The following is a 68,183-nucleotide window of genomic DNA, read 5'->3' on the forward strand; positions in this document are numbered from 1 at the left end:
CAAGCCCCAGGCCCGTGGCAGGCACAGCCATCACGAGTGGGTGAAGGAGCCCGTGGATGCAGGCCTGCCCTCCCGAGCTTGGAGGGTGCGTTGGTCTCCGGGGAGAGGGGTGTAACCCAATGTCACCCAGTGTTGTACTTCCTTTTTTTAATTCACTCACTAAACAGTTACTGAGCACCTGCTCTGTGCTGGACTCTGGGCCAGGTGCAGAGGAACAGGGTCAATAATGTGAAGCCGACACAGGCTTTGAGGTCACTCAGAACCCGGTCCTGCCTCTCCCAGCCAGCTTCCAAAGCGCTGCCTCCTGTCCGGGCCTTGCTTCTGCCACCCATGAAATGGGGCCAGTTACCTCCCGGGCTGTGCAGCTTGGCCTGGTGACTGGGACGTGTTAGGTGCCCCCTGCATGGCCGCTGTCACCGTCACCGCTGCTGCCATCTCTTCCCCTTCGTGAAATTACTGCTGAATTAAAGTGGTTCCGCACAGTTTTCCGTTCTGCTGGCCTCTGGGGGTGAAGACTGGTTTCTGGAGCCACCGGGGCCCTTTGTGAAACCTCTTCTAGAGCCGAGTCCCGGTCCTAGTGGCCCCGACTTCAGTGTCTTTATGCTCTATCCGTACGTGGCCGTGGATTCTGTGCTTCTAGATGGAAGGACCGTTCTTCCCACTTTGTTTTCTTGGTCGGCGGCGTCCTAACACGGTGAAGTTTAATTGAACGGTGAAGTTTAATTGAACGTCGGCCCAGATGTGGGCCCAGCGAGAGCCCCTCCCTGAACGCGCGGGAAGCTGGGCCAGTGTGTTTTTTCCTCTTTGTCCAAAGGTCAGAGCCCCAGTGATAATAATAGCAGTGGTTGCCATTTAGTAAACTCTGGGTGAAGTGCTTAATTCTCAGAGCAGTTTTCTGCTGTTCTCATTTGTTTCATTTGAGGGAAGGTTAGGTGACTTTCCCAGGGTCACCAACCGTCAGTGCTGGAGCTGGGATTCCGTCGGTCTGCGTTCTTTATAGCCAGGCTCTGCTTCCTTTGAGGTAAATAATCTTCAGCAAAACACATCCCATCATAAATGGAGCCTTTGGCATCTTTCCCAATCCACAGAACAGGGCTCGGTATCCCCCGGTGTCAGGATTCCCAAAATATCTCCCAAACTTGGTGTCCCCTGCGCTCTCTGGGCTCACCTGGTGCCTTGCAAGGCTCCGCAGACCCCAAGAGCTGCCTCCCCGAACATCCAGGGGGACCCTGCGCACCTGCAGCATTTTGAGGGTGCACGCCTTCACAGGCCAGCCTTGGGTGGAGCAGGTCTTGGGGACAACAGCCGACTCATACGAGACCAGTGCAGATGGCTTTTTTGGGGTGAGGAAACCCGAGGCCAGGGCCTGTGACGTGATTGGGGACATGCATGCGGGGAGAAGGGCCGTTGATAAACTGGGAAATCTGACAAGTCTCCAGCTAGTTAGTCGGAATCACCTGTCTTCCAGGCTGGGCTGGAGTCTGCCTGCCGGTGTGGGTGCTGTCTCCAGACGGTGTCTGCTTCTGTTTCTGGCTGGGAGGTTAGGTAGCTTAAGGATTGAATGCGTCAGTATATGTAAAGCATTTAAAACCATGCTTTATTATATTGTAACGAGCACTCAGTAAATGTTAGTTATAATCATTGTAATTGTCCTTATTTGTTCTAATTATCACTAGGCTTGGAAGAGGCTCTCCCCCAGAGACAGGGAACCTCCCGCAGGCCTAGGCAGAGCTGGCTGTAGGACTGTGGACGTTCGGCCTCCCCGACATCCTGCACCAGCCAGCTCACTCTCCTTTCTGGGCCTCAGTTTCCACGTCTGTGAAGGCAGATGAGCTTCATGACCCTTGTGGTCACTGGGTGAGGGAGGGTGGCTAAGAGGCGGATCCTGTGGCCAGGCTGCCGATAACCTGAGCCCAGCTCTGACCCTCCGTGCTCTCTGATCTGGCATGTTCCTCGCTGCCCTGTGCCTCTGCTCCGCTTGCAGCAGGAGGGGCCAGCGGCAGCTCGTGGAGTCAGGTGAAGGTGGGGTGCTGCACACGGGGTGCCTGCAGACCTCAGGCCTGCTAGAGGGCGGCTTTCACTTGGTGCTCGAGCTGAGAGCCGCCCTCCGGGAGGTGTGTGCCAGCAGGGGGGGGGGGGGGGCTCTCCCAGGCTGTGGGCGCTGGGGGCAGCCGCTGCACGCGGGCTGCTCGTGGGGTGAGGCAGGTCGCAGACTTGATGAGAAGGGACCAGCGCCCCCAGGCTGTGTGCTGATAGCCCACTGTCCCCCGACTTCCCCACATTCCCAGCCCATGAACCGTGGACAGTTATGAGCGTTCAAATACTTACTTCATTTCAACCTCCCAAGAGTCCTGTGGAGTAGCTGGTACCATTCCCACTTCACAGCCAAGGAAACTGAGACAAGAAAAAAGGAAGTAACATATTCGAACTTTGCAAAACAGATTTTAAAAAATTTAGTACCTTCATTTATTTCTCGTTTATTTATTCACACCTGCTATATGCCAAGCCCTGCACCGAAGTGTTAGATCATTAGTACGTAATGGGGAACGAAACAGACGGGATACCCCTCACGAGCACATGGTGGAGACAGACATCAGTGAAATAAAGCAAATACACATGTAATTACAAAATGGAATATGCTATGAAGGGAGAAATAGTGTGCTGTTAGAAAAATAGTAGGTTCCACGGTTTAGATCGCAGAGTGAGGAGCTTCCCCGAGGAAACCTTCCGACGGAGACCTGCAGCGCAGGGTGTGTCCAGCAGTCAGACACGGGCAGGCAGGTGCAGGGCACTTTGGGAGAAGGGGAGGCGGGCACAGAGGTCCTGAGGTGGAAGGAAGTCTGCAGCGCGAGGAGGCCAGGTTGGAAGCAGCGTCGGGGTGGGCAGAGGCCCTGTTGTGACAATCCTGCAGCCACGCTGAGACCTCAGGCTTCTTACTCATTACGAAGCCCCCGTGTGAAGGACAGTTGAGGTGACAGTGGATTGAAGGGTGCGCGTGTGGATGAGGGCGAGCAGGAGAGACGCCCTGCGATCCCGGTGGGGGGTGGGGGCTGGCCTCGGGTGCTAGCAGTGTAGACAGTAGAAGGATCCAGCCAGTATTTTGGAGGTAAAAGCACAAAACTTGGTGATGGACTGGGGTGGGGCGAGAATGGTGTGGTCTGTGAACGTGTTGAAATGCCTGCTACGTTTGGGGTTAGAGCAGTGGCCAGCACAGGACATGTGAGCTGGGCCTTGAGGGCTGAGCGGGATTTTAGCGGATGGAGGAGGAGAGGAGAATGCAGAGGCATGAAGGCCTGTGGCTGCTCGGACTCCCACAGGCAGTGCCCAGGTGCGCCTTGTGCAGGCGTGTGGTGAGCACAGGGAGAAGGACGGGCAGGTCGCCGGGGAACGTCTGACAGTGTGTCTTCAGTTTCATCAGAGCAGCGTCACCTAGAAACTGCTTCTCCGTGTGCTCATAGTATTGCAGGTGCCTCCCTGCCCTGCTTGCTCCCTCCTCCCAGCTCCTGTCCCCCGTTCAGGCCTTCACCACACTGCTGTCTGTGTCCCTGGGCTATGCATATACGTATATAAGTTCTTTGGTTTATCACTTTCCGTCACCCTCCCCAACCCCCACTCCCTCTGAGATATGTCAGTCTGTTCCATGCCTCTGGATTTATTTTGTTCATTAGATTCCACAAATAAGTGAGATCATGTGATATTTGTCTTTCTCTGACTGGCTTGTTTCGCTTAGTATAATACTCTCCAGGTCCATCCGTGCTGTGGCAAAGGTAAGAGATCCTGCCCTTTTTTTTTATATACAGCTGCGTAGTACTCCATTGGGTACATGTACCACAGCTTTTTTATCCACTCATCTCCCGATGGGCACTTGGGCCATTTCCAGATCTTAGCTATTGTAAATAGTGATGCTATGAACACAGGGGTACATGTATTCTTTCTGATGGTGTTTCAGGCTTCTTAGGGTATATTCCTGGAAGTGGGATCACTGGGTCAAATGGCAGTTCAATTTTTAATTTTTGGGGGTAACACCTGTTTTCCATAGTGGCTGCACCAGTCTGCATTCCCACCAGCAGTGCACTAGAGTCCCCTTTTCTCCACACCCTCGCCAACACTTGTTGTTTGATGATTTGTTGATGGAGCCATTCTGACAGGAGTGAGGTGATACCTCATTGTTGTTTTAATTTGCATCTCTCTGATGCTTGGTGACATTGAGCATTTTTTTATATATCTGTTGGTCATCTGTATGTCCTCTCTGAAGAAGTGTCTATTCAACTCCTTTGCCCATTTTTTAACTGGATTGTCTTTTGTTGAGTTGTATGAGTTCTTTATATAGTTATCTCATGTATCATTGGCAATGATGTTCTCCCATATAGTGAGTTCCTTTTCCATTTGATGCTTGTTTCTTTTGCTGTGCAAAAGCTTTTTAGTTTGATGTAGTCCCATGTGTTCGTTTTTTCCTTTGTTTCTCTTGCCTTAGGTGTTGTATCAGTGAAAATTCTGCTGCATGTGATGTCTGAGATTTTGTTGCCTACATTTTCTTCTAGGATTTTTATGGATTCACGAGTCACATTTAAGTCTTTTATCCATCTGGAGTGTGTGGTATAAGTTGGTGGTCTAGTTTCATTTTTTCGCATGTAGCTGTCCAATTTTCCCAACACCATTTAGTGAAGAGGCTCTTTTTACCCCATTGTGTGTTCTTGCCACCTTTGTCGAATATTAATTGACCGTAATGTGTGGGTCGATTTCTGGGCTCTCTGTTCTGTTCCATTGATCTGTCTGCCTGTTCTCGTGCCAGTACAGGCTATTTTGATGACAGTGGCCTTGTAGCATAGTGTGATCCCCGTATTGTGTTTCCTCCGTACAGAACGTAGATTTGGTCTTCTGGTTGATGTAAGCTTTTCCCTTCCTGACATTGTTGTGGGCTTGGGCTTTCCCGAATGGAGGACGTGGCGCGGGCAGGAAGGGGTGGGGGATGGGGAGGCAGGACCCCCATGGGCCCGGTGCTTGTGGATGGGCCCAGAGATGCATCTCACTTTGAGGGAGGTGGGCCCTTGGAAGCCTTGAATCTCAGAAGCATGTTTCCAGCCCTAGGAGGTCCTCTGGGTGTGAGAACTGTCCGCAGGTTCCCTGTTGACGCAGGCGACAGGATGAGCCCTGGAGGCTGGTCCACAGTCGGTGCTCCGTGGGGGGGGCGCTGCGCATTATCTCCCTGTGCTGGCCCTGAGGGGCCCCGGCGTCAGGCAGTCCTGGTGTGAGTTGGAGAGGAAGTGTTTGGGGAAATAGCTCTTCCCTCTGCTCTTGCGGGGTGGAGGGGGTGCAGGCGCCCAAACGTGAATTCTCTGTTCCCTCTGGGGTCCCTGACCTCTCTCAGAATCACAGTGTAAATGATGTCCAGGGCGTTTCTGTCCTGTTCTCTCACCGGGTGGAGATGGCTCGGGAAGGTGGAGCTCCACGTGGAGAGCAAATCCTCAGCGATTCTGAACGTTTCCTACGAAAACGTAAACGTGCGCAGAGGTGGAGAGGACGGCAGATGACCCCCGCGGGCAGTTCTGTTTCATCGCCCCCGATTATTCTGAGGCAAACAGCAGGCCCAGCCAGTGCGGCTGTCCCGGGGCTGAGCCGAGCCTCCCCCAGCCCAGAAGACCGAGGGTGCCTGCCCACTGGGGAAGTCTGTGTGGGAGGCCCTGTGTGCAGAAGTGAATGGGGGAAGCCAGCCTGTGCGCCCCCATCAGACAGGGCTTTCCTGGGGAAGGGGTGTCCAAGGCACCGGCTCCCTGGGCAACACTGGGGCTCTCTGCTGAGTGTCCCAGGTTCCTGCCTGCCGCCCTGGGCTGCCCCTCAGCAGTGGTAGAGTCGGGAAGTGGCAGCTGCCTCCCCGACGCCCACAGACCTGCTGGCCCCTCACCTTGCTTGGCCTCTGGGCAGCCTGATGGGCAGCCTCAACCCTTCTCTGTGGCTTAAGAGGTCAGCCCCCTGGTCCCCCACTGTGCTGCAGCCCCCCCTCCCTCTGGGCCAGCTCCTCCCCTCCCTGTGCTGGTGTCAGCACGGGGGTCCCCAGGCCCCTGCCAGGCCCTCCTTTCGCCACACAGTCTCTTCATCCTGTGGCTTCTGGCCTGGCTCCGTAGCACCTCTTGCTCCCCGACCTGCTTCCCTCCACGTCCTCGTCCGCCTCCTCAGGCTCTGCCCAGAAAGCTGGCGTCACCCCGACCCTTTTGACCTTCACCAGTGCACCCGTCGTCCCTTCGTGCTCGGCCCTCCCCGGGGCTGCGTTGGGAGCTCGCAGCAGGTGCTCGAGAGGTTCTAGATGCTCAAGAGGTTCTAGATGCCGTCATTCTTGCGAGTCCATCCCTGTGAGCACCCCGTGCCCAACACAGAGCTTCTCACGTAGTGGCCACCGCCAAGTGTGGGTACAGGCAGAGGTGGGCCCGCGTCCTGCTCCGGTCAGGCGGCCCCGCCCCCGGGGCAGTGCTGGTGCACAGACGGCGTGTGTCCGAGCTCAGGCTGCTCCGAAGCCCCCACTGTGCCTGCTCACTGCCGAGCCCTGCTGGCCCTCCTGGGGCCGAGGGAAGTGCCGCAGCCCGTGTGCAGCGCTGACGGCACTGACCCAGTGTCCCTGGGCGGCAGCCCCGGGCTGAGGATGTGTGCATGCCTGTGTGTTGTTTGGGAGGTAGACGGTACCCCATTTTCAGGCTGAGAAACTGAGTCACAGAGACGCCAGGTCACACAGCTCCTCCCTGCCAGGTGCCAGACGGTGGCCCGGGAAGGGCTCTGTCCTCGCTGCGGTTGCAGGGGCGGGGGGCAGGGGGCGGGGGTCGGGGGGGCGGGCGCAGCGTTCCCTACGCAGACCTTCCTTCTGCCCCAGACGCGGTCTGCACACCTCTCCGCGCCGTGTGCAGGTGGGCAGTCAGCGCAGCCTGCGGCTACAGCAGGTCCTGGCAGGGCGGGGTGTGGGCCACAGGGCAGGCGGGCTTCCCCCCAGAGGGAGGCAGCTCGCTCCATCTGCAGGCAGACCAGTGCCTCGGTCCGCCTCCGCCCCTGGCCCCTGCGTGCCTCTCTGAGCCTCAGTTCCTCCATCTACAAAATGGGAAGATGACAGCACTTCCTCAGGAGGCTGATTTCTACGACGCCAGGAATGAGCCCGTGTGAGCTGTGGACTCAGTGGTCCTGACACGGATGCGGGTGACGGGGGGCTGTGCACCTGGGGGCGGGGCTCTGTGGGAACTCCACGTTCTGTTCATGTCTGCAGGGAACCTAAAATGACTTTAAAAATTAAAAATCTATTTTAAGAAGTTGTCACAGGGTGGCATGAGCTAGCCCCAGATGGCGTGCTCAGAGCGGTGCCCGGTGCAGGAGCTCTGACCTGTCGTGTTCTCGCATCATCGCTCACGCGCTCACCCGCCCGCGGCCTCCCTGACCACTGCGCTGGCCCTGAGCACAGACCAGCAGAGCCCTCCTGGGCCAGCGCACCGTCTGCAGGACCGGTGGGCGCTCCTGGCCTTGCTCCCTCTGCTGTGGGGACAGGAGCCCAGGGAGGGGAGCAGCGTCAGAACGGGCCGTCTGCGGACCGCACCCCACGGACGGGCTTCTGAGTGAGAAGGGGTCACAGGACAGGCACAGACTGGGAGGTGGGCAGGGCGGAGTGTCGCGCCACACCGGGTCTGGACCGTGGCAGAGACCCTGAGCCAGCAAGGACTTGGGGGCTTGTATCAGAGGAGGTGTCTCCTGGCAGCGGGGGTGGGCAGGTGCAGGGCCCGAGGGCCGCGTGGTGGTGCAGTGTTGGGCTGGGACTGAAGAGCTGGGGTCAGGGTGTCCTGGGCTCTGTGAGGGCCACATGCGGGCTCTGACCCCCAGGGTGGGCAGAGGCAGAGGCCTGTGAAGCAGCCTTTCTCTCCCTCTGCCCCCCCGCGCCCTGGAGCCAGCCTCCCTCCCAGCACCCGGGTGTCCCTGGGGCCCGGCCCAGCCCTGTCTGCTGGAGCCTTCCACAGAGAGTTGCTTTATTTAAGCCCATTCTATGCATATGGAAATAACTAGAGGCCTCTGTATTTAATTTGGCTCAGTTGAGAAGATTTTTGGCTCGGCGCACACACGTTGAAAATCTTTCCAAGTGAGCCCAGGGGCTGGAAGCTCTGGTGTGTTTATGCGGTCACAACCAGCGAGCACTGCCCTGGCGCAGCTGGGGGTGGGTCTGGCGGAGGGCCCGCTGTGGAAATGGCTGGTGGACACGCAGAAAGGGCAGAGGTGGTGCCCACTGCAGAGCAGACCTCGGCGAGGGAGCAGCTTTGTGAACTTGGCTGCACAGACCAGGGGAGCTGTGGCTGCGTGAGGGAAAGGGGCTTTGGACGTGTGGGGCCTGCGTGGACAGACCAGACATGTCTCTGGTCTCCTGAGCGGGGTGCTGGTCCGTGTGGTGTTGGGCTGGAGGACACTGCTCCTGATGTCCCTCTTTCTGCCGGAAGTCCCGGCAAAGCCTCAGTTGAGCCCTTTTCAGATCAGCAGTGCAGAGCAGTAGCCACGTGTCTGCACGGGATCTGCAGTCGACACGCGTGCCCTTGCTTGGTCCCCATGCTCCTGCTGGGAAAGTGGGGTAGGAATGATACCCCATTGCAAGGTAAAGACCCAGAGAGGTGAGGTGACCTGCCCCAGCTCACTCAGCCCAGAAGTAGGGAGACTGGACGCCACCTGGTCTGATCACGCGGCGCTGCCCCACGCTGTGGGTGCCTGGAGCCAGAGGGCATCGTCCGAACACAGCTGGACAAGGCCTGCTGCAGGCGGGCACAGCTGGTGTTCAAGCCCCAGGGCACCCCCTGAGAGTCTAGTTCTGGAATAAACACCGGGCACCGATGCCGTCTAAGTGATACCTGGACCCTATGAAACAGGCAGGACGACACCTGCTGCGCGATCTTGGTGGCTCGCTGACCGTCTGACTGCGGGTCATCATGGTGGCGTTGCTTTGCCGTCTTGTGAGAATCAGACACAGAGGACGCGGCGGGCAGAAGGGCTGGCACCCCCAGCAGCTGTGCAGCTCTGGGAACTGCGGGGCCCTGTCCCTGGCCTGGCTGTCCTCAGGCAGGACCCGGGAATGACTGACCACAGAGCTGTGGGTCTGACTTCTGCTCTTTGTGTCGGGTCTTGAAGCTTGGTTTTTTGTTTTGTTTTTGGCAAGTATTGTAAACAAATGCAGATGCCCTCCGTAGGCATGAGGACGGGCGAGGCCGAGGAGCAGGCAGTGGCCAGGGCTTGGTGGTGGCTGCAGGGCATCTGCTGGACGTGGCTGCCACGCCCGCTGACCCTCTGACCGGTGTGGCCAGACCCCGACTGCCCCTCCCCTCCGACGTCTGAAGCCTGGAGTTTCTTATAAAATCTCTACATGGTGAAATACTGGTGATTCATTTTTGGTTTCTGTGTGTTGTTTTCTTTTCTGAGTGCTGTCTGGGCCGGGCAGCCAGTGGGGCTCTGTGTGGGCTGCTGAGCTCCTTGCACAGGGGCCCTGTCTGGCACAGTGTCCATGGCGGGGTGGCGGGGTGGGCCTTGGGCCTGACTCTCCCATGGCTCCAGGCCTTCCAGCCAGCTGTCCTGGGGGTGAGGCCCAGGGTCCTGGAGGGACGGCCTGACTGGCTCGGTCCTGGCTCACATGTCCAGGGAGCAAAGGGCGTGTTCGCAGCCTCTCTGGAAGGGCTGCAGGACTTGCATTGGAGGCCGGACTCTCCTCTTGGGTTAGGCCTGTCCCCTGCTTGGTGCGTCTGTCCCCAGGGTGTGGGGTAGGGCCTCTGGCAGGTCGGGGCCTTCAGGAGTTAGGGCACTATGAGCAGCTCCTCCAGCAGAGGCCCTGGTTGGCATAGCGCCCTCCCCCGCCCCTCACCGCAGCTTTGCGCCCAAGTGACAGTGCCAGCCTGTGGGTGAGTCTCTGTCCCTGCTTCCTGTCTGAGGCTTCGCCAGTGCCGGCCCAGCCAGCCAGCTTCCCAGTGTTTTGGGAGGTGGGCATGGAGCAGGGTGGGCCCAGGGAAGCTGAGCCAGGGCGTCCCTGAAGGGTGGGACCCCTGCTCCTTTGTGAGGGGAGGACTGGGCAGCAGTGTTCTGGGTGCAGAACGTCTGTCTGTACCTTGGAGCAACTTGCCAGTTTCTGCACCTGTTTTGAATTTCGAAGGCTCAGCTGCAGGGCAGAGGAGTGAGTGAGGACAGTCCCATTGCAGCTCTGCTCCGAGCGTCACTTTGTGACCTGACTCCAGGCCTCGGCTCCCTCTTGTGGGTGGGAGAGGGGTGAGCCCTGCCATCGGCGGGCGTGAATGAGGTGGCCGGTGAAATGCCGGGGGGCTGAGGTGAGGGCACCACCCAGAGGTCTTAGGAAGAAGAGAGGGTGGTGATCCTCAGGCTCCTGGCCAGGGAGAAGTGGGGGTCCGCAGCCCCTGGGCGGGTGTGCTCGGTGCACAGCTCACTGAGCTTTGCGGTCCTGTCCCTGTGTTTGTTGAATGAATGAATGAACAGATGAGTGATGCTACGTCCTAGGTTTGTGCTGGTTCCTTAGTTACTGGTAGCATCACTCATTCATTGTTTACGCAGCAAGTGCTCACTGAGCACCGGCGGTGCCCGAGTGAGGGACAGGCGGCGCCTCTCTGCCCTTCCAGAGTCGACTCTCCAGCGGCGAGAGACAGACTCACATCGGAAGGAAAGGGCAGCAGTCAGATGATGGGCCGAGCTGTGAGGAAACAAGAGATCTTGGTGATGGAGACAGCGAAGGGGCAGGGAGATGGGCCCTGCGGGCCCAGAACATCCCTCTGCCTTCTTCCCGCCTGTGACCCCTTTCTCAGCCTGTCCCACGCTCGGAGTGCCCTGGAACAGCACCCCCTGCCCCGAGGGGCCGCCCCTAGCCTGGCACCGGGTGCTGTGTGGACACAGCCAAGAGCCTCGGCCCTCTGATGAGAACCCCCAAAGCTGTGAATGGACAGGGGAGATCTGATTGCGGTTCTTGGGGCTGGCTTTTGGCCCCTCCTTATCCCTAGGACCCTGAATTCTAATCTCCAAAGCCCACTCTGGTCCTCCAGCCTATTTTAATGAAGACCCAGTGGTGGGAAGGTCTAGCCCAGCCCCCAGGCAGACACATGTGCTTTATGTTTGAGAGTGAGCCTGGGCCGAGGAGGTTGGGGTCGCCACCGCACCGAGCCTGAAAGCTGACCTTGGCATCGTTGGTGACAGGTGGGCAAGGCCGGACGTGTGCTGGGTGCCCAGGACACAGGCTGGCTGCTGGTGAGAGCACGCCCATCCGAGGAAGGGCTCCCTCAGCCCCCAGGGTCATTCCCGTCTAAGCAGGCTCAGCACTGGCTGTCCGCGGGGTCAGCGAGGCCCGGTTCCCTGATTCTACCGAGATGCCACCAAGTGGCAGCCTGGCCCCGTCTTGCGGGTGGTAGAGGAGGCTCAGAGAAGTTGGGATAGAACCCAGGTGTCAGAGTCCAGCCCTGACTCTGCTGCAGCTCACGTGACGTCAGGGTGGTGAGTGCCTCTCGCAGCGCCAGGTGCCTGGGTGCCGGGGAAGCTGCGCCTGCGCCTTCACCTTCGCCACCCTGTGTGGTCTGAGGACCCCCTGGGCTCCGAGCTGCTCTGCCCTCCCTCCTGTGGCTGCTCATGGCCATCAGCTGCTGACCTGAGGAAGTACTGAATGCCGGTCACTAAGCAAACTAAAAATAGCCTCGCGCCTTGAGAATTTCTTTGTTTGAAGGCCTGTGTGATTAGAGGTGATGCTGCAGCCTGCGCCCGACTTGGCTGGTCAGGAAGTCAGGGAGGCCCTCTCCCCGGGCCGGGGGTGTGGGGGGGGGTCAGCCCTCCAGGAGGTCCGAGGGTCATGGGGCCAGGAGGCGGGTGGAGACGTGGTCAGGGCCTGTGGGCCCTCGCTCTGCAGCTGGACACCGTTCAAATGGACCTGCTTTCTCTGATTTGCCCAATGCAACCTCGGGCTCCTGAAATTGTTCCTGCCTGAACCCCAGCTTGTTTGGGGGAAGGTGTCAGCCCACTGACCCCCCTCCCTGCCCCTCAGAGAAAATGGAGGCTCCCCAGAGGGAAGAGCTCCCACTTGGCCGTATTCCCAGCTTATCCCCCGCCCATGACCAGGGCCCTTCCCTTCTGGTGCCCTCCTGGGGCCTTCTCTTCCCCTGGGGGCGGCACAGCTCCACCTTCTCAGCCCCAGACCTCTCGGGTCACCTGGGCTCCCTCTCACCCCAGCCCAGCTCCTAGCCAGCAGCTCGTGTCCTTAGCTTCTTCAGGTTCCTGGTGACATCTGGCCTCACCAGCCTGGCTTTCGGGACCTTCAGGATTCCTGTCCCCCTCCTGCTCCTCCCAGAGCCGTCTTGCTGTCCAGGCCCGTCACTGTCCTTCAGATGGGTCCCCTTCTCCCTCCCACGGACACCTCCAAGCACAGGTCCTGTCCCTGCCGTGTCCCTGCTACGTCTTCCCCTCCTTCCCCTGCTGACACCTGCGCTCTGCAGTCAGAGCTGCCTCTAGAGTTCCTGGCCCGCCCCAGTGAAACCCTGGACCTTCCTCAACCGCGCCCTGATCCTGGGGTCCAGTGCAGACTCCTCAACAAGCCTCACAAGGCCCTGAAAATTCTGACCCCCCCATGCGTGTTCCACCACACTGCACCTTCCTACCCTGCACACACCCCGGATTCGAACCTCTGCCTGCTCAGCCTTCACAGGGGGGCGTCCCCTGCTGGGAGCACCTGGCTGCTCCTCCCTGCGTCCTGGCTGGTGGTGAGCGCCTCCTGGCAGGCCTCCTGCCTCTGGCCCTGGGCTCTGCTTGCCCTCTTACAGGGCCTGACTCATCCCCAGTCACTGCCCTGACGCAGCCCGTCACCGTCATCGGATTGTCCCCCTGCGGCGGGGTCATGTCTGTGTGTTCGTGGCCATGTCTCCAGTGCCTGTCACACAGTCTGTGTCAGTAAATGTTTACGGAATGAAGTCACCGCTGAGAAGCGAGGGTTGAAGGGAGGGTTCTGGGAGAGGACGGGCCTTCCAGTGGGCGACTTGTTCCGTGTCCACGTTTGGTCCCTGTGCACCTGGCTCGGGGTTAGATGGCGGAGACTTGTCAGGTCCAGAGAAATCTCAAGACATTGAGACCAGTTGGGTTTCTAAATCACCTTCCTTTAAAAACAAAACAAACAAAAAACTCTGTAGCAAGTGTTCGTTTTGTTTTTAGATTTGTTTTCCATTATTTGTGCATTCATTGGTCGATTCCTCCATGTGCCCTGACTGGGAATCGACCCCACAGCCTTATCTTATCGGGACAACGCTCCAACCAACTGAGCTACCCGGTCCGGGAGCAAGTTTTCTTGATGGGCATGTTTTAAACCAGAGGGAGGAAGCTGGTCCGTTGACACCCCTGAGGCTTCGACAGGGACCCGTGTCCTGGGGGGCCCAGAGGAGCCTGCGCTCGGCGTGGAGTCTGAGCACAGGGTCCTGAGTGCTCCGCACGACAGCCTTGGGTGAGGCAGGTGGACCGAGGCCCGTCTGCCTGGGACCTGAGGTCCCGCCGGGCGGTCACGGGCACACGCAGTGCAGGCCGCGGGGGTGGAGAAGCCGGGTCAGCCTGGCAGCTGGCGGCGCTGGGCAGGCGGGCAGCCAGCGGGGCCCAGGGAACCAGCCGCAGCCGCCTGCCTGTCAGCTCAGCACCGGTGCCCCTGGAAATGCCTTCTCCTGTGGTTCCGGTTTTCTAAGAAAAGCCAGAAACCTGGGTTTTGAGTGGACACTGCTGGTCCCTAGTTCTAACTTAAGAAGAGAGGAGAGAACGAAGGTGACCGCTGCCCTGCGCGAAGCCAACAGCCTGCCTGGGCCCGGCCTCGCCCCGGGTGTGGAGCAGAGGGGGCGGGGCTGGGCTGTGCGGGGCCTCCTTTTCCTCGTGTGTGAGGAGGAGCTTGGCATTCGGATCCCAGCCAGACCCATGTCACACCCTTCAGGGCTTTCTCAAGGTGCCGTTTCTGGGGCCCGCTGCTGACTGGCCCTTTGAATCCGTGGGACTTCTGGGTTTGAGCAGGAGCAGGCTGTGGAGCCCCATGTAAGTCTGGGGTCCGCTGCGCGGGCCACAGCCCCAGGCCTCTGAGGCCTTCTGGCCTGGGGGTTCTCGGGTCTGGTCACCCCTGTCCTAAGGGAGGGATGTCAGTGCCTGTTAGGCCCCACAGTTGGGGGTAAGGGTAGAAAAACGTCTTGCACGCCTTTTAAAAACCTGTTTCTAGACAATTTCGAGTCATGCGCATATGGATTTTTTACACGGAAATGTTAGCTTTGGGTGTGCTGGGTGTCTGTGGTTTCCTGTCCTGCTGTCCCCAACCAGGATCTGAAACACCACTTGAGGGTCTGCTGTGGCCGGTGTCAGTCGGTCCCCACCTGGCCCAGGAGCCCTGCTCCCACAGACCTTCCGTCCACACGGCAGACAGTGCTGTCAACCAGCCCGAAGTCACTGCCTCAGACTCCGGCCCTTAATCTTTCCGTGTCTGCAGGGCGGCTCCGCCTGCCCCCGCGGCCCAGGTCTCGGCGGTGCCTGGAGGCTTGGAGTGCCGGGCTCCCCCGTGTGCCCGTGGGCTCGCCCAGGCCTCTGTCCACCTGCCCTGGCCTTGCTCTGGGCTGCAGGCTGCCTGCGTGTCCTCCTCCTCCTCCCTTTCCTGCGGGCCTTCCTTCTGGTCCCATTGATCCCAACCCTGCACACCAGGGAGACGGCCAGGATCACCTGACCTGGGTCTAGGAGGGTCCTGTTCCCCCTCCCTAAGAGGGACTGAGCCTCGGGCGTTCCTGGGGGTCCATAAGTCCCTTCAGTTGCCACATGGGCATGAGTCCTCTCCGAGAACCACTTACCAGCCGTGTGCCACACTGTAAGGCTCAAGGCATCCTTAGGGGGCCGGGGGAGGGAGGTTCCCGACCTCGCTGGGACCCCTGCAGCAGCAGCCCCTTCTCCAGCAGCTGAACAGCCAGAACCCTCGGGAGCCCCAGGCTGCCGTCGCCTTGCTCAGCCCAAGGCCCTGCGTGGTCCTGAGGCTGCCCTTTTGCACGTGGCCACCCCTGCTGTGGCCTGACCAGAGCCCAGCTCCTCCCCACCTCACCTCTCCCCAGACCGGGCCCTGGTCTGTCTGAGCCCCTCCCGGGACCTGGCACAGCAGGACCGTGCCCTCCCCGTCCTGGTGGCCGACCTGCAGTGTAGCCAGGGCGGGGAGAGCGCGGAAAGCGCCGTGAGGGCTGGAACGGGTAGGTCCTGCCAAGGGACACTCTCGGGTCATTGGCCTGCACAGGTGGAAGGCTCCAGTTGCTAGACACCTTCCTGGAAGTAAGAGGCCTGAGAGCAGAGCCTGGGGGGGCCACCCACAGGCCCGGGGGCAGGAGAGGCCTGTGCATGTCGGGAGGCTGCTTTGCTCTGGCCCATGAGGACGGCCAGGAACCCGAATGAGGCTCCTGGTGGGGACATCTGACCAGACAAGTGTTCAGATGGCCGCTTCCTCCAGCGTGGGGCTGCCCACCGAAGGCGGTGTCCCTGCAGCTGACCACAGCCCAGGCTCTGCTCTCCGACTGCGACGGACCCCAGGACCAGGCTCTCGGCCCCGCCCCCGCCCCCGCCTGTGGGCTGCATGCCCCTCCTCGGGCAGCCAGGTCCCAGCCCCCCTTCCCGGCGGCTCCGGCTCAGCGTCACCAGGCGGCTCCTCTGCAGGAGGGCCGGCGGCCTGGCTGCCTCCTTGCTCCCAGGGAGGCTGTTTGGGTTACTGGCCATGTAATTTCTTTCTTTTTTGGTCAGTCCTCACCTGAGGATAGTTTTCCATTGGTTTTTTACAACAGAAGGAGAGAAACATCGATGTGAGAGAGACATCGATTGGCTGCCTCCCGCAGGGTCCCAGTGGGCTGAGGGTTGAACCTGCAGTCCAGGTGTGCGCCCTTGACCGGAAATCGAACTCGCGACTCTGGTCCGCGGGCCGATGCTCTCACTGCCGAGCCGCCCTGGCCAGGGAACTGGAGCCGCCCTGGCCAGGCCAGGCTCGCGGGAGGAGCCGCTACCGCACAGCCGCTGTGGGGCCGAGTCCTGGGCGCACGGCGGGGCCGCGGCGGATGGCCTGCCCGGCCAGGTCCCTTCTGATGGGGTAGTTGGAGGTCGGTTTTGATTTGGGGTCATGGAAGGACTACCGCGTTGCACAGCTCAAGGGGACACCCCCCTTTAGATGCCACAGGACTTGGTGACAGACTGAAGGGGTGGGGGGCTGGCTGTGAGGCGGACTGTACCCTGGCTCAGCCCCTGCGTGCTGGGGTTCACGGGGACTTCTCCACACGGTGGGGTCACGGGGACTTAGCCGCACGTGGGGCCGGGGAGGAAAGTCCCGCTTCGGAACCTGCGCCCAGCAGGCTGGGGAGTGTCTCCCGCGTCCCGCAGGTGCTCGCTGAGCGGGGCAGGTGTGGGCACCTGGGGAACATCCTGAGCAAGCAGACAGGTGACTTGCTCTCTCAGAGCTCGTGCTGATGAGACAGACAGCAAACCAAACATACAGACAGTGCGGCTACAGTCGTGCGGAGCGGGGAGCAGAGGAAGGGGCAGGAGTGCTGGGGGAGCCTTGTGGGTGGAGGAGGGAGGGCGTGGGTGGAGGAGGGAGGGCGGGGCTGTGCAGGGGAAGAGGCTGCGGGGCCGAGGCAGGAAGGGGCCTCACTCTTGTGAGGAGAGGAAGCCAGTGAGGCCGGAACAGACGAGCAGGAGAGGAGCCGAGGTGAGGTCAGCTGAGGACAGGTCTCAAGGACACGTCAAGGACAGTGTCTTCGAAACGCGACGGGGATCGGAGGAGGCATTGGACCGCGTCCACGTGCAGTCAGGGTTGCTCCCACTCCCTGGGAGAAGGGGCCGGGGCGCCGTGCGGAGTCTGTTGTGATGGTCCCAGGGCCCTGCTGGCGGCGCTGAGAGGGGCAGAGCCGGGGCATCTGGAGGTCGGCTGGCAGGAGAGCAGGCCGGGCTGCTCCGCGGACGGAGAGGCTGGGGGACTGTCAGGCCTGCCCTGGCTCCGAGCCGGCCCAGCCCTCTCCCAGCTCGGAACCAGCTGACCCGAGGCGGTGCCGGGCCGTGTGCGGAGCAGGGAAGCTGGGCTGGCCCAGCTGCAGGAAGCTCTGGACGCCCCCCTCCCTTCCTGTCGATCTGAAGAGCAGCCTCCTGCTGGCCCAGCGCTCCCGCCAGGTGGTGCACCTGGGACGTCCTGCCTGTGAGCCCACCGGCCAGGCAGCCAGGCCCGCCCGCTCCAAGGCAGGTGCAGCCCTCTGTTCAGTGACCCTCGCCTGCTTCTCTGCTGACCCCTCTGCCCCAAACCACACATGCCCAGGCCCAGGCCGCCCTCCTGGGTGGGGGTGGGGGGCCGTTTCTCCTGCTCACCTTGGTTTCGAGGCCAGACCAGCAAGGGCTAGGGAGAGAGGGTCGAAGCCCTCAGCTGTGTGACAGGTGGGCACCTCGCCCTTCCCCCGAGCACCGGGCAGGGCAGCAGAGGTGCAGGCCGGCCGCTCCCTGGCAGGGCCACCGGCCGCCCAGCAGCACCCAGGGTGGCATGTGGGGCGTCTGTCTCCAGGGACCTCCGTGTTTCCGCAGACTCGAGGCGGCCAGAGCAGAGCCCTGCCCAAGCGTTCCCAGCCGGGATGTGGGGGCTCCTGGTGGGTGCATACAGACTGCTCCCAGAGAGGGGAGGGGGAAGGGCGAGGGGGGGTGCGGGGCTTCCGGCCAACAGCGGGTGGGCTTTCCCCATGGAGACTGCCCCTCTGTAGGTTGGCATCAACCGCCTGTGGTTCGGGGTGGGGACTCCTTCACGCCCACAGTTTGAAGCTGTATCAGAACTGTCAGCATAAGAAATACCCAGACCTGTGGAGAGTTTTTACAAGAGTCTGTTTCGGGGACGGGGCACAGGGCAGGGGAGACGCCCTGCTCTCTGGAGGGGGCTTTGGCTCTTCCAAAGCGTGTTAACCTAGACGCACAGAAACAATGGACAGGGCTTGCTTAAGGCAAAAATAAACTTGTTACTGAAAACAGCACAGGCCTCACCGCACAGCCCACCATAACCTGCCCCGCTGGGAATTTATGGTCAGATCAGCCTGTTAGGGTACTTTCCACAGAACCCCTTTTTCTGTTCACAGTTCCCCCTTTTGGTCATAAATCAACCCAAAGGTTACACTGACGACCAACCTTTTGGTCAGATAGTGTGGTCTTAGGAAGTCCTGTTGAAACAGTGGACCCCTAGGGATGAGGCAGCCCCGTGCCGGTGGGGTGTGGGCGGCGCCGTGACCGTGGGAAAGGCCAGTAAGTGGAAGGCAGTTCGGCCTCGGGGGCCTTCACTGTGAAACACGCTCTGGGTCATTTCTGTGCTGTGAGCTGCACGGTCCGAGTTTTGCCTTCTGTCTCACTTTTCTGTACTTTGCATCTAATGTGACATCCATGTAAACCACGAAAAGAGTATTGAAGTTATTTTATCCACGTTCAGTAATCATAAAGAGTTGGACTATAGAGAAAAAAATCTAAAAAACAAGTATGACTATTATTATGACAAATAATATTAACAGACAGGCAAAAAACAATCAGAATGGATTCTGAGTTCAACATAAATTTGTTGATATGCAGACCTTGTCAGTGCCCTTGGGTAGCTGTCTACCGCTGATGTCAGGGGCTTCTCATCCCTGAGGAGTCTTTGGAGTCACTTGTAGTTGGAGGCAAGTGTCAGAGATGGGTCGATGTCCATTCACAGTTGGGTGCCTTATAAGGTCCCTTCCAGTGAGATTGGAGAGTGTTTTTGTTTTGCTTTGTTTTGTTTTAATCATCCTCACCCGAGGACATTTTTTCCATATTTTGTTCAGAGAGAGAAACATTGATGTGAAAGGGACACATCGAGTGGCTGCCACCCACATGACCCACCCAGGGCCGGGGACGAATTGCAACCGAGGTACGTGCCCTTAGCGGGAACCGAACCCGGGTCTCTCTGGACCGCAGGCCGACGCTCTAACTGCTGAGCCAAACCGGCCAGGACTGGAGAGGGTCTTTTATTTGATGTTCTTTCCAATTAACAAAATCTCCAGGCGGCAGTCAATGATCTTTAAGATCTTTAAGTCTGTGTCTCCTGAGAGCTCGTTGTGAAAGGAAGTGGTCACACCCACTTGGCATTTTCTTGAAGTGATTTTATCAAATCTTGGCAATAGTGTAAGATGTCTCCTTTGAATAATGTCAGCTCATAAATTCCTTCAGCTCATTTAAGTCCAGCTTAAATGTACGGTGATGCATGAAGGAATGCAAACTGGGGTTCTCCAGCCAACGGGGAAGAACCGCGCAGCCACACTGGGTCCCTGTGACCCAGACCGCTCACTGCCTGTCGCCTGTTTCAGTGTCTCCGTGCAGTTTGACATTTAAAAAAGAACAAGTCTTTGGAGGTGTTGCAGGGCCCTTCTGGAGCACCACAAACTTATTCCTACACTTAAGAGATTTCTAACCTTTATAACTTCAATTTCTAATGAAAATTAGGTAGTCAAATTTATGGAGACAGTTTATAACCTCTAAAAACATATTTTATAGATGTCAAAGTCAATTATTGAATTATTTTTGTAAAATGGGGTAAGTATAAATATTCTATGTAATATCAAGAGCCTGAAAGACATTTCTGTTCTACTTAAACCAACAAAATTTAACTTTATTTACTAAAGTGTAATTTTAGGTCACATGAACTTGAAAAGCTTTTGGGTTGTTTCTGTATTTCTGAGAATTTTAGACTACCCAATCATTACAAGCACTTGCCTTCACAATCAGTTAATTTTAATGTGTTAAATTAATTGTAACACTGTCATCCAAAGGTAGAGATTTTCTCAGACTTACAATGTAGATACATAGAAACACAAAGAGACTTTTCAGCCAAGAAAAACTAGCCAGTTTTAAAAGAGCAGTTGGATCCACGTTCTGTTTTGGCAGTTTGTATAAGAAGACACTTAAAAGGTGTATCTGTCCTTGATAAGTGCAGTTCCAAATAACCTCCCCCCTTTTAAAATAAGGACATGCACCCAAGTGAAACAAGCCAAACAGAGAAAGACAAGTATCATATGATCTCACTTATTTGTGGAGTATAATGAACATAACAGTCTGAGGAATGGGGTAGTCCCAGAGATGTGGAAGTGGGGTACAGACTGACAGTCCCCAGAAGAGGGGGTGGGGGGGAGGGATAAACCACAGAACTTATATGCGTGTGTGCATGAACAGTGGACACGGACAACAAACTGGGGACAGGGCAGGGAGGGAGGGGGAGGGGGAAAAGGAGAAACATCTGTAACAAAAAGTAATTAATAAAAATAAATAAAAAAATAAAATTAGGACATGCATTTTAAAGAATTGTGTCAGCACCTAAACTATGTCAAAGGTCGATTTGTTTACAAATCTTCTTTTTGAAGCTTTGAGAGACCAGTGAAATGTTCTCACTTCTTTCTGCCAAGTCTCACCGCACCTCTTCTGCTTGTGCGTGGACGTGACTGGAAGGACGGGTCCTGCAGGAGCACCCGTGGGAGCTGCCGGTCTTGGAGGCACAATCTCCCGTGTTAATTTTAGTTTCCCTTTGAGGTCTGTCTGAACAAACTCCTGGGGGAACCAGGCTTTGTGGGCGCCCGTCTCTGGAGGAGCGGATGTGGGGCTACAGGACTGCGTCAGGCCCCAGAGGCAGTGTGTCCCCAGGGATTCTGTCACCTGAGATTCCTTGGACTCAGGTGGGGAAGCACATGTCCTTTGTCTTTGGAGCTAACGGGAGTCCAGTCTCTCATTTAACCAACAAAAATTTTGTTCAGATTCTCAGCAATCCAATTTTTTTTAAAAAAATTAACACACTGAGTGAGGCCTCAGTAAGTAGTCGATTTTGCAGGAAAAAAATTAAAAGCAGCAGTACATTTCCCCTCCTTTGCCACCTCAGGAATTTTCTAAGAACAGCTCGAGGTGAGGACCTGGTCCCTGAAGCAGGGAGGTTGGGGTTTCAAGAGAAAGCTCATCAAGTCCACCCAGTGTGAAGTGGGGAGCCAGGGGGGACACAGGCCCCTGTGGGTGCTTAGTACCAGGTGTGGGTCTGCAGGGTGGTCCTGGGGGGGGCTTCAGAATCCTGCCGACGATACCAGTAAATGCTGATGTGAGAAACGTCTAAACCTGTAGAGAATTTTTCTAAGTGTTTATTTGAGCCAAACTATTGACATGCTGAGAAGTAAGACCTCATATGCTCCCGAGAATAACGGTTTTGCAGCTTTCATGCATTTGGAATTAAGGAGGGAACAGGAGGAAGACTGCATGGATTTGGGAGGAAACAAGATACAGGACAGGTAACAAGCTTATGTGCTTCTGAGGATGGTCACCTCTCGGGCTCTGGAAAAGACCTTTCGGACAGGGCTCGCTTACGGCAAAACAACTCTCTGAAAGGCCAGCATGTCTGCCCACCATGAGCTGCCTCGCTGGGAATTTATGATCAGATCACCCTGTGAGGTTACTTTTTTTTTTTTAAGATAGAGTAGGAGGGAGGGAGGGAGAGAGAAAAACATCAGTGTGAGAGAGACCCATCAACTGGTTGCCTCCCAGACCACCCCGACTGGGGCCGGGGATCGAACCGCAACTCTCTGGTCTGCGGTCAGGTGTCTCAGGGAGGGCGATGCTCTAACTGCTGAGCCAAACTGCCCAGGGCCCGTGAGGGTACTTTCAGCTACACGTACTGCAGAATCCCTAGCCCCTTCTGTGGCTCTAACCCTACCTCCCTGCTCCAGGGCCCCTTCCCTTCCCTAACCCTCCTTCGAGTCTCACCCAGGAGTCCGTGAACAGTCTCACATTCTGCACTTGGCAGTGTGGCCCTGTTCGTCCCTGTGACAAGTAGGGGCAGTGGAAGGGGGTAAACCTGTTGGCCCTGAGGCTGCTAAATGCAAGGGGTTCCCATTGGTCTGCAAACGGAACCTTGAGGAAGGACCACTGCCTGGGTGGGGCCTGGGTGCCGCCTCTGCCAGTACTGGGCCCAGGGGTTTGAAAGGCTGAGGGATGCTGTGCAGACGGCAGTGGTGAGGCACAGCCAGAGGGGCCCCCGGAGCTGTGTGAGGGGCGTCTTGTGTGTGCTGAGCGCAGTCTGCGTGGGAGCTGGTGTCAGCTGAGGTCACGAGTTCGGGGTGAGTAGGTCAGCCCCCCAGTCCTCCGACGTGGGGCCTGGGACTCAAGAATGTGCACGCGTCCTGGGGTGCAGGGTAGTGAGCTGGGGGGGAGCACCTGGCTCAGGAGCCCCCGACATGGGCGCTCGTCCTGATGCACCTACTCGGGGCCTGTGCCGCAGGCGGGTGGGTGGCCTTCACAGCCGCCCGAGGCCCAAGCCCGCAGTCAGGTTCTCGGTGGGTGACGGGCCTCCTCCCTGTGTCCCTGTGCGTCTGACCTCTCCTCCTACGGGTTCCCGTCACACTGGCTGCAGCGGCCTCATCTTCACTCAGTTGTCTCCTGCAGACCCACCTTCAAGTGAAGAGTGTTCTGGAGGACTGCGGTCAGGGCTCCACGCGCGCACCTGGGGGCACAGCTCAGCCTGCAGCAAACACCGGCGCAGGGTGTGGCTCCTGAGCGTGTGCAGTGAAGAGTCGCTTTTATTCATCGTGTTTTAGAAAGTGCGGGAGTCCGTGGTTGAGTTGATGCAGAGGGAGGACCCGTCCAGTCAGTAGGGGGTGCTCCCGAGCACCAGCCTGTGCAGGTCCTGCCTGGGCGTGGGCGCCATCCGTGGACCGAGGGCTGGCCCTCTGTCCGCACCAGCTGACGGGTCTGCACAGAAGATGGACAGTGAGCGGCACAGTCTGCAAAGTGTCGGATGTCAGGGGGCGTTTGCGGGAGAAGGAGCCTGAGAGGGGCCTCGGGAAGGTGCAGAGTCTTCACAGCCTCGGCCCATGTAGGGGTGTAGAGCCCACTAGTGTGGTGGGCTGCCTCTTGGCCGTCACCCCTCCTACCTCCTGGAGCCCCGAAATGCCCTGGGTTCTGGTTTTCTCCTCACGGTTACCGGAAAGGGGACCTGGCCCTTGGTGGGTCTGCCTAGGGCCCGCCAGTAGTGTGTGGGTCCTTGATTTAGTGAAGGAAAGATTTCAGTAAACGAGTCCAGATAACCTTCAGAGGACGTCATCAAAGCCGGGGACAGTGGGACAGGAAAGGCTGGGCAGTGAGCCCGGGCTGGGCTGCTCCGGTCACTGAGGGGTCAGAGAGAAGGGGCCTTGGGGCAGGCTCGGGGGATCTGTCTGGGATGAGCTGCTGCCCCGGGTACAGGGTTTGTGGGCAAAGCGGGGCTGCCCCCAGAGGGAGGGCACACGCTGGGCCCTCTGTCTGTCTCAGACGGGAGTCTCGGGAGGGTTTCGGCAGAATTCTGTCGTCAGTCTCCAGTGCCCCTTCAGGGTTGCGGTCCTCGCGGGTCGGGCAGCGCCGGGCAGGGCAGTGCAGCTGGCCCTGCGTCACCTCCTGGTTCTGCTGCTTTTCTGGGCCTGGAGCTGAAACACAGCTGAGGCCCCTGTCTCCAGGGAGGGGCCTGCATCCGCTGTGACTGCTCTGCCGCCGTCCCCTGTCCCGTGCCCCCTGCCCCCTGCCCTGCCCACCCGGCCCGTCTCACAGGAGGCCCCTCTCCTCTCTCCTGCAGTGTGGAGGGCGAGGCCCCGGCCAGCGAGACCTGCACGTCGCTGGACCGCCCCTCGGCCTATCGCCAGGACCCCTCAGCACCCGGCTCCGGCCTGAGCCCGGACCACTACGAGCACACGCCTGGGGGCCCCTATGGGCTGTACGCCGGGCCGCTGGGGCAGCAGCAACGCGCGCGGAGGCCCAAGCTGCAGCACTCGGCCTCCATCCTGCGCAAGCAGGCCGAGGAGGAGGCCATCAAGCGGTCACGCTCCCTCTCCGAGAGCTATGAGCTCTCCTCCGACCTGCAGGACAAGCAGGTAGGCGGCGGCCTCTTTGCCAGGGGGCGGGCGGGCGGCTCAGGTGCTCCCTGAGCGAGGGCATCGCTGGGCTGTGGAGGGAGCAGCTTGCTTCATGCCGGTGCTCTGCCCTCTGACCCCTGACCCCTGAGCGTGGGCAGCCTACGGGGAGCAGCTCTTCCTCTGAAAATAACTGAGACCCACCCAGCCAGCGGGGACCCCAGTTCCGACCCAGCCAGCGGGGACCCCAGTTCCGACCCAGCATTCCTGTGGGAAATGCCCTCCTCGGGCCTCACACCTGCGTGCAGAGCTAGCTGGCACCCCGCCTGGGGGCTCCGGGAGGGACTGCAGCACCCCCTGGGGGGCAGGGGGCACTGCGGGGCAGAGGGCTCTCACCGGCAGCCCTCGGGGTCTGGACACACAGCACCTGAAGGAGGGTTCGAGTGTGAACCTCCCAGGCGGCCCGGAAGCAGCCGTGCACGCCGCTGGGGCGCTGACGCTCCCTCGCTCCCGGGCAGCACCCGGCACCGGCCTGGCACCAGGACGCTGGTTCCCCAGACACCAGGCTGCAGGCCCCCACCTGCCCCTCACCTGCCTGCCCTCTGTCGGCTCCCGTCTCTCTGTCTGTCTCCTTTGGAGCAGGCCTGGGCCTGGTGTGGCTCTGACTTCTCCGGGGAGAGAGCGGTGTGGGCACTGCCCACGGTGGGTCTCTCCCCACCAGCACCTCCTCTCCACTCTCAGTGTTGCCCTCTGACCTTGGACAGCCCTGCGACCTCAGCCCTGACCTTGCTCACCCTACTTCCTGTGATGATCCTGAGAGGCCAGGTGGCCAGTGACCAGCCCACAGCACAGGGCCCCTCTAGATCCGAAGTGGATCAGAAACAGTTTGTAGTAAAGGGCCAGGCAGCAGCAGAACTGGGCGATTGGGGGGCACCTGCAGGGTGTGGCGTGAGCAGCCCACCCCGGCTGACTGGGCCTGGCTAGGCCTTGAAAAGTGGGTTTGCGGCACCCGTTCCCCCCTGAGACAGCTGCTCCGCCCAGCTTGCTGCCCCCTCTCCGTGGACCCCAGAGCTGGCATCCCTGAGAGGGGCGGCTCATGGAGCTGGGCACACTCTTGCTTTCCAGAGAGGTGACCAGGCCACCAGCTGGCCAGCGAGGGACCAGCACCCGTTCTGGGGTGTGAGGCCGTGAGCCTTTCCCAGCCCACAGGGGCTCTGAGCAGCCCTCCCCTGACTCCAGCATCCGCTTGGCCTCACCTCGGTGACATCTGTGCCCGTCTGTCTGTGGTGCATGCTCAGTGCTGCGGCTTTTATCTTATGTGTTTTTATTGATGTTTAGAGAAGAAGGGAGAGAGAGAGGAAGGGAAACATTGACAGGAGAGCAGAACCTCACTCAGCTGCCTCCTGCACAGACACACACACGCACACACACACGCACATGCGCACACAGCTGCCTCCTGTACACACATGCACACACATACACATGCACACACACACAGAGCTGCCTCCTGTGCACACATGCACACGCACACACACACGCACATGCACACACAGCTGCCTCCTGTACATACACACACAGCCACGACCCAGGTGTGTGCCCTCACCAGGAATGGAACCGTCACCTTCTGGTGCATGGGATGACGCTCGGCCAACTGAGGCGCAGGACAACTCTGCTTCCTGAGAGCAAGGGCCTGTCTGTCTGTGCTGCCAGCTCTGGCCTGGTGCCCTGGACAGGCAGGCGGGACCTCGGTGGCAGCTGCTCTGCTCCCCTAGCAGGGTGACTTGTTCCTGCTGGTCTGGGCGCAGTCTTGGCTCCCCACCCAGCAGGCTCAGCCCAGGTGTCCATGTGTCTCATGCAGGATGAGGAGCAGCCCCAGGGCTTCAGGACGCCATGTGTCACTCTGGGGAGTCCTGTCCCTCTCGCCGGCCTGCAGCCCCATCTCCAGACTCAGGGCCGGCAGGCCTGGTGCAGGCAGTGAGCGCAGTCCCGACTGTGCAGGGAGGGGACGGCCCATCGTCTGTCAGCACCTTCCAGGGACACACGTGGGGCCTTCAGCCCCAGCCATCCCTGTGCTGGGCACGCGCTGACCACTCTCCTCAGTTCCATCGCGTGATCAGTCAGCACAGTCGGGGAGCAGGGCCAGGGTTAGAACCTAGGCATCTGGCCTTGAAACGCCCCCCAGCATGACGACTCTCTGGGGCTCCCTAAAGTGGAGCGACCCCCCTGCCAGCAAGAGCTGCCGGTGCCGGAGAAGGCGGAGCCAGTGCCAGAGGCTCAGTGCCAGGGTCTCGCGAGGCCTCGGCCGGCCTTGCCGTCTGCACACTCAGGCCTCCTCTGCAGGGGCTGCCTCCCCGCTCCCAGCACCCCCGGGCGTGTTAAACTGCTCACCACGGGGTGCGCGAGGCCAAGGCTCCTGGGCCAGGCAGCTGAGAAATCACCACCTTCGAAAGGTTGAGAAGTCCTGTAGGGAACACACTCGTTTTCACTTTACGGGGGCTTCTCCACCCTGTTCGACCTTGGACCCAGGTTTCGCACATCTGCTCGCCCAGAGGTTGGGATAAGCAGCTCTGGGCTGTGCTGAGTCTTCCAGAGGGTCCCCCTGAGGGCTGGGGGGTGACGGGTGGTGGGCCGCAGCCTCAGGGAAGCCTTCCCTCTCCTCCCCGCAGGTGGAGATGCTAGAGCGGAAGTATGGGGGGCGCCTCCTGACCCGCCATGCGGCCCGCACCATCCAGACAGCCTTCCGCCAGTACCAGATGAACAAGAACTTCGAGCGCCTGCGCAGCTCCATGTCGGAGAACCGCATGTCCCGCCGGATCGTGCTGTCCAACATGCGGATGCAGTTCTCCTTCGAGGGGCCCGAGAAGATGCACAGGTCCCTGTTTGAAGGGGAGCAGGTCTCAGTGACGGACGACGGCTCTCAGCTGGGGACCCTGGTGCCCTCTGAGCGCAGTGACTTTGGGGAGCCGCCGGCCCTCCGGTCTGCAGCCCCGCCCAGTGACTTTGCAGATGCTATCACTGAGCTGGAAGACGCCTTCTCCCGGCAGGTGAAATCACTGGCCGAGTCCATCGACGACGCCCTTAACTGCCGCAGCCTTCATGCTGAGGAGGCCCCAGCCCCCGACACGGGGCGAGCCCGGGACCCCGAGCCCCAGGCGGCCCTGCACGCTGTGGACCACCACAAACTAGACGAGATGACAGCTTCCTACAGCGACGTCACCCTGTACATCGACGAGGAGGAGCTGTCCCCACCCCTGCCCCTCTCCCAGGCGGGGTGCCGGCCATCCAGCGCTGAGCTAGACCTGCCGCTGCGGGCTGGGGGTGCCGCCCAGGACTACTGGGTGCTGGCGCACAAGGACGACAAGGGGGACACGGACCGGAGCTGCCAGAGCACACCCTCGCTGGAGCAGCAGGAGCAGCGGCTGCGGGCGGAGCACCTCCCTCTGCTCACCATCCAGCCGCCCAGTGACAGCTCCGTGGACCTCAGCGACCGCTCGGACCGTGGCTCCCTCAAGAGGCAGAGCGCCTACGAGCGCAGCCTTGGTGGGCAGCAGGGCAGCCCCAAGCACGGGCCCCACAGTGGCCCCCCTAAGGGCCTGCCCAGGGAGGAGCCAGAGTTGCGGCCCCGGCCTGCCAGGCCCCTCGATGGCCACCTGGCCATCAATGGCTCAGCCAACAGGCAGAGCAGGTCGGAGTCAGACTACTCAGACGGGGACAACGACAGCATCAACAGCACCTCCAACTCCAACGACACCATCAACTGCAGCTCCGAGTCGTCCTCCCGCGACAGCCTGCGGGAGCAGACGCTCAGCAAGCAGACCTACCACAAGGAGACCCGCAACAGCTGGGACTCGCCCGCCTTCAGCAACGACGTCATCCGCAAGAGGCACTATCGCATCGGCCTCAACCTCTTCAACAAGTGAGTGGCTGCCCTGCAGGGAAGAGGCGGGCGGGCCGTGGACGACCCTGGCCAGGGCCTCTGTGAGCCTGGGCACGGCCAGTGCAGCTGGTGGCGGAGGCCGGAGCCGGAGCCGCGCTGTGGGAGAGCAGGCACTGGCGACCGAGCGGCCAAGGGGCTGTGTGAGCGGCACAGTGAGCGGTGCACAGGGCCAGGGGCTCGGGAAAGGCTGGCGCAGTGTGGGCGCCACGCCTGGCTGTGGGCAGCGGCTCCAGGGTTTGGATGTTTTTCTTGGGTGCTGTGGAGCGTGAAGATAGGAGCAAGGGTGTGGAGGCAGGTCGGAAGGAGGACACAGATAACTGCTAGCATAGGGCTGCGCCAGCGTGGGCCCTGGGGAGGCTGTGAGCTGGTCTGGGGAGCGGCCACTGTGGCTCTGGAAAGGGGTCTGGGCCGTCCTGAGGGCAGGACTCAGGACAGCCTGGTACTTAAAAGCAGCCTCTTCTTAGCTCTGCCAGAAGCAGCAGGCAAAGAGGGGAGGGCTAGACACTCCCTGGGGGCGGACATGGCAGATTGCCCATCATTTCCTTCCACGGACGTCCAGGGTCCGGGGTCACCAGACACCAGCCTGGTTCTGAGCCCTTCAGGACCAAGCCTGCCTGCCGGCCCCGGATGCACACTCACTGCGCCTCCCGGTGCTGTCGCTGCGGGTGAGAGGCCTGTCCTGCCCCGAGATGGGGAGAGGCAGCTACGTTCCTCTGGGCCGTCGGGGTCTGCAGCTCAGCGTCCTGGACACCTGACATCTGCATGGGGGCTCTTTCCTGAGACCCCTCTGCCTGTGGTGTGCTGCACGAAAGGACCAGCCCGCCCTGTGCGCTGTGGCCAGACAGCTCGCTGGACAGGGCAGGTCTTGACCCCGGAGCCCGTCCTAAGCTGTGTCCAAAGAGTCTGCCCCCTGCTCCAGGCGCAGCTGCTGGATCCACATAGACCAGGGCTGTGCCCTCCAGGGGCTGAGATGACCCGAGCCGCCCGCATCCGAGCTCCCTCAGCCCTGGCAGACGCTGCTGACGTGGGTCCCAGCTGAGTGGACAGGTGGAGGCCAGAAAAAACCTTCCCCCTCAGCCACCCCGTGGATTGTCTCCACCTCTGTTAGCTTATTCTTTGTTTTGTTCTGTTGTTTACTTTTTTATTGAATTTGTTGGCATCGTCATGGGAAAGAGGACCTGGCCCTGGGTGAGTCTGCCTGGGGCCAGCGGGCAGTGTGTGGGCACTTGATGTTGTGCAGAGACATTTCACAACACGAGTCCAGGTGAATGTCAGAGGACATTACTAAAGCTGGGGTCAGTGAGACGGGAAGGGCTGGGCAGTGAGCCCAGGCTGGGCTGCTCCGGGTCACTGAGAAGTCAGAGAGGAGGGGGCAGGCTCGGGGGGGTGTCAGGTGAACCTGCTGCCCAGTGCTGCCCTGGAGTTCGGAGTCGTGCCTGTGGAGACAGGAGGTGTGGGCACACTCCCGGGAAGGCTGGGGGTCTCGGGAGGGTTTCAGTAGGTGGCCCGTCGCTCTGGGCTGATGCACCCGGGGGGGATGTATTCCCTTAACCTCGTGGGTCCTGGTGTGGCTGCAAAGGGCGCTGGTGGATTTCTGCCTCCGTCCCTGAGCAGGTGGCTTCAGCTATTCACCCCCCGGCTGGGGAGAGGTGTCGGCCATTCCCTCTCGTGTCCCTAGTGTAGGGAAGAGAGGAGGTACTAGGGGTGCACACTGCTCTTTAACTGTCTGCCTCAGTTTCCCTATTTTACTTGTCTTGGCTCACTGGCCTGTCTCAGCATTATAAGACTGTGTAGGTTGCAGGGGACAGTTCTATAGTATATCCTGTGTTCACCATTCCGAGTCAAGTCTCCTCCATCACCATTTATCCCCATCCACCCCCCCTTTACCTCTCTTAGTTGTAATTACACGTGTGGCAGGTGACTGGTCTCCAGAGACCAGGAAAGCCTTCCGCGGGGGTAACATCCCCTTTGACCCATCATGCTGGGGCCTCCCCTCCCAGACCTGCTCTGTGGTGTGCGCTCTGAGGAGCCGCCGCCCACTGCGTTCAGGACAGAGCTCTGGGCAGACTGCCTGGTTCGGCCTGGCCCTTCTACTTCTGAGTGTCCTGGGCCTGCAGCCCTGTCCGCAGTGGCCTTCTCTGCAGTGGGCTGAGGCCAGCAGTGCCTCTCAGGCTGTGAGGAGGAAGCGAGGGGATGTGTGAGTTCTCAGAGCAGCTCCCGGCCGAGTCAGACCTGCCCGAGGATCAGCTGCTGCTCCCATGGGCTGCGGACGTCTGGCCTGCAGACGGGTCGTCTCACTGAGACACGGGCCGTGGTTTGGAGATCTGTCCACGCCATGGGCCTCCTCCTTCCTGCTTGAAGCTGTGCAGGCCATGCACGCTTGTCCGTATCTGTGTGGCCAGCTGCTCTCACCTTCTCACGGTGCCGATGCGCGGGCGGCACGTGTAATCTGCTCTGCGCACACTCCCGTGTCCGGGGAGATAGCTGGAGGTGGCGCTGTCCGGGCGGAGGCCTCTGCTTATTGACGTAGGGGCGCAGTTTGTAGGAGCTGACCCTGTGCTGTCGGAGGGGGCCTGGGCATTCCTTCCCCCACGTGCGAGTCCACACGTGTGTCCTTCCCCCTCCCACCCGATCCAAGGACACAGACAGTCTCTGGTTGTTTTCAAGTGCATTTCGCAGCTGACTTCTGAGGCGAGGCCTCTAGGTGTGTCTGGGCTGTTTGGGTTTTCTCTTCTATAAAGCGTCTGTTCTTGTTTGTGCCCATTTTTCTATTAGATTGTTTGTTGTTTAGATTTAACCAGAAGTTCTTCATGTTTTGTCGACATGAATCCTTTGTAAACACAGGTTTTTCTTCCTGTCTTTTGTCTTTTCTTTTTCTCTTGAGCTATAACTCACGCACCACTCAGTTCACCCTCATGAAGGGCAGTGTGTTGTTTTGTGATATACGACTTCTAACTTTGTTAATGGTCTCCTGTCCAATGTACATTTTTAATTTTTTTTGCACTTTTAAGGGAAGTATAATGGGCATGTAACATTGTATTAGTTTCCGTTCCACAACTTCACATTTGATACTTGTTTACACTGGGAAACATCACCCTGATGAGTCTGGGCAACGTTGTCTCCACATGTAGTTAGTTTCTCTTCTCGTGAAGGAGCTCTCTAGTCCCTCCCTCCTGCCCTGGGCGCACGGCCCAGCTTCTCTGCAGTCAGGGACCCGTGCTTTCGTTTGTTAACCACCTTGGTTTTTCATGTTATGTTTTAAAATCTGCCCCAAGTCCTCAGTGTGGGCCGAAGCATTGTCTTCACTGCCCTCACAGCTCTGTCTCACGCTCGTTAGGGCTCGAGTCGGGAATTTGCTTTGGAGAAGGGCACGAGGTGAGGGTCTGGCTTTTATTCTACATCAATTAGCCAGTTAGCTTCTCATAATTCAGTGAATGGTCTGTCCTTTCTTCACTGACTTGAAATTTCCTCTCATTTCTACGTGGGTCTTCTCATTCCTTCAGCGAGTTTATTCAGCACCTGCCGTGTTCTACGCGCTGCTGGAGGGAGCCGGGCCCTGCTAGGGAGCAGACTGACGGGCCTGGGGAAGCTCCCGCTAATGCTCAGAGGATCTGTTTTCGATTGCTCTGCCAACACCAGACTTTCAGCTTCATGTTTTCTTATTGGAGCAAAGCCCTGCTTTCATTCTTTCTAATAGTGCCTGGCTCTCATGCGAGTTTCTTGCACGTGAATTTCAGAATCAGCTCATTACTGGGACAGTCCCAGGACTCACACTGGGGTCACCGTTGGCTCCACGTCACTTGCAGTAGGTTGAACTCTGCAGCGTTGAGGTCCATCCATTGGTGGCTCTTTCTGTGGAATCACATTCACCCCGTCCCTCAGGCGCCTGCACAGTCCATGCCCACGGCCACGCCTGCGAGTGCGGGACCTGTGGCGTGGGTCGGGCACAGCTTCCTGGCTGCAGGGTGTGCAGCAGACAGTGATGAGCAGGCATGCTGAGGGCCAGACCGTGACCACGTGGGGGTTGGGGAGGTGGGGGTTAGGCAAAGTTGCGTGAGCAGCCCCTTCCCCGTGGCAAGAGCCCTGGGACTCCTTGTGCAACATGCCCACTGCCCTCCAGTGAGGGCGTGTCCCAGAGCTCGGCTTTCTGCCTCCAATCTCTGGCTTACGTCTCCGGGTTTGTTGGGAGGATTGAAGGAGCAACCCCTCTTTCAAAACTGCCTTAATTAAGTAAGCAAATGCCTTCCTTACAGAGTGAGAGCTTCTCCGTTCACAAAGCCTTTCCATGGGGTGTGCACACGGCCCTTCTCCCCTGGAGCCGAGAGGGCTGTGGTGGGACCACGTGGACAGAGCCCCAGGGCCCTCTGCGGAGAAGCCAGAGCAGGGACACTGAGGCCTTCTTGGGCTGGGCAGCGTTGTGCTGGTCCCCGGGGCTGCTGGCTGAGGGTGACCGAGCAGACTGCTGCCCGAAGCCGGGGTCCCTCCCACCACTTCCCATGGCTCTTCTTGTGGGTCTCATCTCCCATCTTTCTCCCTCCTCGGCACCCACCCTTGTCCACACCCTGACTGCCCCCTGCCCACCAGCCTTCAGACAGCGCTTGGTTCCCACCCTCTCCCAGCAGCGAGTTTTCCTGGGAAAAGTGGAGGGTCTGGACGACGTGTCCACAGGGGAGAGCCGGGGAGCAGGAGGAGAAGCAAGACCCAGGAAACCTGAGAAAGTGGTGTGAGTTGCGAGCAGGGCCCATCCCAGCCTGACCTCCAAGATTCTGTTGTTTGTTGGCTCTGGGGCCACACGTCTGGCTCCGGGCTCTGGAGGGTTGGTTGGGGCCAGGGGCCAGGAGGGTTACGGCTCCAGCTTTGCCACAGGGCTCCCCGCACTCTGAGCCTCGCCAGCCGCACCTGGGAAGGTGGTCCCTGCCCTCAGAGCCCAGTGAGGATTAGGTTAGTGGAACCAAGAGCTGGTGCCGAGGGTGGGGCTTTGAGGCCTAGGGTTTCAGGAGGCCCCAGCAGGTGGCTGGTGCACAGCAGTCATCAGGAGAACGGCTGGTGCTTAGATGCACGTCTCTCCGGCCTGTGAGGTGCTGTTCTCCTCTGGGGCCCGGACTGTTGTTAACCTCACTTCACAGATGGGGAGCTGAGGCTCTGAGGGTCACTCGGGGCAGGTGGCCAGGCTGGAACTCACACCCCTGCCACCAGGCCCTGAGCACATCCTCTTAAAACCTAGCGTAGGAACTGCTGCCACACGGCGGCCCTGAGCACTCTGCCACGTTGCTCATGGGAGGGGCCGTCTTGGAGCAGGGTCCTGGGCGACGCAGTGGCAGGAGCTGGGGTCAGTGTCCCGCAGCCCTGACGGGCGCCCGGCAGGCCCTTCCTCAGCCTTCACCTACTGGCCCATGGAGGCCCTGCCCCCGCGCCCCAGGGGCGGTCCTCACTGCGGCCCTCTCCCCTCTTGCCCCTCCCGCTTGCCTCTGGCAAGGGTCCAGGCGCCCATAGTCCCAGCCAGTTTGTCACAGGTGGGACAGCCAGACCCCCCCCGGAAGAGCCCTCCCCCGAGCTGCCCGCAGTGGACCAGGGGCCCCGTCTCCGAGGCACGTGCGCAGGGCCTCTTGGCCAGGAGCTCTTCAGGGGGCCTTTGAGGTGCCTTCCAGCCCAGGGCCTCCCCTCCACCCACACCCAACCCCTGTCCGCTGCCAGGTGTCCCCTGCCTGCTGCCTGCTGGAGCTGCTCGGGGGAGGCAGAGAGCACTGCTTGAGTCTGGGGTTGCTCTGAGGGTTCAGCCTTCCAACATCCCCGGGCTCAGCGGCTCTGCCCAGCGGGGCAGGCGCAGAGCTGGGCTGGGCTCTGCTAACTCCAAGCCTGCTCCTTGCCTGTCACGTGTTTGTAATAGTAATGAAAACAGCAATGATGACAGCCAGCCCAGAGCTGCATGCTGAGTGCCAGGCACTGTGCTGAACTCTTCATGGGTCCTGCAGCTGTCCTGCGGGGGAACCAGGCTGAGGGCCCAGCGTCCAGCTCGAGACCCCAGAACCGGATGTGCTGGCTGCAGGGTCCCGATGGCTCCTCGCCCGTCTCGGTTCTTGGTCAGCCCTGGTAGTGCTCCAACAGCCCTGCCCTCGGAGGGCTCTGAGCTGCTCAGGAGGTCGGGTCCGCTCCTCCGGCCTGCGGCCGTCAGTGCCCTCAGAGCCCCAGGTCTGGGTGCTCGTGCCAAGACCCTCGGGAGGAGGGCAGCACCGAGGTCCCGTGGGTTGCAACAGCCGTGCCAGAGGGCCCTTCCGCTTCTCTCCGGGACGTGTGCAAGGAAGACCCTGGCGCCAGGGTCAGCTGGGCTCTCGGTATCAGAGAACTCTGTGGACATCGGAGCTGGCTAAGGCCAGCAGCCTGAGGAAGGCGAGCTCGCTGGCTGAGGACGGTGTGAGCAGATGGACAGTGGCTGCTTCTCTGCAGGGCATTGGAGGGACCAGACTGAGTTGCCAGATTGAGGGGCACTTCCTGGCATGCAGGGTTCTCCTCTGCACGGGGAGAGTCTACTCTACCCTGTGTCCAGTCTGAGCCATCACCAGGGCACGGCGTCCTGACTGCGGGTCCTCGGGCACCGCGGTGCGCAGACCCTCGTATTGGTGTCTGTGCCAGTCAGGGTCTTTCTTCTCTATTGCAGGTGACAGGGACCCAGTCAACCCATTTAAGCAGGAGGTCTTGCTAGTTCAGGCACCTGAACAGCTGTTGGGCATCTCTTACCATCTTCCCCAGAGCCGGGCCCCATCCCCTGCTGTCTCTCCACTAGGGCAGGAGGGCAGCCAGCTCCCAGGCTTATGGTCCACCCTCAAGGCTCGAAGGCCTCCTCCTCCACTGAGTCCTGCTGGCTGTCTCTGGACCACTCGTGTGCTGGGCTCTGACGGCCAGGCTGGGAGTGAGGTCAGCTCGCTGGGTCAGGGGCACAGAGCTCGAGGTGGGAAATATCGGTGCCTACCAGATACCTGGCAGGGAGGTGCTGGGCAGCCAGCCCCCACTTCTGCTTCTCTCCAGCTCCTCGGGCAACTGAAAAGGACAAGAGAAGCCCAATTTTGACCTGCCAGACCCTGCTGGGAGAGAGCACCCAGCACCCAGCACAGCGACAGCACTTAGCACCCAGCACTCGGCACAGTGACAGCACTTAGCACCCAGCACTCGGCACAGCAACAGCACTTAGCACCCAGCACTCAGCACAGCGACAGCACTTAGCACCCAGCACTCCGCACAGCGACAGCACTTAGCACTAAGCACTCAGCACTTGGCACAGCGACAGCACTTAGCACTAAGCACTCAGCACTTGGCACAGCGACAGCACTTAGCACTAAGCACTCAGCACTTGGCACAGCGACAGCACTTAGCACCCAGCACTCCGCACAGCGACAGCACTTAGCACTGAGCACTCAGCACTTGGCACAGCGACAGCACTTAGCACCAAGTACTCAGCACAGTGACAGCACTTAGCACTAAGCACCCAGCACTCGGCACAGCGACAGCACTTAGCACCCAGCACTCGGCACAGCGACAGCACTTAGCACCAAGTACTCAGCACAGCGACAGCTCTTAGCACTCAGCACAGCGACAGCTGGCTGGTGACCCTTGTGCCTCGCAGGAGGCCCGAGCTCGGCGTTGCACGGGCGGCTCGCAGCCGAGGTGGCAGATGCTGCGAGGGGTCAGTGTGGCTGTGTGTGCTCACCTGTCCTCGCTAAGTCTGAAGCCGCAGCTGGGCTGTGGGTGCGAGGCACACTGGAGGCAGAAAAGGCCTGTGACCCTGCCGCATGCAGCCCAGCGCCAGCCAGGCCCCAGCGGCAGGGACTCGGCACCGGCAGAGGTACAGGTGCTGTCAGAGAGGTCGCTCAGAGGCCGTCCGTCCTCCGACCATGTCTGTACTGGCCCTGGAAGCCCTCAGCCTGGCCTGGCCTCTCCACCCCACCCAGCTCCCCACCTGTCCCTCCTGCATTGTCACTGTGAGCGCACCCAGGTGGTGCCGACCCCCCACATCTGCTTCAGGCTCAAAGCTGGGCCATCAGCTCACATGATGGACCACCACGGCCTGGGTGCCTGTGGGAGTCTGCGGCCTGGGCCTGGCTGTGTCCCTGCAGAGCCAGAGGGAGATTCTCAAGCACCAGGGCCAGGCCTCTCACTGCCTGTTCAGAACACACCGGGCTCCCCCCTCAGAGGAGAACCACAGGGTGCTGCCTGCGTGGCCTGCGTGGTCTGCCCCGTCCCTCGCCCTTTCTCCTCTCCCAGCCCACAGAGCCCTGCGCTCAGCCACCTGGAGCAGCCTCTGGTCCTCGTCCTGCAGACCCAGGTCCACCCAGGGCCTTGGGTCTGCTTCCACCTCCACAGGAAGCTCCTCGGTCGCGCTGGTCACCGAGTGTGGCTTCTCAGAGCCCTCCCCACGCCCTCTGCCTCACGCAGCCCCTTTGCTCTTCAGGCCGTGCCGGCAGCCTGCCATGTGCCGCTGTCTGTGCCCCGCTGTGGTCCCGAGTGGTGCCTGGCACCGAGGAGACACAGGGTGCTGTCCGGGAAGAGCCTGCGTCCCCAGGGCCCTGCACAGCTGCTCTTTCCTGCAGTTGTCCACTCTCCACTGTACTCAGCTTCCCCAGGTGGACAAGCCCATCTCTGGGAGTCCTTGATGCATGCGGTCCATGTCGACGTGGGAGGGAATGGGTGGGGCAGAGACGGGAGAGCAGTTCCCATCCCCGGGCGCAGGCGCTGGCTGGGCCTGGACCTGAGCGCACACCAGGGCCCTCCAGGGCCACGCAGGTGTGTGGGGGGGGTGCTTCAGGGCGTCTGTGTTGGGGAGGCCCAGCCCAGCCCTCCAGTCATTGCCGTGCAGGGACATGGGCCCCGATGACCCCTCATGTAGAAATTGGGGGAGGGGAGGTGTGCACGGGCTGGGGTCTGTGGGGACCAGCACGGACGGGGTTGGGGACACAGGACCTGCCCTGGCCATCATAGCAGCAGCTGAGCGCTGGAGAGGCCTGGAGTGGGGCGGGTCCTGGACGAGAGACCCTGGGTCCCTGGGGAAGAATGGGGTGTGGGGCCCTGGCAGGGGTGAGGGAACAGTGCCAGGAGCCCTCGGCCCACAACTGTCCCTGCCAAGCCCCTGAGGGCGTCAGGTGTGCGGTGACCCCAGGGCAAGAAGCAGGGTCACCTTGCAGCAGGCGGTTTGCTTTTTGTACTGTTGTTAATATTACTTACTGATTTCAGAGAGAGGAAGGGGGGAGAGATGGAAACATCGACGAGAGAGAACATCAACTGGCCGCCTCCTGCACGCCCCCCACTGGGGATCGAACCCACCACTGGGCATGTGCCCTGACTGGGAATTGAACTGGGGACTTCCTGGTGCAGGGTCGACACTCAGCCCCTGAGCCACAGCGGCCAGGAAGGAGGTTTGCTTTCGCTTGGTGTGGGATCCAGCTGTGCCAGGGCTGCAGCGGGGGAGAGGCTGGCCCTGCCCACCGGGCCCCGGCCAGTGGGTGACCTGACTTGCCCCTCGCTGGCGTGGGCGCACCCTCGGGCCACAGGTCCTCGCCTCTGCCTGCCCTACCAGGACCTCCCCGAGAGGCAGCCGAGCTCACAGCACGCTCTGCGGCCAGCAGGCGGGCAGAGGCCCAGGGAGGAAGGGGCCTGCTCGGGCTCACTGCTCAGCCTGGGGGGCTGGCTCCCTGCCCCATAGCGCCCGTGCGGGTGAGCATGCTCAGCCCTCGCCGAAGCCTCAGCCCTGCCCGGGAAGGGCAGGCGCCTCCATCTCCTCTCACAGTCGGGCTGGTCCTCGGGGCTGGTCCTCGGGCTCTCGCTGCGCTTGCTGGGGCACCGCTCCAGGCCTGGGCAGGAGCAAGTCCTGACAGCAAAGCCAGGTCCCGGGCTGCTGGGCCCGTCAGGTGACGAGTGCCAGCCCAGGAGGAGAGGGTCGAGCGGGGGTGCAGGAGCGTGGACAGCGTGCAGAGTCCGCGCTCAGCGGGTCAGAGGCGGTTTGTCCTCTGGGTGCCGCAGGGCCGTGGAAGGCAGACCAGCTGGGCAAGGGGTTCCAGTCTGCCTGGCAGTCAGCACGGAGCACCGGCTTCTACTCAGTGGGGAGCACAGAGCTGGGTGGGCAGGGGCTGGTTCTTACAGGGCTGGTGTTTGGGACAGTGCGGGCAGCTGGGGAGGGGCCCTGCTCCAGAACCCATGCTGTGCTCCTGTGACTGCCCAGTCTTGGTGCAGTTCTGGGTTCCCCCATGTTGCAGGCGGGACGGGACCGGGTGCCTGGAGCCTGGGGTCTCCCAGGGCCAGCGGGGTGCTGAGTGCCCGTGGAGGTGGAGAACAAGCCTAGACAGGCGGCGCCGGACTGAGCCTGTCTCTTGTCCCACCCCAGGAAGCCTGAGAAGGGCGTCCAGTACCTCATCGAGCGTGGCTTTGTGCCGGACACCCCGGTGGGAGTGGCCCACTTCCTGCTGCAGCGCAAGGGCCTGAGCCGGCAGATGATCGGCGAGTTCCTGGGCAACAGGCAGAAGCAGTTCAACCGGGATGTGCTGGAGTGAGTTCTGGGGCGGGGGTCGGGCCTATGGCCTGTCGGGCTGGCTCCTGGGCACCCACACCCTTTTCCACATACCCTCCTGGGCACACGTGGGCGTGCACCCTGGCGCCCCTTCACGCACCCTTGGCCCCTCCACCCCTCTGCAGACAGGCTGAGCCACCCAGCACTCGGTGAGGCAGGGGTGTGGGAGGTCAGGGCCCCCACATACGCCTCTGCAGGTGGGGAGCCACCCAGAGAGACTCCAGTGCCTCCAGGACGGGCAGCAGCACGCCAGATCTCGGCCGCTGCTCCTCCCTCCTGTCCTGCAGGGGAGATGGGGAGAGTCTATCCCCGCCCCCCCCCCCCCCCCGCCCGGTCAGCTGGCAGCCGGAGCACTTGGCCGTCTGGAACCAGCAGGAAAACGGTGCTCAGCTCCCGGGAGCTGCTGGCAGTTTTGAGAAGTCGCCCAGCATGGACCCTAATCTCTCGACTCCCCGAGATGGTCCTGAGTAGAAAGGCACCTGTCCTGTTCACCCTCTGCCGTGACCTGGGGGATTTCCCCGGCCTGCTGAGGGCTTTTCCTGACCCAGGCAGTTACGAGCTAACGATACGCTGACCGCGGGCAGATAGTGCAGGAACAGGAGGGCAGCAGGTCAGGAGCTGACCCTCAGCAGCAGTGGCTCTCTGTCCAGCCCCTGCCTCAGGGAAGAGCACAGCGAGGGTGTGGCCCCTGGGTCAGGCCTCTGCAGTGAGCCAAGGCCACCTGCTGCCTCGGTGCCCCCCGGGGAGGCAGTGAGTGCAGCGGCCTCCTCGCACCACAGGTGAGGGAACCAGGGCCAGAGGGGAGGGCTGGGCTGGCGGCCCCAGGCAGGTGGACGCACACACTCACATGCCTCCTCCTTCAGGCACACGCAGGCCCACAGGAGATGCAGTGAGCCAGGCCTCGGGCCGTGGTGCATGGCCAGTCCCCGGCACCGTGTGGAGTCTCTGCCCCTTGGCCAGGTTGCCCATCAGGCTGCCTTCTTCCTGCTCAGCTTGGCGTTTCTGTTCTGGCCTCATTCGGAAAAGCCCGCTCTGTTGTTGCCACGTTAATGCCCCCCCCCCCAGGTGTGAGGAAGCTGTTCAAGGGAACGCTGATTAGCTCCTTGTGAACGGGGCCCAAGGCTGCCCAGTCCCACAGTGATTTCCGCACCGCGCTCTGTGCACCCTCCACACTGGCTCCTGGTCTGAAGGAGATCCGTGCACTGTTCTCCTGGAGTCAGGACATAGCAGCGGCCTCGGGAAGTAGGCCCCCCCCCTCTGCCTCCCACTCGGGAGCTGGTCAGCAGATCATCCCAGGTGGACCCTGCCCCTCACTTCCCCCACCAATGTGCTCAGAGAAGGTTGGGAGCTTATCCTAAGCCCATCACCCCCAGTGCAGGGTAGGCTCTGGGAGTGGGGTTAGGTCCCCCATGGCCAAGACCTCTGCAGCCCCAAGGTGGCCGTGCTTTGTTACTCACATAAATCGGACTCCAGTTTATGCTGTGTGGGTCCTTGGTGCAGACCCCGCCGTCTCTGCTCGAGGGTCCTGCTCAGAGGACAGAGCAGGCTGGGTGCCCATAGGAGCCAGAGACCTCCCCAGGCTCCGCCCTCCATCCTTCTGACTGGCGGACAAGGATGGTGTCCAAACACCGGGCCACACCCCCCATACCCATGAGGTCAGAGGACAGCACTGTGGTTGCTGTGGGAGGGTCAGTGCCCCGGCCCCCACTTCTTGCTGTGAGGATGGGGGTGTCCCGGCCCTCACAGAACACGAGAAGACTCACGCGTGAGGGCTGCTACATGCCTGGGTAGCCATAGTCTGAACGTTTGTGTCCGCACAAGGGCCCTCAGTGAGAACAGCCCGAAAGAGTCTAGAAAATCGCACATGTGGACACGCACACCGACACCCTCCTGCGGCCTCAGGCTCCGCGGACTCCCCAGCAGCACCGGGGTCTGTGGCCGTGATCTGAGTGGTTTGCTGGCTGGAGGATGCCGAGCAGATGCCCAGACAAGGGGCAGCCCTGGCCCCACGCCCTCTAGGAGCTCACCGGCTCCGCTTGCGGGACAGGCCCGCAGAGGACACTGACACGCCTTGTTCTGTTTCAGCTGCGTGGTGGACGAGATGGACTTCTCCGCCATGGAGCTGGACGAAGCCCTCAGGAAGTTCCAGGCGCACATCCGGGTGCAGGGGGAGGCGCAGAAGGTGGAGCGGCTCATCGAGGCCTTCAGGTTGGGCTGCAGCAGGGCAGGGAGGGCATCCGGGGGGGACGTCCCCAGCTCGAGTTGGTTCACCTTCGCCCCTGCCCTGCGCAGGGTCAGGTGGCCCCGAGCTCCCTGGGTGAGGCGGAAGCCGCTCCCGGGCGCCAGGCGCTGTGCTGCTTGGTGCTAGAGCCAGGGTCTCCATCTCCGTCCGAGTCCTCGGGAGCCGCACGGTCACGAGCCCTCTGTTCTCGTCAGGGTGCCCTCGGGCTGCTCCCCCAGCGGCCCAGAGCCGGACAGCCCCTGTGACACCCACCCCACCGCTCATCAGCTCGGCCCGCTGCTTCTGGCCTCTGCCCTGCGCTTGCCTGTGCAGTGAGCTGACCGGCCGCCTGTCCTCGGCGTGGCGGGAGCACTCAGCTGCTGCAGGGAGAGCTGTCCTGGCCGGGACTGCACACTGTCTGCAGGGCTCCGAGCCTGCGGGCGGGGCAGGCAGTGGTGGGCACGGGAATGAGGGCTCGGGAGGAGGCCCACAGGAGGCTGTCTGAGGGACCAGGCCTTCTGAGTACCAAGTACTTGGAGCCCAGCTTTACCTCTGCAAGCTGATGCTGAGCCCTGTGCAGCCCTGGTGGGGTGGGCAGGTGGCAAGGGCAATGGCCCCTGAAGCCCGGGGCATGTGGTCTTCACCCCGAGAGCCACTGGCAGCTCCAGTCCAGGGGAGGAGGGCAAGTGGACAGTCAGGGCCAGCTCTCTGCCGGGCAAGTGTTGCCCCCAAGGCCCCAAGGGTGGTGGCCACCTCAGCTGCTCAGTGCCAGGCGGGGCCGTGGCCGCCACGCAGAGCGGCAGGAGGTGCTCTCCCAGCGCTGACCCCCCTCTCCGGCCCCCAGCCAGCGCTACTGCATCTGCAACCCGGGGGTGGTGCGGCAGTTCCGGAACCCAGACACCATCTTCATCCTGGCCTTCGCCATCATCCTGCTCAACACGGACATGTACAGCCCCAACGTCAAGCCCGAGCGCAAGATGAAGCTGGAGGACTTCGTCCGGAACCTCCGAGGTGAGCTGCTCGGGCCCGGGCTCAGACACACGGCCTCACGCTGGGTGCAGGGAGGGCAGGGGCCTGGCTCCGGCACCCTGAGTTCTTGGTCAGAGGGGCCTCAGTGAGTGTTGGTCCCAAGAATGTGTGGACACAGCACAGGTCACCATAAGGAGCGAGTGCTGTCTTAGGGGTGCACGTGGGCAGAACATGGCTGGGTCTTGGGATGCAGGGGCCCTGACTCCCGGAGGAGGTGACGTTTTTAGCTAGTAGTTATTAGAGGTGTACCCACTGGGGTTCGACAGGTGGAGGTGGAGCGAAGTTAGTCACAATGGGGCAGAGGCCTGAGGAACCAGCTCAGCACAGCGCCAGAGGGTTGGGGGGACCTGCAGGAGCCCAGGGGAGCCCTGGCACTGAGAGTCCCGAGGCCTCCAGCAGGCGGGAGCTGGACAGACGGGCCATCACCCCACCCGCCACTGCTTGCCCTGCCCAGCAGCTGCCCAGCCACCATCCGGCATCATGTTCCTCTCAAAACCGACTGGCCTTTTGGCTTTGTCTGTCTATTCAGATACGTTGTTAAAGGAACCTCGTATCAGCACTGCAGATGGGAAGCCAGTAGCGTGTGCCACACAGGCAGCGTTATAACAGTGGGCACAGGGCCCTGGCCGGTTGGGCTCAGCAGTTAGAGCATCGGCCTGCGGTCCAGAGAGACCCGGTTTCGGTTCCCGCTAAGGACACGTACCTCGGTTGCAGTTTGTCCCCGGCCCTGGTTGGGTCATGTGGATGGCAACCACTCGATGTGTCCCTTTCACGTCGATGTTTCTCTCTCTCTCTCTCTCTCTCCCTCCCTCCCTCCCACTCTATCTGAACAAAAAATGGAAAAATGTCCTCAGGTGAGGATATAAAAAAAAAAGTGGGTGCAGGACTGAGAGAGCGCCCTGTTGATTCCAGCAGGAGCTGTTTCTGGCGGGGCCCAAGGCTGAGACTGCCCTCCCTTCCTCCGCAGGTGTGCCCTGTGAGACAGGTGCTGGGGGGAGGCAGCGGGAAGGGAGGGTCAGACAGGGAAGGGGTCAAAGAGGGAGCGGCTGTCTCCCACTGACGCCTGGCAGCTGCCGCATGTGCCTGGGGACCTGGATACCCTGGAGGGGCAGGGGCTGCGTCCTGCCCTGGAGACACCAGCTGCCGAAGGAGGCACATTCCACCTTTTTACTTGTTTCACATAAAAGTCCTCAGTATGTTAACCCTCTCCTGACAGTCTGCAGTCAGCACAGTCCCTGGACAGCCTCTCTCCCGCCGTCCGGCCCCGGCCCCGGCCCCAGCCCCTGCCGGCCTCTGCAGCCCGGCGGCTTTCACTGTTCTTGCCTCTCTTTCTCTTCTGAGTCTCCTTCCCCTGCGAGTCTGTCTGGGTTCATCTCCCTTCGCATAACCAGGGGTCACACAGCCACAGCCGCCACCAGAACGGGTCTGACTCCAAACCCAAAGATGCCATCTGGTGGGGCTCATGCGGCCCGGCTGGTTTTCCCCAGATTTCTGTCGGGCACTGTCGCCTTCCCAGGGAGAAGGACGTAAAGTGGTCTGTCAGTCAAGAACTGCCTGGTCCCAACAGTTACTACCACTCGTGATGGCGGCTGATCTTCAAGCAGCCAGGGAGGTCTCCTGATTTTAAAATGGAAAAGAAGCCTGAAGCAAGCCCAGCTGTGAGCTTGTTGAGCTCTTTAAAATTTCTACTCTTTATTTTTGCAGTAAAGGCTGCTCTGTTCCTCCCTCTCCTGGGTTAGATCACTGTCCTGTGGAAGGTCTCTGGGTCCCCTCGTCCTTGCGCCATCCTAGTGCGCCCCCTAACGGTGGGCAGCGCCATGACAGGAAGACTGGAGAGAGCAGAGGCCAGGACTGCTCCTCCCACGCTGCTGGCCCCTGAGGGCAGGGGGCTTACTTCAGAGCACTCGGGTCCCCTGCACGGGGCGCTCACTGTGGAGGCCCTCTGCTGACCCCCTCCCTCAATAGCCTCGCCAACAGTTTATCGAACTTCCGGACTTGTGCCAGGCTGAGGTCTGAGGATGCGTGTGGGTCAGGGTTTCTCTTGTGGGTGGGGCTGTTTCTTTCCTCTCAGCAGTTTTCACGGCAGGTGCGTGTGGTCAGAGTGGGGGTGTGCGCCCTGACCCCGGCCTGTGCCCACGAGATGGGGTGCAGCAGGTGTGCGTGTGGTCAGAGTGGGGGTGTGCGCCCTGACCCTGGCCTGTGCCCACGAGATGGGGTGCAGTAGCACAGAACTGCTGAGAAACACCAAGCTCTCCCTTAGGGGGCGCAGCCCGCTCACAGCTCCTCACCACAGCCTGGGCCCCATGTCCTGGGCCCTCTCCCAGGCACCAGCTCAGAAGGACTAAGTCACCAGGCTGACAGAGGGTGAGGGGGCCTTGGGCCCAGCGCTGGAGCACGAAATGACAGTCCCTGTTCACACAGCCTTCCCTGCCCTGACCCAGCCCCTGCCCCAGGCCTGGCTTCTCATCTGTCAGATGGGGATGGTCATGCTCACCCCACAGGGCTGTGGCCAGGACCAGCAAGGTCCAGGTGGCTGTGCTGGCCTCGTGTCTGGGGGAGGGATTCTGAGGGACTTGTGGCTGACAGAGGACATTCAGTGGGTATGGGCCTGGGCCTTCTGTGGCCCTGTGGGCACTGGGGGAAGGGGTCACTGTGGGCCTGGGCCTTCTGTGGCTCTGTGGGCACCGGGGGAAGGGGTCACTGTGGGCCTGGGCCTTCTGTGGCTCTCTGGGCACCGGGGGAAGGGGTCACTGTAGGCCTGGACCTTCTGTGGCTCTGTGGGCACCGGGGGAAGGGGTCACTGTGGGCCTGGACCTTCTGTGGCTCTGTGGGCACCGGGGGAAGGGGTCACTGTGGGCCTGGACCTTCTGTGGCTCTGTGGGCACCGGGGGAAGGGGTCACTGTAGGCCTGGACCTTCTGTGGCCCTGTGGGCACCGGGGGAAGGGTTCACTGTTCCAACTTGGTTTAGAACCTGGTAAACTGGAGTAAGCCTGGGGCCCCAGCCGGACTGATGCCTGGCCACTGTCCCTTGCCAGGTGTGGACGATGGCGAGGACATTCCCCGGGAGACGCTGATTGGGATCTATGAACGGATCCGCAAGCGGGAGCTCAAGACCAACGAGGACCATGTGTCCCAGGTGCAGAAGGTGGAGAAGCTCATCGTGGGGAAGAAGCCGGTATGTGGTGGCCCCAGGGCTGTGGGCCTGAGATGCTCCCATCCCCTCCTCACCCAGGCGCCCTGCTGGCCTTGGCTTCTGCCAGTGGCCCTGATGCCCTTTCCAGCAGGGCTGGTGAATTCTTCCAGGATTTGGGTTTCTTTGGCCTCTAACATTTGGGAATAACCACCATTTATTCTGGATTGAAGAGAACCTGAGGCTTCAATGAACCCATGGGCGGGGCAGGGCCTGGGACCCCTCTGCCTGCCCCTGGGTGGGGCTGGGCGAGCGGAGGGGAGGGCCTTGAGGGGCACAGCTCTCTGCAGTTGCTGCCAGTAGAGCCCTCAGGACCCAGGTGCACATGTGAAACATTGATCTCTTTTTTTTCTTCCTGTTTCCCTGTGTAGATTGGATCCCTGCATCCTGGGCTCGGCTGTGTGAGTACCCTCTGCTTCCACATTCTGGCTGATCTCTCACCACATCTCCCCACTGCCAGATCCGCAGTCTGGCTGTTTGCGTTAATTCTGGAACAATAAGAAATGTTACTTTCACAGTTTAGTCTTGAGTCTCTGGCGGCCGAGACCACAGCCTCACGGGAGGGCTGCCAGCTGACAGGGTGGCCTCTGGGCCCGGTGGAGCTGAGGCCGAGGTCTGTGCACCGACCTGAGACACTGTGCACTGTGCCAGATGTTCACTGGAGGCCCCTTTTCCCCCCAGCCCAGCTCTGCACCCCAAAGCTGCCCCTATTATCAGGGCCCTCTCCCCGCCACAGCCTTGCAGATGCCGGCTGCACACTCCTGGGCACGCGGACACGCCAGGCCCTCTGACTGCCTCCCTTCCGAGTCTCCCAAGAGAGACCACGAGCCCTGGACACACCTGCGACCTGCCCTCATCCACCTCTCCAGCCCCACATCCCACCATCCACTTTCCTTTGTGCTTCTGCTCCAGACAGTGCTGTCCCTGAGTGTGATGTGCTGAGCTCGGGCACCCTTCTGCCAGGCACCCCTCTGCTAGGCACCCTTGCAAACTTGGTACCCTTGCAGAGTTCATGCTCCCTGGCTGTGGCCATGCTTGTCCCTGGGGTCTTACCTGGGTGTGGACTGTCGCCTTACTAACGTGCCTGTCTCCCGTGGGGTTTGGGCACCCCCAGAGCCATGAGTGGGCCTCCAGAGTGTGTCATACAGGCCTTGACAGCTGCTTGGATCCGGCAAGGTGGGGGGCTCTTTAAACCTGTGGCAAGTGTGTTCCGAGGCAGGTGTGCAGAGCGGAGGGTCAGATTAGGCCCCACAGAGTTTGGACAGGGTCTTCCAGGCTTCAGAAATGTTGGAATCTTTTAGGAGAGGCTGGGAGGGGGACAGCCCTGAAGCTCTGAGCTTCCTGACTGTGTGGCCAGGGCAAGTTGTTCAACCTCTCTGTGCCTCAGTTTTCTCTTGTAGAGAAGTATTTGCAGGGACTAATGGGCGCCTTGGTGACTCAGCAAACAAGCATTCCTGTCTGGCTGGGGCTCGCATGTGAGCACAGTGTTCGTTAGGAAGTCTGGGACCTGCCGGAGAGAGCAAGCAGTCTCTCCAGAATTGGCGCACTTACCCTGGTCCTACAGGACAGAGCAGGAAAATGGCCACAAGCCCAACATGGTCCATTCTGCGTGGTTGTAAAAAGAAAAAAAAAAGTCATTTTGAACACAAGGCCCAGGACTGGGTTCCTTGCACTGGGGCTGGACTCTCCTGCTGCCAGGCCCAGGGGCACCTCCTGAGGACGGCGTTTCCCTCCCCACAGGTCCTCTCTCTGCCTCACCGGCGGCTGGTCTGCTACTGCCGGCTCTTCGAGGTCCCGGACCCCAACAAGCCCCAAAAACTCGGACTGCACCAGCGAGAGATCTTCCTGTTTAACGACCTCCTGGTGGTACGTGGTTCCCCACCATGCATGGCTGACAGGCTAGGCAGGGCAGTCCCACAGGGGTGGGGTGGGGTGAGGGGTGGAGTTGGCCCAGGTCACTGGGAGCAGGTAACAAGCAGCTGCTCTTGAACAGGGGCTCCCCTGGCTTGCGCGAAAGTCCAGAGGCTCCAACACGGCAGCAAGACTCCTGGGGTGATCATTTCTCAGCTTTGCAGGCTCCTCCCTGTGGGCTCCCCCCTCCGGCCCACCCAGAAGGGAAAGCGACCTCAGCAGCTCAGGCCCACCCCGTCCCCTTGGCCCCCAGTGGGGTTCTCCTGAGACTCCCAGTAAAGCCTTGTTCCCACGCCCACGTGGGCCCGGCAGGTGCGGGGCTGCCTCTGGCTAAGCGGGCGCCAGGCTACGGATTGAGGGTGGCAGGGGGGTTCCCCAAAGAGAGACCGAGGAGCTCTTGCTCAGAAAGAGGCAGTGCGGACGGGAGCCCGCGGGGCGAAGATGCCCCTGCAGAGCGCGGGGCCTTGCTCGGGTCTCTGTCCCTAGTCCCCGCCTGCTCGAGGACCAGCTGTGCTCCCGGGATTCCTGAGGTGGGAGCCAGATGTGTGGGTTCAGGTCCCTCCTCCAGCACCCTGACCTTGAGCACCTCCCGTCGCAGCTCTGAGTCTGTTTCTTGGTCACGTGCGTCTCTGAGGGCACAGCGATCGCACCGGCTCCGGACGTCGGCCCGGCGCAGAGTCTCCAGTGGACGGGCGGTGACGTGCCCGTGGCCTCTCGCTGGGTGGCACCAGGGTCTCAGGGGAGCAGAAAGCCGTGTCCCCGTCAGGGCGTGAGGGGCAGCGCTCCTGCGGGGCCTCCCCGGACGGTTCTTACAGGAGAGCAGGGCCCCGTGGGGCCCCTCTCAGCCCCGACTCCCGAAGGTTCCCGGGCGGCAGGCGTGTGGCTCAGCCTCTGTCTCTGCCTCCAGGTCACCAAGATCTTCCAGAAGAAGAAGAACTCGGTGACGTACAACTTCCGGCAGTCGTTCTCCCTGTACGGCATGCAGGTGCTGCTCTTCGAGAGCCAGTGTGAGTGCGCGTGCGCGGGGCGGGCCGCGTCTGGGCGGGGCCGCGGGCGAGTGGGGGCGGGGCGTAGCCACCACGCTCTTCCTGCGCGCAAGGGGCGGGGCCGTGTGGAGGCGGGGGCGTGCGGGGGCGGGGCGTGCGGGGGCGGGGCCGCGGAGCTTCCCTGAAGCTCTGCTGAGCAGCATTAGGAGGAAGCTGAGGGTGTTGTGTATGGTGCTCGTGGGGTTCGCTGTTCCTGTTCCTTCTGGCAGGTGATGAGATACTTTAGGGCAGAGTAGATTTGCTGAAGTAAAATGCTGATAAGAAAGCTGACGTGCATGAAGGTAATAGGGGACTGTACAGGTCCAGGTGAGCCCAGCTCTCCTGGTGTGCTCTCCTGGCCTGGGCTGCTTCACCCTCTGGGCTGCGTTTCCTTTGCCTGTGACATGGGGTGACGCCAGGCCTGGGTCATCGGGTTACATACGTGTAAAGCGCTCCTAGCACAGAGGAGGTACTCGGTCAGGATGCATTAAGTGCAATTGGAACATCTTCGGGTCCTCACGGGGCCTAGGGGTGTGGGGGGGTGGCTGTCTCCAACCAGCACCCCCGCTGACGTCACCTTGTGACCTCACTCCTCGTGTCCCCTGTCTTCCCCCTCTTCCTGTCAGAGGTCCAGGAGCTGCGGGCTGAGCCAGGCTTCCTGAGGGGGCTGGGGGCGGGGCTGGCGGTCCTGTGCCCCCAATGCTGTGGGAGGCCCCAGGGCAGGACGGCGCTGACCGTGCACAGTGCCTCCAGCAATGGGCCACCCTGTCCTTTCTGACAGGCTGCAGGGTGCTGCCTGATCGGCCTTCCATCTGCAGGTTGGAAGTGTCAGGGCCTGGATTTGGGCACTTTACGTCTCCTTTGGCCTGAGCGGGGCCAGCACCTGCCGTGCCCTCTCCTTTCTCACAGGAGAAGCCCAGGTTGCCAACCGCCATCTCCCCACTTCCTGCCCGTTGTCCCCAGCAGCAGCCTGGCCACTTGCACCTCCAGACAGAGGCTGTGCCTGGGTCACTTTCAGATTCCAAGGGCTCAGCCCACGGCCCTGGGCACAGGTGCTAGTAGGAGCTGCCCCTAGTCAGCCTGGCTCAGTTATGTGCTGTTTAGTGTGTATGCTTTTTAAAGGTTGTCGAGCTGAAGTGTAAATCCTCACGTGAATACTTTTTGGTTTCTCGAAAAATAGACATGTTTGGTGTCCCTGGGCCGCACCCCCTCGTGGCGGGGCCTGGGCTGCACACCCACCTGCAGCGCTCAGCTGCTCACAGCCCACCTGCCTGAGCAGACTCGGGGGCTTCTGAGCCTCTGAGCTTCCAGCCTTGACGTGAGTCGAAGGTGGGACTGATGTTTGAGTGAAGGTCCTTCAGACTCCCAGGGGCTGCAGCTCGGTTCCTGCCGAAAGGAGAGGGCGTTCCAGGAGAAGAACCCCTTGAGCTCGGAGGGGCTGCAGGCAGGTCTGGGCAGAGAGGCACACACTCAGCATAGAGAGTGTTGGGTGTGGGGCACCCACAGTGTGCCCCAAGGTCACTCAGGGTCTGGGCCATTTGGGAGTGAATGAGAATGACCAGTGACTGGGTAGGAACTTCTCCGAGCTCTGTCTGCCCTGTCTGCTGGACTCAGCGTCCAGCTGCCCTCCCAGACCTCAGGCAGTGCGGTCGAGGGCCTGGCAGTGAAGGGTCCGGGGCGCATGACCTCCAGGTGCAGAGGAGGTGGCTCTGGCTTCCCCTCAGATGGGCCGGGTCTCCCACTGACTTACATGTACAGGGACAGGGACCCAAGTGGCAGACGGAGGTTAACTGGTGGTCCCTCCAGTCTGCGCCAGGGAAGCCTTTTCTCCTGTCAGACGTGCTGCCGAGGGCCTGCACTTAGGCCGCCTCTCTCACGCCCCCACCCGGACCTCCTGGTCTTTTCTCGGCCGGAAGCAGACGGCAGAGTGGGGCCATGCTCTCTCCTTCCCTCGGCAGACTACCCCAATGGCATCCGGCTCACATCGGCAGTCCCCGGAGCAGACACAAAAGTGTTAATAAGCTTTAACGCCCCCAATCCTCAAGATCGGAAGAAATTCAGTGACGACCTCCGGGAGTCTATCGCAGAGGTGCAGGAGATGGAGAAGCACCGGATAGAGTGTGAGTCACAGACAGGGGAGGGGGAGCCCGCACCCCTGGCATCTGGTAGGACAGTGACTCCGAGCCCACTGGAATGAGATGCCCTGGTCTTTCCTGGCACAGAGGGAATGACGGAGGCCTCCTGGTGAGAGGCCAGGCCTGTCCTAACCGGGGAAGCCCCGGTTCCTGGCCAGAGGTCTGAGCTGAGCTCCTTCACTCTGGTTGTCACCCAGCAGAGAGGAGGTGGCAGCCACGCCCGTCAGCTGGGTTCTGGGAGAGCTGATGACAGCCCCTGCTTCTCCCGGCTCAGCCTCACCCCCTGGAGGCTCAGGGGTGCCTAGCATTTTATCTCCAGACCTAGCATCTGTCTCCTTGTTGACCCTCAAGACTGGAAAGTGACTCTCCTGCAGGCACTTTGACCCATCCAGCCTCCCTCCCCAGTCTCCTGTCGCCCATTTTGTTGAAAGAAGCCATCACACCTCTTTCCCAAGACAGTGCTCACCCTTGCTTTCCCGTTTCTGGTAGATGGAGACGGTCCAGTGCCAACCTGACGGGCAGTGGTCCTCTTCATTTCCTCCTGGGGGGACCCAGGCCTGCCCCACCCCACCTTGCCCTCGGGGGCTGTGCTCCTCTCACGGGCCCTGCTCCTCTGGTTGCAGCCGAACTCGAGAAGCAGAAGGGCGTGGTGCGGCCCAGCATGTCCCAGTGCTCCAGCCTCAAAAAGGAGTCCGGCGGCGGGACACTGAGCCGGGCCTGCCTGGACGACAGCTACGCCAGCAGCGAGGGCCTCAAGCGCAGCGCCCTCAGCAGCTCCCTGCGGGACCTCTCGGAAGCTGGTAAGCGCTGAGCCCAGGACCCAGACCGCACTCGGTGGTTGGGCCTGACTTGCCCCGTGTTCCCGTTCTGCCCCCACATCATAGCAGCGCCGGACCCTGCAGACAGGACGGCACCGAGAGGCAAGAGAAAACAACTGAATTGTCAAAGGCAGAATAGCAAGGAAGTGACCCCCATTCTCTCTTTCTTCTCCTCGGGGTTTTGTGTCTTCTCTTACTTATTTCCTGGAAATGGCTCTCCCTGCTGCCACGCCCTGTGTGGTGCTGCTGAGTGACAGGAGCAGGGCGCTCCGAGCTGCCTGAGAACCCCCGCCCTGCTGTCCCTGGTCTGCTTTCTCCCACAGGCCGCCCTTCTGGGTCTCTGTCCAGTTGGCCCTGGGAGTCGGGGAGGCCCTGGTGGAAACTGTGGTGTTTCTTGTTCTTTGTCTGTGTGTGTTTAGCCCCCAAGCAAGCAGCACCCCTCAAGCCTCCCAGCTTTGCTGGGGCAGGGTAGGGTCGTAGTGCCTGGCTGTCAGGGCACAGGCAGCTCCTCCTGGCAGCCCTCAGGAGGCCTGGCCCTCGTGGAGGGCAGGTGACGTGGAGGTGTGGGAGGGCCGCCCCTGCCTGAGGGCTCCTCCAGCCTGCTTTGCCTGCTGCGCACTCAGGGGCTTCGGAGCGAGGGGTGTGCCCTGGCAGTGTCCTCGGTCCCCCAGTCCTGTCCAGCCATCCGCTTCTCCCGGGAGGAGGCTGGGGGTCCACAGTGTGTGAGGATTACAGGGCATTGCACAGGGGGCATGGGGGGTACCCAGCACTGTAGGCTTCTGGGACCCTGGGCCCTACCTGCCCCAAGGCCCCAGGTGTCCTGGCCCCAGGAGCCCCAGCTTTCATGGGGGAGACCTCTCAGGCTGAGATTAGCCTGTTCTCCGGGCTGATCTCCAGGTTCAGTAGCCCCTTCCCTCCTAGGGACTCGCTCACCCCACCTTGCCTCAAGCATCACCAAGTGGCCAGCTCTAGACACCCCCCCATGAGACCCTGCTCATGACCCCATCTGGTACCTGCCTCACCAGCAACTATGTTTCCCTTTGTTTGACTTATTTCCCAGAAATTTTTCCTTTTTTTTGAGTTGGATTTTTTCTTTGCTTTTGCCTTGTCATTTTTCCTCCATAGTGAGAATCAGAACTCCATAGCAGCACGCGGGTAGCCAGGCTTCTCGGCCCAGCCCTGCTGACGTTTACGCCTGGCAATTTCTAATGTGGGGACAGCTCTGTGCAAGAGGGGTGGTGGCCTTCCTGGCTTCCACCTCCTGGCCATGACAATCCTCATGGCCTCAGAAATTGCCAGGTGTCCTCTAGGGGGGAAGTCACCCTTGGTTGAGAGCCACTGGATTTTCCTGTGGCTGTTTAAACCCAGCGACACACATCTGGACTACCGTGGGCCTCTGTAAGCTGGGGCCTGGGGCCTGGGGCCTGCATTTGATCTGTGGAGCGGGCTCTGGCCTCTCTGCCCCGGAGAGCCAGAGGGCCCTGAGTAGCTTCAGGTCGCAGCACTCGGTTGGAGCTGAAGACCGCAGCCTGTGTCCACTTTGCTGGAGCTCAGAGCTCAGGATTCAGACGGAGCCCCGTGCCCAGGCATATGGCCATTTGAGGGATGGAGTTCCAAGGTTTGGCTGATTTCCATTTATTACTATTGCTGCTATCATTTCGGAATTCTGAGCTGAGAAGGATTCTAGGGATTGTGTCCTCTCGGGGATGAAGCTACAATGTAACGTGTTCCCAGGAATTCTGAGCTGAGAAGGATTCTAGGGATTGTGTCCTCTCGGGGATGAAGCTACAATGTAACGTGTTCCCAGGAAAGGAAGGCAGGTTGGAGGGTGAGGTGAGGGGGATGTTTGAGTCCCGGCCACCGCCAAGGCCCCAGACTTGGGACAGGCCACCTGTAGCGTCCCGAGGCTGGCAGGCCAGTGTCCACGGCCTTCGAGAAGACGCTGGGCTCACCAGCCAGAGATGTGGAATCGTGTGCTGTGGACTATGACGGGCAAAGCTCTCCAGAGTCAGTGTCACCCCTGCCTGTCATGGCCTTCACCAAGGTGACCTTGTCAAGAAGAGGCAAGGCCCTGGGCAGCCTGTCGCCTCAGGAAAGGCTCAGTGGTTGGCAAGTGACCCCACCCAGAGGAGCTGCCCAGACCTGCGCTCACACCTCCGTCCAGGAGACAGCACACCAGGACGGGGACCTCAGCCCTTCGTGAACCTTGAGGACCTGAGAGACCATTATGGTTTGATGCCCGTGGCAGCTGATGCCGCCAGGAGCCCCTGGCCTTCTGAGAGTAGAGGACAGGGCCCGGGCCCCAGCCCAAGCTCCCCACTGAGCTGCAAGGCCTCACCCCTGCCCTGCACGTGGCCCCTCGGTTGGAACCTGGGCTCGTTTCAGTGGCGCCTGCAGGCCTGTGGCACGAACAGTGAGGACCTGGACCGTCCCCTGGCCTGAGCCGCCCAGATTGGCCACATCACAGGGCCCCCGAGGTCCTCCCGCCCCTCCCACCAAGCTGCTCAGCACCCATCCTCAGGGAGATTTGGACCTGCCTGCCCCGCCCTCACCCCGGGCAGGGCCGGAGCCGAGGCCTCCTGGCCACCTGTGCCTGAGACAGACGGGCTGTGACTGCCTCTCCCAGGACGGGCCCTGCTTAGGGCTGTGCAGCAGAGGACACGGGCACATCGACTCAGAGTCACACTAATAAGATCCTGCCCCCTGCCTGCTGCTCATCAGCCATCAGGCCGTGGCAGGTCACAGCTCTGGGCCTCAGTCTCCCAGCAGCAAGGTAGGGACCAGTGCTCCCCTCGGAGAGCCCTGTGAGAGTGGGTGCCAAGTGTCAGAGGGCCCGGCGCAGCATGGCTGCTGTCACTAGCTAGGCAGGGGCCTGGCCTCCAGCACTGCCCAGAGCCCAGCGCAGCAGCTCTGGCCCGAGCTGCCTGCATCTGTGCCCACCCGGAGGCGGGGCCCCCTGGACAGGGCTTCCTCAGGCTGGCAGGCCAGGTGCTGGCTGGGCGGGGCTCACCTGAAGCTCCTGCAGGATCCAGAGAAAAGGGGGCAGTTACCTGAGACAGTGCAGGTGAGGGTAGTATGGCTGCGTGGACGTGAGCCCTGCTCCGGCTCTGGCTGTGAGCGGGCAGCGTGCGCGCCTGGACCTGGGCGTGTAGTGGGCAGGAGTCTGGTTGTGCCTGAGGGGGGCTCTGGGATGAGTGCAGAGCTGGCAGGGACACCCCACGTCTCATGCACCTGAGAAGGGGGAGGAAGGTGGATTCTGGGATACTTAAGTTCACGTTGAAGCCCCTCTAAGTCTTGGACCCCTCTGGGCAGGAAGTGGGGCCTGAGAAGGCCAGTCACCTCCTCACACCAGCCAGATGGTGAGGAGATGTGACCTCATCCCACCACCGCTGGGAGTAAGTTCTCCCTGGACCTCGGTAACGTGGGAAACACTCCACCGCATCCACTGTGCGGCCCTGTTCTGAGTGAGCTCTGAGGCTTCACGTGTGTCAGCGTCCAGCAAGGCCTCCTGTGGACCTCAGGCTGGGGAAGGGGGGTCAGCAGGCAAGGCAGAGGGACTGGACCTTCCCTGTGTCTGCCTGGGAGTGAGGCCTGGGCCTGGGCAGGGACACCCCAGCATGCCCAGGTGCTGCCACGAGGCCCAAGGGGCCCACAGGCACACCTCCACAGAGGTGAGGGCCACAGAGGCACGTGGCCATCCCAGTTTTCAGGCTCCTGGCCTGGCTTGGGTCCAGCTCAGAAGGCAGCATTGGCCAGGACCTCCAGCCTCAGACTGACAAGGCAGACCTGGGGGTGAACCTGCTCACTGTGGGAACTGAGCTGGTCAGGCCGTCGGGAGCCTCATTTCCTTTTCCTGGGTGTGGACAGAGGGCAGCTGACCTGCTTCTCTGTGGGCTGACCAGGAGCCAGCATGGTGGCCAGGCTGCACCAATGGCCAGGGGACACCAGACCTGCTTCGCTGTGGGCTGACCAGGATGCACCAATGGCTGGCCTGGAGAACATCAAGTGGGAGGCCCTGCTCGGTCCCCTCCCGTCTGCGTGTCCAGAGACCTGGTGGAGGTGGACCCCTAAGCTAGGGCACCGCTGTTCCCACTGGCCTAGATGTCCTGCAGGATCCATGAAGAAGTCCTCTGGGGGGCCTGGAGGCCAGGACGGGCACTGGACACCCAGAACCAAGAAGAAAACTCAGCCTTCCTGTAATGTGGCCAACACACATCAAGTGCCCAGATGTGCCCGCGCACAGGCGTGAGCAGAAGGGCGCCCCTGGCACCTGGGCGGTGGTGCCCACAGCGGGGGGCAGGGCTCCAGGAGAGAGGAGTGAAGCCTGTGTCTCCTGCCCACGAGTCCCACCTTCCCTGGATGGTGTGCGCACGGACAGATGTACGTGTACGAGGCCCTGCAGGACCGTGCTCATGGCACAGCGAAGCCGTCTCCACCGTCCTGCCAGCAGCTTGAGCATAGGCTCTGGGCCCCGTGTGCCCGCCTCGGCCCCTCCCTGCAGACTCCAGTTCAGAAGGAGCTGGTAGAAAAACCCTTTTATTTTCATTTTTTTAATCCCTTTTTTTAATTAGCTAGTCACTCCCTGCCACCAGCCCCGTCGCCCCTCCCTGCCCTGGCCCGCGGCCGCGTGCCGAGTCTAACCTGTGGCCTTGCATGTCCCGGGCAGGGAAGCGCGGGCGGCGCAGCAGTGCGGGATCGCTAGAGAGCGGTGTGGACGTAAGTAGGGCGCCTGCCTTCCGGCTGTGCTGCCTCCCTGCCCCGGCTCACCTGTGTCTTCTTAGTGCCTTGTTTGGCTCTTCCCTGCTGCCGAGAGGCACAGACACGCCCCACCCTGCCTGCCGCCCGCCCGGTGCATGCCAGCTTCCCTGCTAGACCTCCGTGTGTTTGTGCTGCAGTTGGGGGGCCGGCTCGGGTTGTGTGTTCCAGCTCCCACTCCCGTCCGCTGTGGCCCTGGCATGGTTGTTAACACCCCTGGCTCCTGGCCGCCTCACCCGCCCCTCACCCTGCCCACCAGCCGGTCTCACTGCCAGTCTCTGGACCTTGCTCCCAAGTCCCCACTGCTTCCCTCCTGGAGGTCCTGTTCCATGTGTCTGCAGATAGGGTGCCGTGGGGTTCGCAGCTGGGGGAGGGGAGAGCTGTGGATTTCATGAGATTCCATCCACCCTCCAGCCATCTCTGTACTGCTGTCCGCATCTCACCCTCAGCTTCAGATCTTTTGTTTCTTCTTCCTTGTTTGGTTTGCAGTCGGTAGCGGCAGTGAAATGCTAGGCAGTCCCCACACCCAGGACGAGTCTTCCGAGCCTCTCCTGTTCCTTCTCCATCCTCCCAGGGAACTGGGGTCCCACCTAGGCAGAGCAGATGCCCCGGGACCCTCCGAGAGGACCCGGGATAGTGAGGCTGCACATCAGCAGAAACGGGTTTCTCCATGCACACTGGCCCAGCCGGCTGCCGTGCGTGACAGGGAACTTGTCAGGGTGCGAGGACGAAGGAGGGTCCCTCCCTCCTGCCTCAGCCACCTCCTCTCACTAGCACGCCCCTCCCAAGCCCTCTCTGTCCGCCCCCCCACCCTGCCAGCTGCCCAGCCTCACCCAGCCCTGCCCTCTGCACAGTGAGTTGGACTAAACTAAGCTGTTAGTGGGTGAACTTTTTACATTAAGAAGAAACTCATTCTGACATACGTCTTGAAGATCTTTTAATTCTGATCTCTGTGAATTTCCTTTTTAGGGGCCCATCATTAGCAGTCCTCACACGCGCCGGAGAGCTGCATCAACACGAGAGTGTCCATCTCGCCCACACCAGGCTATGCCCAACTCCTCCTCCCTCCTGGGCTCCTTGTTTGGGAGTAAGAGAGGGAAGCCCCCTCCTCAAGTCCACCCGCCCTCAGCCCCTCCACAGCCACCCCCACCCCCGCCGGGCCTGCCCGCCCCGCCGCACCCAGTGACAGGCCATCACCAGGGGCCTGCAGAGGGCCCGCCACAGGCCCCGATGCACGGGCACCCTGCCCAGTACTGCTACCTGCAGCAGAGCCCGCCCCCCTACCACCACCACCACCACCACCACCCGCCCCAGCACGCCCAGCACGTGCACCGGCACCACCACGGCCCCCGTGGGGCACACCTGCCCCACGCGGTGCTCACGCACAGCCACCCGGGCCTGCCCTCGGCCCACGCCAGCCATCCTGGCCACGCGGGCCATGCAGCACACCACCACGGGCAGGCCCCGGCCCCCCCGCCCCCCACCAGCAGCAAGGCCAAACCCAGTGGCATCAGCACAGTCGTATAGACAGTCTGGGTGGGGCCCAGACCCCGGACACCAGTGCCCAGCACACAGGCAGCCTGGGCAGCCAGCCTCAGACCAGACCCAGGGCACACCCCTCCGTCTCCCCACCTCCCCACGGCCCGGGGGGCCCCTGGGCCTGTGGTGGGGAGCAGAGCTCCTGGTCAGTTCAGCATCGGCGCCCGGCTCCATCCACCTCGGCCACCAGCAGCCTTGAAACGGCACCTCCGGCCGAGGGGAGGTGGGGCCCCACAGCCCTGAGCCCTGCCCTCCCTGACCTGACATGTGAGAGCCTAGAAGGAAGACACGACACAAACCAGGCAGAACAGGACAGACCCACACTTGCTGCATTATTGCCCTTTCACTGACAATGGGCAAAGCTAAGTAGACCTGGTATGGTTGATGAAAATACGTAAGTAAACTTTATATAATATAAATATATAAATATATAAATATATAGATATATATATATATACTGTATAGGTAGTATTTTGTGTGTGAAAGGCAAACATTTCAGTCCTAAATTAGCAATATAGACTGCAAGGCGCTGCACTCACCTGGCAGCAAGACTCACCTTAGAGGAACGGGAGCGCAGGACCCAAACGCAGGGGCAGCTCAGCTACTTCCACGTCCTCATGAAAAGCCGAGAAGTCCCTCTAGGACTAATCATTACTAACTGTGCCAAGTAACATAGCATCTAACTGTTTAAACGTCCAATATCGCTTTATATAAATCCTTATTTTATTAACAGAATGATATCATACGTAATCAGCATTATAACTGCGCTGTTAGTTCAGGTAAGCAGATAGGTCAGATGCAGTAAACTAGCTCAGGATGACGGCTGGGAGCTGGTGTCCTAGACTCGGTCCCCAGACGCGCAGGCACTTCATGGCTGTGGCTACTGTGAATCTCCCTGCCGGTCTCGGGGTGACGATGCACTCATGCAGCCTCCGGGGGCGTCGTGCACTGCAGAGCCACCTCCAGCCCGACTCCCCTCCTTCCTGCACGAACTCCCTCCCCCACGCCCGCCTGCAGCCCGCGGGCGTCCGATTAGCGCAGGGCGGTGTGTGTGCCCGTCTCCGCCTGGCCCTTGTGACGTCCTGTAGCCGTGTCCTCGCTGCCTCCGGCCCGCCGCCCGGCCTCGCGTGACCCGGCTGCGCCCTTGCTGCTTCCATCCGTCCGTCCGTGATGCCACCTGCCCCCGGGGGCGCCACCCCGCTGTGCCCCGCACCCACGGCCGTGCTTTGTAGTTTCAGCCCTTGGAGCCACCGCAGCCGGCCGGGCGGGGCCCCTGAGCCGCGGGACCGAGGACCGCCCACGGCGCCTGCCCGGGTGGAGGAGCCTTCAGCAAGGGCGAAGGTCACGCAGGACTGGGCTGCGGCCCCTCGGACGGACCAGACGGCAGAGGGGCCCCTGGCCAGCCGGCTAGGAGCCTGTCCCTGCCCCTCCCCCGGCGCTGCCCTGTCGTCGAGGCCACTATACCAGCAAATCTGCGCACGAGCACCGGCCGGCACCGCCTTGGACTCGGCCTCCCCACCGAGAGGGGACTTGGACCTGCCGCCTGGCCTTCCGTCGGTGCGGATCTCCTGCCCAGCGCACCGGCCGGTTCGTCCAGGCCCAGCGGGTGGGAAACCCCCAGTCCCACTGACTCCTGAAGCCAAGGTTTTCCTCCGACGCCAGGCTCCCGGGCTCTGTCTGCGGCGTGAAGGGTGTTGCTCTGACGAGCCGTCTGCACTGTCACCAGTGTCGCTGTGAGGCCGCACCCTGTATCGTGTATTTCCAGATGTCAGTGTTACTGTTGACAAATAGTTGAAGTAAAGTGGTAACATATTAAACATGTGGCCCTGCTCACCCCTCTGTGCGACGGTGGAGCCCTCCGACGCAGGCTCCGGCTTGTTCCCGAACAGAGCCAGGCGGCGGGCGCAGTGCGCTGCAGGGCCGGCTGTTGGGAGGAAGCTCACGGGGCCGGGAGGGCTCCCCTGTGTGCCTGTGCTCCGGGGGCCTTCCGGACTCACCCCGACTGTTCTCCCCCCGAAGCTTTGGCAGGTGCCCCGGCCAGCTGGTGACACAGGGCTTCTTAAACAATGTCAGCTTCTCCCCAGGTTTCCAAGTTTGCCGAAGTTACCGGGTTCAGATCAGTGGGGCTTTAGTCTCGGTGTGTTGTTTGCAAACCTATCCTGGGTGATGTTTCCAGAAGTACTTGTTCCCCTGAAGAGGCTGGAGCCACGCTGCCCAGAGCTCCGGGAGCTGTGCTCTGGACCCCAGCTGTCAGTCACAGTGAGGGGGCCCACCTTCCACAGAGCCCCCCCATCCCTGCAGGGGGCTGAGGCCACAGTGTGTGTACCACCTTGTCTGTCAGGACATGACATTTTCTCAAGTCCCACCAGTTACTTCAGTTATATGATTTCTGACTGGAGCAGGAGACCCTTGGAGGAGACATCTGGTAGCATCACAAAAATCTTTTCTGGGACAACCATTATATCGTGTATCTGTGTGTCTATGTTTATGATGAACTGTACGATGCTGTAAAATAAAGTCCATCCCAACACGACATGCACATCTGCTCCACAAGGTCTGCAGCCCCCACGGAGCGCGGCCCAGGGAGCTGAAAGGCGGCAGACAGACCCGTGGCCCCGGCATGGACTCGGCGTCCATGTGCAGTGTCTACCGGGGGGCCTGCCTCTTCCAGTTTTGTAGAAACACCATCCCTCTTCCTGCCTGAAAAATGAGTCATTTTGTACATATTTTAAATAACAACAATAATCAAGGGCACAGGTTGCACAGAGAATCGGTGTGAAGGGGGAGAAGGGACCACTGCTCCAGGGACTCGTGCTGGTGTGCACCGTGGTGTCACGTTCTGTCTGCGGTCTCTCTGGGTCCTGTGCGGTGTCATCTGCCTTTGAGTCGTTGATGAGAATCGGGTCTGGAATGCAGACTGTTCCAAGATTCAAGGGCCACCTCGCTCACCGGGCGCCTGACACCCGTCACTGGGCAGCGAGGGGTTTCCATGCGCATCCTGTTGTGAGCAGTGACGGACTGCTGGTGTAAAACCACAGCTGTGGCCATGTGCAGGAAGCCAATAAACCCTTTAAAACCCTCGGGTCCTCACCTTTTCTGAAAAGTCCAGGTGTTTCCTACTGGCCACAGAGATTCCCAGCTGACGGGCGTGGGCCCTGGGTTCCGGGAGAACACTGGCCTGCGTTCCATTTCAGAACGCCGGTGAGAAAGGCGCGTCTCAGCTCCGACTCCTGTGGACATCAGAGGTGTTCATGAGGTCTAGCGGCTTCAGATGTCCGTGGTCTCATCACGTTAGAGGAGGTGGCCCCATGAGGGGTGGGGTGGCCGGGAATGACCAGCCCCCACATGCTGGAGGAGGGCTCGGTTACTGAGGTCCGCGTTGTCTGTTTCCACGTTGGTCAGGTGACGTGCAGCCAGGGAGGTGAGTTCCGATTCTCCTGGAGGAGGGAGAATGCGACGGACCGGTACCGTTGCTTCTCTCCTGGCCCAAATTCCGTTCCAGGGACTCCTACCTGGGAGTTTCAGGACGTACCATAGGATGAAGTGACACTGGTAGTTTCTATTTGTGAAAAACCAAAAAGGTTAGTTTTAGTGACCAAAAGAAACCGTGGCTCACCCCTCACAAAGAGGTGAATTTTGATCAAAAGGTGTTCTCAGATGTCTGCACCGGGCAGCCACTCCAGCCCCCTCAGCTTCTCCTCAGCCTGGAGCCGGTCACTAAAGTCCCAAAGTCCGTCCCTCACCTTCAGCGTCCTGTCGGCACCGCTGGCGGCTCAGCAGGTGAGCCAGGGTGTGGGGAGACGACTCCCACAGCTGTGAGCTCCCTGGGGCGAGGGGTGCACCTCACAGTGACCAGCACAGGACTGACTGGTGGTGTCAAAATACACCTGAAATGATGGTTGGTGGGGGAGGGAGGGTCACGGCAAACCCCAGTTCATCTTCATCTAAATCGTCATCAGAATTGTACGGAAACGTGTCTGCTCAGCCTTTGCTGCCCTTGACATGGAGACGTCCAGCTGGGGCCACGAGACTCTGTCAGACGTCACAGATGGGGTCCGTGCTCGCTGCCTGTCCTCACCGTGCGGGATGCGTCTCCAGCCCTCACCTGACCGTGCAGAGCTCTTGGGGCCGTTCAGGTTCTTTCCCACGACAGCGTTTCTGTGGCACCTCTGGCCGCACCCTGCCTTTCCTCCTGGGGTGCCGTCACTGTCTCCTCGGCAGTGAGCGGCCCGCAAGGCCATGAGATTGGGTTGAGGATCGGGGCTGCACTCTCCCTCTGGCTGCTCTACACGGGGGACAGTTTCCGTCCCTGCCTGCCAAGCGCCCCGAGGTGGGTCTGTAGCCCAGGCCTCCACTCTGAGCACCCGTGTGCCTTGGGGCTTCATCTTCGTGACCAAGGTTGTACACACACACACACACACACACACACACACACAGGGCAGAGGCACCACCACCGACTCGTTGAGGGAGATTTCAGGGCCTATCCTGACACATCCTCTTCTTGACAAACCCTCTGAGCCCTTTTGAATGAGCTCCTCCACGTTCTTGAATCCACTTGTTGCAGCCTCACTCTGCTTCAGGCCACAGCCTGCACCACTGTGGCTCCCTCTGTCCGTTCTCAACAGGGCGTCACAGGACCTTTTTAAACGTGTGACCTCTTTAAAGCCATGTCAGAGGCTTCCTGTTGCCCTTGTTCAAACGCCAATAACCACGTGGCCTCGGGAGGCTGTGTGGGCTCGGCCTGCGCCCCTCACTCCCACGCCTGAGCCTTCCAGGGGCCCAGATGGCTGTGACCCTCCTGCCACGGGGCCTGTTCCCGTGTGCCCCCTCCTGTGTTCACGGAGCCCATGTCAGCGATGCGGCTGAGGCTGGCCGGTGGCCCTGCAGACACATCACCTGCAGGCAGTGCTCACTCTGGTGCTTCTGTTGCAGGACGTGTCAGGGTCAGCGCGTGGCACCGAGTCGGACTTTCATACGTGTCTGTCGAGAGTGTGACGACCACAGCACCAGGCAGGGACCCCAGGGCTGAAGGGCTGGCGGTCGAGGTTCAGACAGCGATCGGAGACAGGAAGCCACCGGGCGAGTGCGGGAAGGCACCGGTCCCACCCACACGCCTTCCCAGTTCAGGAGCAACGTGGGCAGCGGCAGGAGGGTCTCGACCTTTGTGTCTTAATGTTCGCCAATCGTGTGCTCACAGTGAGCGCATTTGGAACAACTAGATTTATAAAACGCAGGGGGAACATCACCCACAACCCCACCAACCCTGAAACAGTTATAATCATTGGGTCTATTTTCAGTCCATCCTTTCTTCACACGTGTTTCTGTTACCTCCTGGTTCAGACCTGCTGTGTGTGTCCAAAAGGGGCGTAAGTGTTCTTTGGTGCCCCTCATAAAAAATAAAAATAAAGAATTTTCATGGTCAAAAACATACAGGAAATGCTGAGTTAGACAGAGTTAAACTAGTTTCCAGCAGAACTTCTCAGAACCTTTTAAAAAGATGGTGAGCACTGTGACTCTCTGAAAGATGCTCTATTCCCCAAACATATTTGGCTTTGGGACTGTTTTGAATTCTATGGCATGCGGTTTAGTAAAAGTTTATATGTGAACATTTTATTGTTTTCCTTGGTATATTCTGATGTTATGAAGACCAGTTTTTATAACGTCGGCATAGCGCCCCTCCTACCATAGGGTGTCCTATGATGCGCAGGCCACGCCTCAGTGTCGTTTTGGTGAACAAGGAGCAAACAGAAGGAAATAATAGTCGCTGAGCAGATGTGGTGGCTCTGCTTCGGGGGGGTCTGGAGAGGGGGCACCCCTGACTGACCTCCGTGCGGGTTCTTGGGTGCTCGCGGACACCCTGCTGGTCGCTCTGGGCAGCCAGGCCTCGCCTGAGGCGCCGTTACGTTCAGTGTGTTCAATTCAACAGTCACGTCCCAGGAAGCACAGCTCACATCTCACCCCCGAGCGGGCCTGTGATAAAGGCTCACAGCTGGCTGATGGCAGGTGCACACAGAGGCTACTCACCCCTAATTCTAATGTGCAGTGGATGACTAGAGGCCGTTTCAGGGGCTCTCTTCTCCCCTCTCTGCACTTCTAACTGAGCTCCAGCCGCCACGCGCCCAGCGTCCTGTCAGAGAGTTTCGGTCAGATCTGAGCGGCAGGAACTACCGTCCTTGGGGCAGCTGCCGTGGGGTGACTCGGGAGGAAGTGCTCAAACGAAACACCAGGGGGTGACCGAGACCACCTACACTGAACCCCCCACAGCCCGGAAGAGCTGCTCAGGAAAAGAACACGTGAAAGTACCTGTCACTCAGAACAGCAGTGCAGCCCGATGGCAAACCCCACACCTGTCAGTGGAGGTCAGTGGGAAGACACGCGTCTCACACCGGCAGAGTTGGCGGCCGGGCGCACAGTGCAACCTGGAAGGACACCTTTTCCTCCTGCCGCGTCCCATGTCATCTCCCACTCACTAGCAAAGGAGAGCACTCGAAGTCAAAGCCCATAATCACCGCAGAGGTGAAGAGAGTGGATTTGGAGTGGAGAGACAGGAAATCAGCAGCTACCAAGTGCCCCCTCCGGCCACTCGCCGTCCATGTGCATGTCCCCCACACGTGACCCTCTGTACAGCAGGACACCGGGTCTGCACCTAGCGAGACACAACCGTGCTTTACGGAAGTAAAGAAATGTCTCACCTCGCCCTGGCCGGTGTGGCTTGGCGGTTAGAGCCTCGGCCTGCGGTCCAGAGAGACCTGGGTTCGGTTCCCGCTAGGGGTATGTACCTCGGTTGCAGTTTGTCCCCTGTGCTGGTTGGGTCGTGTGGGTGACAGCCACTCGATGTGTCCCTTTTCATGTCGATATTTCTTTCTCTCTCTCTCTCTTCCTCTCTCTCCCTCCCATTCTATCTGAACAAAAAATGGAAAAATGTCCTCGAGTGAGGATAAAAAATAAAAAAAGAAAGAAATGTCTCACCTTCCCCGGAAGGAGCCACACACACTAAGCAGTCCTAGGGTTCATCGGGGGCTGTACTAGTGACCCTCAAATTGTCATAGCTTCACCGAATATTCTGTTAACTAAAGACAAAATTGTCAAGTTAAGCTGCAACAACTCAGATATAAATGAAGAAGGGAAGGAGTGAAGAGGGGAGTAGCACAGACACACACAGAGGGAGAGAAGAGGTGGAGCTACTCCTCCCCTCATCTCTGCAACTGAGGCTGCAGCTGGTGTCTGTGGCTTCCTTCCCCCGAACCCCGCCCCCCCCACACCCCCCCACCCCCCCCCCCCTGGCCTCAGGCTGAGGCTGAGCCTGCCCAGGCCCCTTGCCTGGTGACGCTGGAACCACCTTCCCGGGGGTCTGGTCTTCTGGTGCCTGTTTTCATAGTTTCCCATTAACTGTTGTACTGGGAAGGGAAGGACTGAGCGGTGCCCCCCAAGAATCCTGGGGTGCAGACACCCTCCTTCTCGCTCTTGCTGTCGCTGCAACCCAACTCCCCTTGGCGACTGGGACCTGTCCCTGCAGCCAGCAGAGCAAACCCTTTCGCTCCTGTTGGTTCTGGGCAGTGAGGAGCCCGTGGCCCAGTGAAGGTCTCATCTTCCAGTGACGGGCACCTTGGCTGTGTCCTCGGGTGGAAGCACCCTCTGCCGACCATAAACAAATGTCGATAGGTATTTCATCACCAAACAGGATTTAATCAGGGAAAAGAAAGCATTGCCAGCCCTGTGTGTGCAGGGAGTCCCTCACCACGAGGGGGGGCGTCAGGGGGGCAGTGACCCTCACAGAGCTTCCTTGTGAACACAGACGTCCAGGCCTCCCAACTCCTGTCCAGGTTAAGGTCTCTGTCCTAAGATTTTACCTTCCCCCTTCTGATCCCCACCTTTCTCCGAAAACTCCGCTGACCAACGGTCAGGTCCATTTCAGCAGGCTCTGTCCCTCGGGGCCAGGAGGGACTTCCAGCCGCCACTCTCTTGTTGAAGGTGCACCGGGAGCAGCTTTTGTCCAGGCTCCCGAGCAGCCACCAGCAGGTCCGGCTGGAAGAACAGGGCACAGTTTGAAACAATGTAACAAACGGTGCTAAACAGTGCTCAGGGCTGTGGGTCCTGGAACAAGGGCCATTATCATCTCTGGCGGATTGAAGTCCTTGATGAAGATCCAATAACCAGAGATTTCCACCTTTCACAATCAATCGGAAAACTCAGACAAGGGCGTTTTCCTTCTGAGAGAGACACAGAGTGCAGTAAGGAGAGGTGGCCCAGACCTGCTGCGAGAGTCTTCTTCAGGCGCCGGGGTCCGTTGTGTGGCCATGTTTCTGGTCTCTGGACTGCGCGGTTCCGGCGGGCTGGTGTCCTCTGTCAGTGCGACACAGGGTCCCACATCTCCTCCCTGGAGTGTAGCGGCACAGGGACAGGCAGCAGGGCCTGGAGGGGCCCTTCCAGGGAGCTAGAAGGAGCCTCTCCGGAGGTGTCTCCTCCAGAGAACAAACCCACAGGTGCCTGTGGTGCTCGGGCTCCCCCCTCCTCGGAGCACAGCGAACAGGCTGCCCACTGGGACAGCAAGCAGCCCGCACACGATGAGGCGTCTCTCTGTCTGCTGGGGCCTCTGTCATTATCTCCTTCCAGCAAGGCAGCTGGAGGGTGTCAGCACATTTGGCCAGTCGAGTCTTAATAATGCTGTTAGTGTGTCTAACTAAACCTGAGGACTGAGGGTGATACATGCAGCGAAGGTGTTTTAAAACCAGCAAACAGCACGGACTTGCAAAGCATGCGACCAGTAACATGGGTTCCCAACCGCCATGGAGGAGTCTCCCAGGCAGGGAGTCTCTTCTAACAGGACTGTAGCCACAGAAGAGGTAGCAGCCTGTTTGCACGGGGAAGCTGCAGCCCACTGGGAAGATGTGCAGCCCTTGACGGACATGCGTGTCCCCTGAGGGGAGGGCGCTGTGTGCTCTCTGCCACCCCACCGAGGGTGCGTCAGGTACTTCAGTGTGGACAGGCTGCCTGGGCCCGAGACAGCTGCTCGCTGTGGCCTGTTGACACTCCGCACCGATGCTGCCAGGGGACCGTGGTTTCACATGTGCGCAGTCGTTAGGAGTGGGGATTTAGAGTCTCCAGGACTGGATTGCTCTTTGGCTCAAACCAAAGCTCTGTCTTTGTATCAAACCAACAATTGTTGGGTTTCCAATCTTGTGTTTTCTTCTCTAAGGCCCACTGTTGGACTTCTCTGGCCAGTTTTTCCAAGTTATCAGTTAGAGACACACCTCTTTGGGCCATGACAGAAGTGTGGCTGCTGCTGTCCCTGGAAGGGCAGCATTCCTGGAGGGGGCCTGCAGAGGGCCTCCCGCAGCTTCCAGAGCCACGTTTAGGTGCCCTGGGGTCTGAATGCCTGCTGGGGCAGCAGGGGGAGAATGGCAGCCAGTATTCCTGAACTGGGGGCAGTTTAAATGGTACTTCTGCTGCTCCCAGAACATTCCACAGTCACAGCTACTCTGAAGACAAGCCCACTGCCAGGGCAAATGTTGGCAGCTTTGCCCTTGGCCGAAATGCAAGTGAGAACACACAGTTCGTCTGCAGTGCTGCAGGAGCCAGCGGTCGACCAGCTGCCTCCGGGGCTCAGGGCACCTCATCCAGCACGGAGCTCAGCACTCAGCCTTAAACAGGAGCCACCTGGCCGCCGGTGCAACTCAGGGGTGGAGCGTCAACCCTGCATGTGCCCAGCTTGTGGGCACGATCCCCAGTGGGGGCATGCAGGAGGCGGCCAGTGGATGTTCTCTCTCATCGATGTTTCTCTCTCTCTCTCCCTCTCCCTTCCTCTCTCTCTAAAATCAATAAAGAAAACAATTTTAAATATGGATCATCTGCAAACCATGAGAAATCAGCATTACCCGGAGCGTCTCCTGCAGGTCATCATGAGGGCTCAGGAGGTGAGCATCAGTGTTACGCCATCCTAAGGAGCTTGTCTATTGTGATAGCTACTGTCCAATTCCACGATTATTTCCCCCTTTCCCGAGAAACAAATCCCAGCATGATACTTGTCTAGGAAGCCTTGGCCTAGTAAACATACAAGGGCAGAAGAACTAAGAAGAAAAGGGTGTGTATCTCTTAATGGAACTAAGCAAAAAGGCATAGGTTCAGAGGCAGGAACCGGCCCAGGTGTATTAGACACCCCCACTGTTTGAACTGTTTTAGGACCTTGAGGCAGGGCTGCTGGGAGCATCGGGTTGTGAGAGCTGATGAGGAAGGAGGGTGGGAAAAGCCCCGTGGTCCCTTAGCGCTCCATCACGGGGGATCAGGAGAGGCTGGGACAGCCGACTGGAAGGCTGGAGGCCCCCAGGCACTCCCGGGTGCCACAGCCCCTTTCCCAGGGTCCTGGCTCGGCTGCAGCAGCAGCAGCTGCACAGGGATCCGGCCGGCCTGCAGGAGGTGCTGTTTCCTGCCGGTGTCTCAGCCTGCAAGCTCCTGGAGAGGCTTCCCTCCCTGCGTGCAGACCTCGGCCCCTGCACCTTGGTGAGGGTTTCCTGCCCGCCAGTCCGGCCCAAGGTGTGCTGCCTGCCAAGTTCTGGGGGGAGACTTTCTGAAGGCCGCCACCCTCCCCCGGTTCCCTGGCTGCCAGCTTTGCTGGGCCCTTGGGGCAGCTCTGTCCATGGCAGCCAGCGGGCTGCAGCCAGCCTCTCCCCAGTGAGGGGAGAGCACGGTCTTGGGAAAGGCCTACGTTTACCCCCAGTCGGTTCTCCCTCAAATAATTCTTTCTCCCTGTGTGTATTTTTTGAGAGTGCTCTTTCTATGCCTTTTTAGTGATGAACCCCTCTGAACAGTTTAAAGTATTTTTTGCTATTAAACCTTACTCTGGGCTCAGATCACTGTCGGCTCCTGTCCCCTGAACTCTGACAGACACAGAACCGGTGCCCTGAGTGGTCCCGGGGCCAGTTCCACCAGGAAGGGATTCAGGAACTGGCTGCGGGCCCTGGGCTCGAGGGCGGCGCTGAGCTCCTGGCTGTGGGACCTGGGCTCCAGGGCAGCGCTGAGCTCCTGGCTGTGGGACCTGGGCTCTGGCAGCCCCAGCAGCCGTGGCGTCGCGGCTGAAGCCGTCATCTGGGACAGGTGGTCATGAAGTGCCGGCGGACAGAGACGCCCTGGAACCCGAAACTGCTGCCCAGAGAGCTATGGCCGGGATGAGCTGGGTGAGGGACAC

At 60.4% G+C, this 68,183-nt stretch overlaps 1 protein-coding gene and 1 long non-coding RNA gene across 5 annotated transcripts; one reads left to right on the forward strand and one right to left on the reverse strand.

Moving 5' to 3' along the window:
* Positions 1-23,617: 23,617 nt before the first annotated feature.
* On the forward strand, positions 23,618-58,366 carry IQSEC1 (IQ motif and Sec7 domain ArfGEF 1). 4 transcript variants are annotated; one of them, XM_036242542.1, is made up of 13 exons: positions 23,618-23,909; positions 26,555-27,804; positions 38,195-38,356; positions 40,463-40,585; positions 41,443-41,609; positions 44,664-44,803; positions 45,190-45,219; positions 46,559-46,684; positions 47,637-47,736; positions 49,713-49,874; positions 50,513-50,689; positions 55,374-55,423; positions 58,234-58,366. In XM_036242542.1, the coding sequence occupies exons 2-13, from the start codon at positions 26,561-26,563 to the stop codon at positions 58,276-58,278; spliced, it is 2,526 nt and encodes an 841-aa protein (XP_036098435.1). In that variant the 5' UTR covers positions 23,618-23,909; positions 26,555-26,560; the 3' UTR covers positions 58,279-58,366. The 4 variants fall into 4 exon arrangements, with proteins under 4 accessions (XP_036098435.1, XP_036098434.1, XP_036098437.1 ...); XM_036242541.1 differs by lacking the exon at positions 58,234-58,366 and adding an exon at positions 56,432-57,404; XM_036242544.1 differs by lacking the exons at positions 55,374-55,423; positions 58,234-58,366 and adding an exon at positions 56,432-56,460 and having other exon boundaries at positions 23,626-23,909; positions 49,674-49,874.
* LOC118617056 lies at positions 25,435-26,726 on the reverse strand. The gene is made up of 3 exons (XR_004956766.1): positions 26,614-26,726; positions 26,277-26,349; positions 25,435-25,878 (listed from the first exon to the last, which is right to left on the reverse strand). It is a non-coding gene; the product is annotated as an uncharacterized LOC118617056 (long non-coding RNA).
* Positions 58,367-68,183: the final 9,817 nt, after the last annotated feature.

The sequence above is a fragment of the Molossus molossus genome, unplaced genomic scaffold (assembly GCF_014108415.1).
Source record: "Molossus molossus isolate mMolMol1 unplaced genomic scaffold, mMolMol1.p scaffold_m16_p_5, whole genome shotgun sequence".
Classification (NCBI taxonomy): domain Eukaryota; kingdom Metazoa; phylum Chordata; class Mammalia; order Chiroptera; family Molossidae; genus Molossus; species Molossus molossus.

Coding starts and splice junctions, on each gene's coding strand:
- IQSEC1 (XM_036242541.1), top strand. CDS start 26,561: ATGCTAGAGCGGAAGTATGGGGGGCGCCTCCTGACCCGCCATGCGGCC. Junction 38,357..40,462: donor TTCAACCGGGATGTGCTGGA/GTGAGTTCTGGG, acceptor GTTCTGTTTCAG/CTGCGTGGTGGACGAGATGG. Junction 40,586..41,442: donor CGGCTCATCGAGGCCTTCAG/GTTGGGCTGCAG, acceptor TCCGGCCCCCAG/CCAGCGCTACTGCATCTGCA.